The 72,089-nt window shown below is 42.9% G+C and overlaps 2 protein-coding genes across 2 annotated transcripts; both read right to left on the bottom strand.

Annotated features, from left to right (window-relative positions):
• Positions 1-12,006: 12,006 nt before the first annotated feature.
• HOXA2 (homeobox A2) lies at positions 12,007-13,786 on the bottom strand. The gene is made up of 2 exons (XM_070944436.1): positions 13,405-13,786; positions 12,007-12,734 (listed from the first exon to the last, which is right to left on the bottom strand). Exons 1-2 carry the CDS (start codon positions 13,784-13,786, stop codon positions 12,007-12,009), a joined length of 1,110 nt encoding a protein of 369 aa, XP_070800537.1.
• A 5,389-nt stretch (positions 13,787-19,175) lies between these two features.
• Positions 19,176-63,472, bottom strand: LOC139317653 (homeobox protein Hox-A3-like). The gene is given in 4 exon segments (XM_070944736.1): positions 19,176-19,966; positions 63,118-63,187; positions 63,189-63,397; positions 63,400-63,472. Coding segments are annotated over 4 exon segments (1,143 nt in total).
• Between the last annotated feature and the right edge of the window lie 8,617 nt (positions 63,473-72,089).

Below are 72,089 nucleotides of genomic sequence, written 5' to 3'. Positions count from 1 at the left end.
TGGGGCCACGGGGTTCAGATGGGTTTGCTGATCACGTACCTGGCTCCCTGCCACGTGGCGGCAGCCCTGCCCGAGCTACTCAACGTTATTGCCGCGGTGGCGGTTGATACCCCCAGACTTATGGTCATGGGGGATTTCAACCTGCCATCCGTGGGTGAGGTGTCTGAGGTGGCTCGGGAGTTCATGGCTTCCATGACGGCCATGGACCTGACCCAACTAATTCATGGCCCTACGCACACTGGGGGAAACACACTGGACTTGGTTTTTGTCTCTGGACAGTGGTTGAGTGATCTCGAGATAGGGGATATAGTCATCGAGCCCTTGTCATGGTCAGATCACTCGCTTCTTCGCCTTGACCTTCGAACCGCAGCACCCCGCTGCAGGGAGGCGGAACCGGTAAGATGGTACCGCCCCAGGCGCCTGATGGAACCTGATAGGTTCCAGATGGAGCTTGGGCCAACCCCGGAGGTTCTGGCTCACGCCTCATCTGGGGACCTAGTGGCCGCCTGGGATAGGGCGGCTGCTGGAGCCCTGGATCGAGTCGTGCCTTTGCGGCCTCTGACCCGGCGCCGATCTCGCCTGGTTCCTTGGTTCACCGAGGAGCTGAGGGAGATGAAGCGCCGGAAAAGATGCCTAGAGAGCTGTTGGAGGGCTAGTCTTTCTGAATCTGACCGAACACTGGTAAGATCTCATATTAGGAGTTACCTAGTGGCGATAAAAGCAGCAAAATGTACTCATTTTACTGCTCTTATTGCGTCATCAGATAATCGCCCGGCCACCCTGTTTAGGGTGACCCGCTCCCTGCTCCACCAGGAAGCGCGGGAGGACCCCTTGGAGGGAAGAGCCGAGGATTTTGTTCAGTATCTGTATGACAAAATCACTCAGATTCGGGCAGGTCTGGACTCTGATGGGATAGAAACGGCATTGGTCATGTTGGTAGATGATCTCTGGAGGGCTCGGGACAGGGGTTGTTCCTCTGTCCTGGTCCTGTTAGACCTCTCAGCGGCTTTTGATACCATCGACCATGGTATCATGCTGCACCGGCTGGAAGGGTTGGGGGTGGGAGGCACCGTCTTACGGTGGTTCTCCTCCTTTCTCTCTGACCGGTCGCAGTCTGTGTTGACAGGGGGGCAGAGATCGACCCCATCTGTACGCTGATGACACCCAGCTGTACATCTCCACCCCGGACCACCCCAACGATGCGCTTGAAGTGATGTCCCAGTGCCTGGAGGCCGTACGGATCTGGATGGGGAGAAACGGGCTCAGGCTCAACCCATCCAAGACCGAGTGGCTGTGGTTTCCGACGTCCCGATATAGTCAGCTGGCGCCATCGCTGGCTATTGGGGGCGAATCATTGGCCCCCACGGAAAGGGCTCGTAACTTGGGCGTCCTCCTGGACTCACGGCTGTCTTTAGAAGAGCACTTGACGGCCGTGACCGGGAGGATTTTTCATCAGGTTCGCCTGATTCGCCAGTTGCGTCCCTTTCTAGATCGGGACTCGTTACGCACAGTCACTCATGCCCTCGTCACCTCTCGTCTGGACTATTGTAATGCTCTCTACATGGGGCTCCCCTTGAGGTGCACCCGGAGGCTCCAACTGGCGCAGAGTGCGGCCGCGCGGGTGGTTATGGGAGCAACATGGAGCTCCCATGTAACACCTCTCCTGCGCGAGCTGCACTGGCTCCCGGTGGTCTTCCGGGTGCGCTTCAAGGTTCTGGTTACCACCTTTAAAGCGCTCCATGGCTTGGGACCTGGTTACTTACGGGACCGCCTAATACCATCAACAGCCTCCCACCGACCAGTACGCTCCCACAGAGAGGGGCTCCTCCAGGTGCCGTCGGCCAAACAATGTTGGCTGTCGGCCCCTAGGGGGAGAGCCTTCTCTGTGGGGGCACCGACGATCTGGAATGAGCTCCCCCCAGAGATACGGAGGATTCTGCCGCGAGTTGAAGGCGCTTTTATTTCATCAAGCTGGCCTTGCCTAAATCTTCTCCCTTTTAAGTGTAAATTCTAAATTTTTAATGTATTTTAAAATATGGGTATCTTAAATTATGGGTATTAATTCAGCCAAATTTATTTAATTCATTTTATTCGATTTTAAATTTTGTATATCTATGTGTTTTATTTCATGGCTGTGCACTGTCCTGAGTCCTTCGGGAGTAGGGCGGTATAGAAATTCAATAATAAATAAATAAATAAATAAATAAATAAATAAATAAATAAATAAATATCTGGACGGCTCCAGTTACTTATATATAGTAATGAGCTGATCACTGACCTAAATAGAGTATTATTTTGGAACTCTGGGCTATCCTTGTGTGCCAATCGATAATAGTCGGTCTGCATTGGGATAGCCGTTGGCTTGCTATCTTCCATTTTACATTTCACCAAAAGTTCCTCTATCTTTTCCTTTTGGGAGAGAGCAAAACCTTTTGGTGTAGTGATGATTTGTACGCCTAGGTACTTGTCCACATATCCTAAAGACTTTAGAGTGAACTTTTTTTGTAGGGTCCTGGCAAATATAATACTTCCCCCCTTGTCAGGCCCTATATATAAAAGGTCATCGACATACACTAGGACTTTCTCCAGCCCCCCTTTGGTATCCCTTGTGAAGGTACATTTATCAGCTGGAGATGGATGGTAACCCAGTGATTTGAGAGTTTTAGTTAGACATTTGTACCACAGTCTGCCTGATTGTTTGAGGCCGTACAAACTTTTCTTCAGAAGCCAGGTGTGGCCTTCCTGCCGTTGAAATCCAGGGGCACTTCTGACGTAAATTTCTTGTTTTAGATGTGCGTGTAAATAAGCAGTTTGCACATCAAATTGAAAAATGTGTTCCCCATGTGCTGCTGCGGTGACCAAAGCAGCCCTCACACTTTCCGCTCTCACGGTGGGGGAGTATGTTTCATCAAAGTCCTGCAAGTAGCGCTGTGTGTAGCCTTGTGCTACCAGCCGGGCCTTATAGAGGAGTTTGTTGTTGGGCATTGGCTTGACCTTGTAGACCCAACGGGTGCCAATTGCTTTCCTCTTTTTGGGGACTTCAATGGGGATGAAGACTTTCAATTTTTTGAGACTGTCCATTTCCCGCTCCATTGCCACCCTCCACCTGCGCTGTTCTTCCTCGGGAAGCTGGAGGACATCTGAGTACGTTTTAGGGGCCATGGTAATGCTGTTGACCGAGGCAACACAGCCAATGTCCAACCTTTTGGGTGGCACCCCTTTATTGGAGCGTTTTGACCGTCTGGGAAATTGCCACTCACCATCATCATTGTCATCCGGAGCATCGGTGTCAGAATTGGAGCTGCCGGAGGTATCTTTCCAATCAAAATGGGGCGGGCCTCTGTCCCAGGCGCTGCGAAGATATGGTCGTTTAGGTGAGGCAGGAGGTGTGAGGTCACCCAGGGATTCCTTGTCTGAATCGTCAGAGTCAGGTAGGGATTCATCACCATCCGGATCTTCGCTGGTCAGTTGTTTGGAGTTTGTTGGTTCATCCTCTTCAGGTGGTGCTGCTTGTTCAGTGTCATGAACTTTAGCCATTTTGACCGCTTCTGCCCAAAAAACTTGGTTCATGTCAGCATCTGCAAGTAGGCAGTTCATGACATTCTGCAGCACGCCATTTCTCCTTTCTACAATGCCATTCTCGGACGGAGTTCGAGGGGATGATTTAAAATGGAGGATACCTCTCTCCTTCATCCACTTTTCAAAAATCTTGGATGTAAACTCAGTCCCCCTATCACTCTGCACCTGAGCGATGCACACCTTGTGTTGCATTTGGATCTGGTTGTAAAGATATTTGAAGTTGGTAAAGACTTCAGTTTTGTCCTTTAAAATAAATACATGGCCATAACGAGAGTAATCATCGACTACTGTTAAAAAATAATGCTTAAGTCCAGCCGTGTTGGCCCTAGAGCGAGGGCACTCCCTTTTAAAGTGACCTTGTATGCCACAGTCAAAGCAGGTGGGAAGGGTATTAATCCTTTCACTTGTGTCCTGGCGCCTCCTATGAGGCCTAGGTCTGTGATATGCCTCCTTCATTTCTTGTTGTTCCTCATCTCTGCACCTTAAATCTTCCTCAATAAAGCGGCCAGAAAAGTATTCTATATTTCTTTGTTCCCTAGAAACCCCTTCTAGAGAAATAATAAAGGGACTCCAGGATTTGTCTAGGGAGTTCAACATCACGCTAATTAAAGTGGATTCAGAAACAGGCTCCCCCCTCTGTATAAGCTCATCCCTCATGGCTTTAAGCGTTGCCAAATGTTCCCCCATTTTGACACCAGGTTTGAGTTTATAGTTATGGAAAATTCTTGACAATCTGCTGGTTGCAGCCATATTGTCACTATGGAACAAATTATATAGGGCAGTCCAAACTTCCTGAGCTGTGAGGCCATCTGAAAGACTGGCATACAGAGCTGTGTCTATAAAACTTAACAGGGTTGTGTAAGCTCTTTTATGCAGGAACTCAATTTCAGGGCTCCAAGGTAAAGGGGGTGGTCTTTTGATCATGTCCAGAGTATTTTCTCTTAAGAGAATTATCTGAATCTCTTTACACCATTTTTTAAAATTCTGACCACTTAAATGTAATTTTTCAAAATTATTTGGCAAAGTTACAAAATTATTGCCATTAAACTGCATGGGGAGTTGTTCAAATGGCTGAAAAGAGCCTGTTGTGAATGGCATTGGGATCCCTAAGCCTGGGATCGATTGCTTAGGTCTGGCTCCTTTTTGTAGTCCTTCTGTAGTTTGAAGCAACTGGGCACGTGCAGGAAATGGAGCATGCTCCAAAGCCTTTTCTTGTTGGAGCTCCGATCTCCCTCTCTGAGCTCTGAAGTCAAGTCTGGCTGGAGCTTCAGTATAGGCCCGGACATCAGCGATGTGGCGGGGAAACCTTGGAGGAGTGGGAAGAAGGCCTGGAGATCTTTCTGGAGACTGGAGGCCCATCAGATGAGGCCCATGGGCTGGATAGGCCTGGAAATGTCTCTGGATCTCCTCTTCTCCATCAGAGGAGCAGGATTGCAGCTCCGGATCATCCCAGCAGGGCCGGAAAGGTGCGGAGGCCTCAGCCTGGGCCTCCGTGGAGCATTCAGTGAGTGGTGAGCGCCTCTGCAGTGGGGGGTGGGAGGCTGCAGGTCCATCTGGGTTCCTCCGGGGGTGGGAGGTTGGATTTGGGGCCCTCCTTAAGTGGGCAGCTGGGTCTGGGGCCTCGGGGCAGCCGGTGGGTGGTTGCTCCATAAGTTCCAGGGCAGCGACCAGGGCCTCTATGGCCTCTTTGATGTTTGCCGTGGCAGGCGGGGCCTGGCAAGGGGCTTGTGGGTTCGGAGTGGTCCTCTGGGCCACTGGAATGCTGAACTGGCTGGCTGGTGTTGTAGGCCTGGGCTGTGGAGCTGGGGATGGCCTGGCTCGTGGTTCTGGCAAAGTGCTCAGGGGAGCAGCCATCTTGGAGGAAGTTGCCTCCGGAAGTGGCCTGGTGGCCATTTTGTTTGGCGGGAAACTGGGTGGGGGGGCAGTCTCTCTGGCGGCAGGTGCCATCTTGGAGAGATCAGGCAGGGGAGTCCTTACCGGGATGGCAGGCATCTCTGGTGCTGCCTCCTCAGGCCTCTTTCTGGCTGCTGCCCTTGTCTTCAGGAGGGAGGCGAGCGCTGCTCGGCACTCCTCTTCTGACATCTCAGCCACTCGCCTGTCCAGGTTTTCATCTTGTCCTTCTGCCCCCTCTTCGTCAGTGCTGAAGAAGCCTTCTCCAACATTGCCTGGCTCGGCCCCTGGGATCTCTTGCTGCATCTGGGTGGCCTCTGGCTGCCAGGGTGTAGCTGGATGGAAACCCCCTTCAATGTTTTCCATCGTTGATTCAGACTGGGGCTGCTGTGAAGTTCTCCTCTGTTGAAGGCCTCTGGTCACAACAGGGGAGCTTCTCTCACAGGTTATTTTGGAGGGCATCTCGCCTTTTCAACAGCTCCTGGAGTGGAGTTCTGCTACCATTCCCTCTGCTACCATTCTGTGGAAATTGGGATCGTAGAAACACCCAGGAGCATAGAAGAGTCCAAAGGCAGATGCATGAATAAATGTGATAAATGTATTTATTCATATAACAAAACATATTAACTATATACAAAGGGCTGTCTTAATATCCATTAGGATAGGGGGCACACAGCGTGTGTGACTACCCCTATCAAAGATCATGTCTCATGGAGAACAAATGTAAAAGAGAGCATGGTGGAAAGGTTAGAGGGGGTTTTATACTCAGTGTAAGCCCCTCCTCTCCACATAGGGGTGGGGGCACTTTCTGCCTCCACTAGTGTCTGTATGATATATGTGCCAATGGCTTGCAAATACTTGACAGTTAGACACCATTACCACCAGATGGATTCGTAACTGGCTGACCAACCGCACTCAACGTGTAGTCCTCAATGGAACTGCATCTACATGGAGGGACGTATGCAGTGGGGTACCCCAAGGCTCTGTTTTAGGCCCAGTACTCTTCAACATCTTCATCAATGATTTAGATGAGGGGATAGATGGGGAACTCATCAAATTTGCAGACGACACCAAGCTGGCAGGAATAGCCAACACTCCAGAAGATAGGCTTAAGATACAGAAGGATCTTGACAGACTTGAACATTGGGCACTATCTAACAAAAAGAAATTCAATGGTGAAAAAAGTAAGGTTCTACATTCAGGCAAGAAAAAAAAAATGCACAGGTACAGTATATGTGGTACCACACTCAATAGTAGTAACTGTGAGAGGGATCTTGGAGTCCTAGTGGACAACCATTTAAATATGAGCCAGCAGTGTGCAGCAGCTGCCAAAAAAGCCAACACAGTTCTGGGCTGCATAAACAGAGGGATAGAATCGAGACCACGTGAAGTGTTAATACCACTTTATAATGCCTTGGTAAGGCCACACTTGGAATACTGCATTCAGTTTTGGTCACCACGATGTAAAAAGGATGTGGAGACTCTAGAAAGAGTGCAGAGAAGAGCAATAAAGATGATTAGGGGACTGGAGGCTAAAGCATATGAAGAACAGTTGCAAGAACAGGGTGTGTCTAGTTTAATGAAAAGAAGGACTAGGGGGTGACATGATAGCAGTGTTCCGATATCTCAGGGGTTGCCACAAAGAAGAGGGAGTCAAGCTATTCTCTAAAGCACCTGAAGGCAAGACAAGAAGCAATGGGTGGAAACTAATCAAGGAGAGAAGCAACTTGGAACTAAGGAGAAATTTCCTGACAGTTAGAACAATTAATCAGTGGAACAACTTGCCTCCAGAAGTTGCGAGTGCTCCAACACTGGAAGTTTTTAAGAAGAGATTTGACAACCATTTGTCTGAAATGGTATAGGGTTTCCTGCCTAAGCACGGGGTTGGACTAGAAGACCTCCAAGGTCCCTTCCAACTCAGTTATTCTATTCTATTCCAGAGTTAGCTGTAGGACAGGGGTGTCAAACTGGTGGCAAAAAATGTTGCAATACATCATATGATACATCACGTGACATGATAGAGTTTGACACCCATGGTGTAGGAAATGACCAGGCTGAGCCCGAGGGAGGCATCAAACACATCATCAGTCTCAAGCCCCTAGTCCTTTGTGCCTACAAGCAATCTAAGTCCAGCCCACCTTGAATTCTGTTGACTTTTATCTCCCAACTCCTCGAGGCGACGCAGCAAGATACCATGGTCGACGGTATCAAATGCCGCCGAAAGATCCAGAAGGACCAGAACAGAGGAATGACCTCTGTCCCGGGCCCTCCAGAGATCATCCACCAGTGCGACCAATGCCGTCTCCATGCTGTACCCAGGCCTGAAACCCGATTGGTACAGGTCGAGGTAATCCGCTTCATCCAGGACCAGCGGGAGCTGACGTGCAACCACATTCTCAACAACCTTCGCTAAAAAGCGAAGGTTGGAGACTGGACGAAAATGATTTAATACAGCTGGGTCCAAGGCCAGCTTCTTGAGGAGGGGCCTCACCACCGCCTCCTTCAAGGCGGTCGGGAAGTTTCCCTCCCTCAAAGAAGCCGCTATCACCGCCTGGATCCAGCCTCGTGTCACCTCCCGGGCCGAATAAACCAGCCAGGAGGGACACGGGTCCAACACACAGGTGGTCGCACTCAGCTTCCCCATGATCCTGTCCACTTCCTCTGGGGTAACAGAATCAAACTCTTCCCAAAACACAGGACCCGCTGTCTCACCCCCGTCTGACTCTGTCCAGTCAGAGTCCAAGCTGTCCCGAATCCGAGCAATTTTGTCCGACAGGTGCTGACCAAACTCCTCGGCTCGTCCCTGTAAAGGATCTTCCCTCACCCTCTGATTTAAGAGGGAGCGGGACACCCTGAACAGGGCAGCCGGGCGATTCTCTGTGGACGCGATGACATCGGTGAAGTAGTGGCACTTTGCCGCCGCCAACTCCACCAGGTAGGCCCGTGTGGCCGACCTTAATTGAAATCGGTCGGATTTGGAACGGCTTGCTCTCCAACAGCTCTCTAGGCCTCATCTATGCCGCTTCATCTCCCGGAGCTCCTCGGTAAACCAGGGAGCCAGCCGGGATCTGTGACGAGTCAGAGGCCGCAAAGGAATGACCCGGTCCAGAGCCCCGGTAGCAGCCTCTTCCCAGGCCTCCACCAGGGTCGTGACCGGGGCGTGGGAGAGAGAGAGAGGGATCATCCCAAGCTCCTTCTGGAACCTCTCAGGGTCCATCAGGCGCCTGGGGTGGAACCAGATGGTCGGTTCCGCCTCCCAGCGAGGAGGGGTGGCGTAATGGAAGCCTAGCCGAAGGAGATATGAGCCATGTAAAGACACAGTTAATTTTTGTAGACAGCTAAATTCTGGTGTGCAGCAGAGGTGGGTTTCAGCAGGTTCTGACCAGTTCTGAAGAACCTGTAACGGAAATTTTGAGTAGTTCAGAGAACCGGTAGTAAAAATTCTGACTGGCCCCACCCCCATCTATTCTCTGCCTCCCAAGTCCCAGCTGATTGGGAGGAAATGGGGATTTTGCAGTAACCTTCCCCTGGAGTGCGGTGGGAATGGAGATTTTACAGTATCCTTCCCCTGCCACGCCCACCAAACCACACCCACAGAACCGGTAGTAAAAAAAAATTTGAAACCCACCACTGGTGTTTAGCTACCAACCAATTAAAAAACCCTCCCCTTTGATTGGGAGTTTGCTGTCTATGCTCAGGTCATTTTCATTAAGGAACAGAAGAATAAAGAAAAGATCACTTCTGACGACTATCTTTGTCATTTTTTTTTCTTTTTGTATACGTTTATTTTTATTTTTATTAGTGTCTGGTGTTTGTTAGTTTGTTTCTCATTTTTTTTATTTTAACTTTGGAAATAAAATTTAAAAAATTGGTGGGGGGGGAGATCACTTTTGCCCCTTTAAAGTTTAGCTGGTGGGGGAGTATACCAAATCAGATTGCAAATGCAAGCCGGGCCCTCGCTTTTCATTATTTGCAATAACATCCACAGCTACTACAATAACCAGATTAGTGAAGTTAGCAGGCGGCGTTGTTTACATTACAGTTTAAACAACAAAACATAGGTATACACAGATTTCATGTTCCCTGCTACAAAAACATGGTCATTGCTAATCACCTTTGAAAATAAAAATAACCCTTCTTCCTTATGCCAACCGTAAGAAGAAATGGTTGGATCAGTTTTATTCTTGACCCGATTTCTAGGATCCATCTATTCTCTATACGCGCGCTCGCCCTCACTCTCTTCCTCTCCTCTGCCTGCATCTTCCTTCCCCCCCCTTCTACTTCTCCGCCATTGTTACAAGGAACTTTCCCCCTTTGTCAGGCTGCCTCTGCCCAAGAGCTTTGCATTCTGAGGCCAACACAACCGCCACCCCCACCCCCCAGCTTGCCAGGGAGCAGAAGGGGGCGAATTAGGGGGCGAGAGAGGGAGGGGAAGGGGTTCTCTCTTGTTAAGGTACAGTTACCAACGTTTCCAACTCGATTCTCCAACACGCGACTGAGTTCCCTCCAAACTTTCACCTCTCGGGCCTATTCTAAGACCTGATCCTCCCCCTCCCCTCGACTTCGCCCACTCAGACGCCTTTGTTGCTGGGCTGTTCTCGGTATTCCGAACGGAGTAAAGCCGTTTGTGGGATGGTTAGACACTCCAACAGTTTGCCCGAAAACCGTTACATTCCGGAATCATTGTTAGGATTTATTGCTCGCTCGCTGTCTTTTGTGTGTGAGAACTATATGTCTCAGCATAGTTATGGTCTCAAGGGGGATTCTGCTTAGGGTCTGGAGTCAATTGAATTGTGTCGAAGGCTTCTTTGTTAGTGGAACGAGAGGCTCCTCAAACTAACAAACCTGCTGGCTTGCCTATAAAATAAAACGTGGATAAACGGAAACGACAACGAAAATGTGCTTCTTCGAAGGAAATCTGCTCCGAAAGAGCGATCTTCGTGCTAGGAGAAGATGGAAGGAAAAAAAAAGTAAAAGAAAGGCGATTCCCTGCCACACCTGAAGCTTAGCCAAACAGCTGTTTTAACAGAGCAATAAAAAACGAATTATGATTAGCCACCTCCAACCTTAATGGTTTTAGACAGGGATCCCCTACCCCAGGAAATACATAAAAGGATTTTTATTTGTGCATATGTTCGTGCAATTGTTTTCTTTGATGACATTCTCATTGACAGAAAGCATTTGTTTTACGAGTTTAGGAAGAATTGCATCCAGCCCTTCCAGCTGTTACCCACGCAGTTCTGCGCCACCCCACTTAGGTGGGTTGCAAAACAGGGAAACAATCTGCCACCAAAATAAACACACCAGGAGCAGAAGGACTAGCAAATGCGTGCCTGTAAAGCCTGAACCACTTTCTTTCCCTCTGTAAATCCTTACAAAGAGAGGAGAGATTGGTACATACACACCCAAAATACAAATCTCACATCTGCTATCACAGGGTGCTGGTTTGTAGGACAAAAGAACACATACCAACATTTAACTTGGACTAGGGGACACACACACACCACCTTCAATTAACAGCAGTTTTAGATGGGCCTCTTCATTTTTTGTGTGTGTTTTCTGAAAGTACACTTGTTAACCTAGTTCAGAACGAGCTTTAGTGAGAATGCCTTTTCTCCACCTTCAGCATGAGCTTTTGTTCTTTAAGTCTAATTTTTAATCTATAGTGTATATGACTTGCACAGTTAATAACTAGCTTGTACCAAATGGCTTGTTTGATTTCCTCTTTTCTTGGGACCTTTGGACTATTTGGAAAACCATCAGAAATGTATCTTTGTTGGTTCCCTGCACCAACATTCCCTTCCAAGATATGATTCGCAAAAAATAAACTGTTACTACTATATAAATTTTGATGTGTTTGCATAAATGCAGCATCCTCCTAGGAGCATTTGCTTTCTCCTTTTGCAAAATGTTCTTTCATATATACGTGTGTGAGACAAACTCACAATATTTTTAATAGCACCAAAGCAGTGTTTCCATATTTTTAATTCTAATATGTGATATGTATTAAATGGGGAAAATGTTTTTAATAAGCGACAAAGATTTTCTAAGTCGTTGGGAAGAATTGTAACACTGCATTTTGGGGGATGGGAAGGAAAGGAAGGTAAACAATTTCAGTAGCTTCTTCCAATAAATGTCTTTCTCACGAAAAAGGACAGAGGTCTGTGAACAAATTGCTTGGCATTGTTTCAGACCAAAAGAGGGGAAGGGGTAACTCCTTGTGCTATTCATGAAGAGAGATAAAAAGGTTCTTGTAAACAAATTTATTCTACCAAAAATACTTATGACAACGCACCCTAATGTAATACAAAAATTAAAAAGATACAAATTCGATATGATCACTTTCTCACAGGCCATATATGTTGCTTTCATAGAAGGACCTCAAATGTGGCTAGGTTCAACTGAACGCAACGTAGTTCTCCAACACATCAGATGGGACAACAGAAAATGCTGAGAAAGGGGGGGGGGGAAATCAAATATGGAGACAAGAGAAAAAGAAAAAGGTATAATCCTTGGCATATGAAGGTCTGTGTTTTCTCAATAATTCAGGTGCTGCAAGTCAATTGTGGCGAGTGTATCTGTGAAAAAGTCAAAGTTGTCAGTTGAAATATCTATAGGACTGTCGAGGGATGGTGGCAAACTGGGGGAGACGTCAGAAATCTGTAGGCAGGAATCTGCAGAGAAAACACTGAAGTCCTGCAAAGAAGAGGCTTCCAGGGCCTCTGGACTGCCATTGTTCAGGGCAGCTGCATAGTTCTGGCCCATTGTTGAGAGGCAATTGGGAACAGTGGGTGACTGGTACTGAAAATGTTTGAGATTTTTCTCATTACTGGTTAAAGTCAAAACTGGAAAAGTTTGGGACTCTCCATTGTGGAGGCTTGGAGGCGCCTGATCCAGGGCATTCTGTTGAAAAGGGTACCTTTCCCTGTCCAAAAGAGCCCCTGAGACGTCGTTGAGGGCTTGCTCAAAAAGAGATTTCTCCTCTTCGGTTTTCTTGGGATCCCCCAAACCTTTGCATTTCCCTTCGCTATTCTGATTCTCCTTGCACTGGGTCTGCCTCTTGTGCTTCATCCTCCTGTTTTGAAACCAGACTTTGACTTGCCTCTCCGTCAGATCTAAAAGAGCGGCAATCTCCACCCTCCTTGGTCTACACAGGTACTTGTTGAAATGAAATTCCTTCTCCAGCTCCAAAAGCTGCGTGTTGGTATAAGCAGTCCTTAGTCTCCTGGAGCCCCCATTAGTATCCTCGGAGATCTCCAGAGATTCTGTTGAGGAAGAAAACAACCAGTTAGAAGAGACGCGTGCCGTGGAATGGGTGGAAATATTGCCCCTAGCTGGACCTTTTGAGGACACCCGAGCCTGTTGAGAAGAGAGTGGTACAGGTGGTGAGAAATCTCTCCCGCACGCTCTCCTCTCCAGAGCATAAAAAACACCTCAACTACAACAAAATGGCCGCCCCGCGAATACAGCAAAGCCATTGTGTTGCCCCCTTGCGCGCCCGCTCTCCAGGGCCCCCTTTTCCCTCAGCTCCTTCCCCTAGCCGAGCAAACGTTGATATTAGTCATACCACAAATTATAATTAATGCATCAGCTGCTTAGCTGAGCAAGAGTCATCGATCACTCTTCATTACTGTCAAGGATCCCAACTCTAGGACAGCGAGACAAGAGGAGGCCACCTCCAACTCAAATCATCACACACTAAACAAGTTAGGGGGAAAGTTACTTTGCTTGGGGTGGGGGCGAAGGAGGGTTGGTGTCTCTGATGCTTTTGCCTGTGGATTCCACCATCAGCTTCCTTCCTCAGGGTTCAGTGTCTGAGTTAGGAAGGCAATGCTCCAACAGAGAGGCGAAGACAGTGGGGAGGGTGGGGGAGAACAAACAAATCGGGGGAAAGCCTTAGGAAGCGGAATGGTGCGTCAAAGTCTTTCAACTGACCTTTGTGGCTCAGGCAAGCTGGTCCAGGGACAGAGGCCGAGGCAGGCGGCGGCAGGGTGGTTTTCTTGGACCCTTTTTTCTCTTTCATCCAGGGGTACTCCGGAGGCTGGAGGGCGCCGGCTGACACTGGGCTGCTGCTGTTGCCATTGGGGCTGTGCTTGGGAAGGCTGCCGCTGCTGTGGCGAGAGTGGCTACTGGGTTTCAGGTTGGGGATGGTCTGCTCAAAAGGAGGAGGAGGAATCAGTGTCGAGTATGAAAGCGTCGAGTTCTTGATTGATGAACTTTGAAATGTATCGCCGACAGGGGGAAAAGATGTCAGGCACTCAGCGAGCGATGGCTGACTATTGATAAAGCCAATCTCTCGCTCAAATTCGAAATTCATGGCCTTCAACTCGCAGCCCCCTTAGAGAAAAAGTTGTCTCTTATTTAGCGCTTCTGGGAGGGGGGAGCAAGGCCCAGGAAGGGGAAGGGCGGGGACCGTGAGAGAAAGAGTGGGTGAGAGACAGAAAGAAGGGATAAAAAAATATTGAAGATCGTTCGTGGGATTTTTTTTTCCAATTTACTGATTGCAGCGGTATGGGGACCATGCTACTTCGCTTCCATTGAATTCATGGAGACAAGGTAGAAATTGGACCGAATTGGCTGTCACATGATTACCTCTGCCCAATGACAATTTGGGCTTTAATCAAAAGAAGCCACTGTCTGTTTGATTGATCCAAAAAAGTCGAGAAAGAAAGCCTCATTGGGGCAAAAGAGGCATTATTTACACTTTTTTTTAGGAGGCTTTATCTCCGCTGCTCGCCCGGTCCCATTTTGCCTCTTAAACTGAAATGTTACCTGGGGTGACTGACTGCTTGTGTGAGTGTGTGTGTGAGAGTGTGCGCGCAGTCACCGCAGCCCTACTCGCCCTGTAGGGCTTCTGCCCCGTTTGTCCCCCTCCCATCTTATTGTTTGGCACTGTCAGACAAGCGCTCCGTACCTCACAAATCATTTAAGCACCTCCAATCTGACGTCTTGAGTCATTAACAAAGTAATCCATTAATCTTCACAGTTTTGACATTGCCGGCTCCCCGCCTCAACAGCATCAGAAAGTTGCACTTGGCCCACCACCAGTCCTAAGGAAAGAAATAATTACTTCCTAAAATTAAAGCAAGCACCAGAAAGAGGTGGGAGTTCCCACCCCTCCTCAAGACCTGGCATCTTTTGGCATTTGTCCGGGGGATGGGGTGTCCATTTTTCTGAACGGTACAGTTCAGCGAACAATTGGCGGCCGATCTTGGCATGTATACATTGTGTGGAAGGAATTTCTCCAGAAGCTTTGCTTCCCTGGACAGAACAGAAGTCAGGGCAGCGAGGTCATGGATGTATCTTGAGTTGGCTGGACATAAGTAGATGGTAAAATCAGATGTACCGTATATCCAACAGACACTCAAACCGTAGACATAGGTTTTACCAAAAAAATTGGTGGATCACAAGAACAATCCAGAATATTAACATAAACCACACTGGAATCAGCTGTCTCATTGTTTTGTCCCATAACTTCAATAAAAATTGGTGAGTCTTGATGCCAAGGAAGTACGTCAAAATTCAATATCAGAGTTTTAAAAATTATCAACCATGTAAACCGACCAAAGAGCTGGAAGGACCGTAAAACTGATCGCCTGACAAAATAAGACTGAAGACACCATCTTTTGGTTCGCTTTTCTTTCAATTTGCTCATTCAACAATGTTGCAGGTTTGGACAGAACAGTTCTTCAATCGCCTCAAATAAAACGGAAAACAAAGGTGGGGAGGGGACAATGGAAGGAACAGAAGGATTCAGTAATAAGGGGTAGAAAACGAAAAGGGCCTGTTGTTCCTTTTTGTTTTGTTCGTATGTGCTTCGTGAGAAGGTGGAGCAACCAGTTTATCATTTGAACCGCTTGCGAACAATTTCCAGGATTAACTCAGAATCTCAAAAGTACTCAAAGTAGCATGGGATATACTAGGACGTCCTTGAAATATATAGGAATGCCTCACAACATTCTTCCTTTCCCTTCCCACATAGCACCTTTGCTTTGGAAGAGAGGAAATACCATTTTGAGCGAATCACTCCCCACAATATGGAAGGAGAGCTGGTGAGGGTTGGGATATTGTAACAATCTTAACAATTTCCAATTTGAATTTTATGTTATTTAAGAAGAGCGAGAGGGGAAAGAGGGCGCCTTAGAAATATACATGTTGTTGTGGGGGGGGGGGGGCGTAATTTTCTTGCTTTACTTCAAACAAAGCTCTGCTGAAGTGTAGGCGCTATCAATCTTCTCGGCCAAAATGCCTTGACAGCTTCTGGCCCTTGAGAACACACGTCGAGCTTCTTGCTCTTTCCGAGGTGAAATGTGGCAGAGAAAAGAAGAAGAAGAGGGTGGTGGTGGTGGAGAAACTCCGGTAAATAAGCAAAAGGGCTGCTGCTTCTTATTTTACCAAATGGATCCCACCCCCTCAATGAAGTATAAGTATAAACATGGATTGGATACATAAAAGAGATACAAATAGAGGAAACATTAGGACAGTGACGGTAGGCACGCTGGTGCTCTTATGCACGCCCCTTACAGACAATGAAGGATAGAAATTTCAGCTCTTTAATTTGCCTCAAAGACAGCTACAGACCTAAGGGTTTTATTTCATTACTTATGTATGAATATTGATAACAGCAAAAGCGTTGCTGGTGTTTGTGCGTGCTTCTGTATGTTACATATAAAAGAACCCCACAAGGAGGTAAGGCGAGCAAGGGAGAGATGGCTGGGTTAGTTGGTTTACTGAGGCTTTGTGGGTTAAATTGGTGTGGGGAGGATTTGGGAAGATTTGTTTTTTGTGTAGGAAGAACTGTGGGGTTTTGTTGTTTTGGTGGGCAACCTAATAGAAAAACCACCTGAAACAAAGCTTTTCTCCTTAGTTGTTTTTTTAAAGTAGTATTTTTCCTTATTTCTTTCTATCAAAGCACACATTTTCTGTAAGAAGGCATGTAGATAAAATATATGCAGCTTTGAGATCAGATGGGAAAAGGAAAAAAATATGCCCTTCTTAAGGGTCGGTTTTTCTGTCCTCATTTCAGCCGGGGTTACTCTCTCTCTTGCTGTCACTCCTTGAATGCCATAATTTCATATAATGCATTCTTTGATTAATTTTGAAGAGAAAAATAACACTCAAAAGCCCCTTTCTTCATCTTTTTCTAAAAGCTACATTCTGGAGCTTCGAACTGATCTGTCTCGTAACTCTTTTAAATAGTTTTGCTTTTTAAATAGATGTGATTCCTTTTCAGTCTGGAGTCAAAGCTGTAAGTATATGTGGAAACTGGTTAAGGGAAGATTAAAGGCTGTAAGTATGGAATGCAAAATTAGAATGCGGAATTTTGTATAATTGCACAATTAGCCACTGGAAGCTTTTCAGATATGGAGGGGAGGAAAGATATGTTGAGAAGAAAAAGACCAGAGAGATTCTTGGGTGAAAAAAATGAGGATTGATAATATTTTAGAAAGGGAAACCAATACGATGGCAAATTTATTGAGATTAAACAGACTACATCATAAAGTGGCATACCCTATTTTATCCATATTAATGCAGACTTGCATGTACATACTGAGGTTTTCGTAAACAAATTCAGACAAGATAAACCTTATGTCTTTAAATTACATGTTTTCTCTGTTTGGAAATAAAGGGGGGAGGGTTCAGTCTATGGATTCGACATGTTAGCACAGGTGTATCTGAGGGACAGAAATTATCTTACAGGGTTGCATCAAACGCTTTTTTAGAAAATGTGTGTACGCGTGGGTGGGGGGTTATATACATGCACGTATATTATATAGATGGGTTTTTTCCTATTTCCCCTTCTGTCTCTGATCTAGAAAGAGTGGGAAAGACGGATGTGAAAGGTAATTAGATTAACAAGATGTGCGGAATTATATCAATTCCACAATTGCCATAGCCAGAGAGGAGGAGGAATCTAGAGGAGACTGTAAGGAACAGCTTTTTCAAAGCTGCCCAGGTCGACTCTTGAACAGATTTGTTACTTAATCCGTTTCTTCATTACTGGGATGATAAATTGTACCTGCCTGTAAACAAATGTGCTTTGAATCCGTGCCGTAGCAAATATGAGCCCACGCGCTCGTTTTAAGTCGGCGGACTCTTAATTTCGTCTCTTTAGAAAAACAACACAACTTGCCCATCAGTTTCTCGACTGTCCATTTTGTTCCCAGAGGGAAAGTGTGGGGGTAGAAAGCCTCCGATCGTTTCAAAGGGCTCCCCTCGCGCAGAGGCGAGAAGGAACTGCGGGCTTCCTAAGAAGCAGCTCCCAACAGAAGAGAACAGCCTGCAGCCGGGCAGCCTACGGCCTCCAGAGAAAAATTACAGCACCTGAGCTTCGTTCGAGAAAGAGGCTCCTCCAGAAACCGCCTTTCTTTCTCAACCAGCTCGCCCGTCTTGGACCCGAGTCCACCACTCTGCAGAGAACAGCCGTGGCGAAGCCAAGAAACCGAGACTATCTAGGACAAAAAACATCTGCAGAGAGAGATGCCGACAATCAGCCACAGTCACAAACCGGGATCTTTTCCAGCTTGGAGCAGTTTAGAGACCTGCGTGTGGGACTTTTCTTTGGGGAGGTCGCCATGAAAACGCTAACTCAGGAAAATATTCATTGTGTCTGCGTCTGGAATCAAACGCGAGCGACAGAAATGCTTGTTCGAGACAGCCTTGAAGGTGCTGAAAGAGGCTTTGTTAGGTTTTAAGACAACAGGCGAGCGCGCGTACCTTCTGGAAATAGTTAAATTTTGGCAGCTATAAAAGTCCAGGCAGAAGAAAGGAGGGATTAAAAGGGTTGGCTACCGGGAATCTATGTATTTAAAACTCAGGGGCTCAACTGTTCCCCACGTTCTCTTTCTTGCTCCTTTTTTCTTTGGGGGTGGGGGATGGCAATCAAATGATCTTATCTGAAATCTCTATTATTCAGAATAAAAACTTTTAATTAGTTTTACGAATGAGAGCAGCAAGGAATGTATCATTTTCAAAACAAATCTATGATCCTTTGTTGTCAAACTCGGGTTTACCGGTTTTCTACTTATATTAGTCTACAGACATCCATTTCCTTTCCTACCCTGATGGGTTGTTTTGCAGATTTTATTGCATTTTTTCTTTTTTAAAAAATAAAACAATTCTGGTTCCTTTTTCAAATGATTTGTCTTTGTATGCCATTGAACATACAGCCAGGTCAATATCTCCTGAATATTCAAGGTACAGAAGTTTATCTTTTATATCTTTATAAATATGAACAGATGGGGATAAACATATTTTCAAAGTTTGCAAAAACTATAAATCTGAAAGTTCAGCAATATAAACAAGTTGAAAGACTTACACATATTAATCATTTTGCTCAGGGAGGCCCTGTTTAAGCGTCTTTCTTGTTATCTAAAAAGTGCAGTTGAAATAAGTTTCCCAGGTGGGACTGATTCTGTATGAAAAAAATCACATTTAAAAACTTTCTGTAGAATATTTGTTCATAATACCGTGTTTTGATAAAAGTGTGGAAGTTTAAGCCTGTGTATACTTTCAAAGTGAGATCACAAGGCAAGAGTTCAAGGAAATAAATATCCATTATTGCAAATAGAGAGCAATTACAGCAACAAATATTGCTAGGTCACATAAACTGGAAAATGCACTTTACCAAAAGAAAAATGCATCAGAACAAAATCCAAAAACAAATAAAATTGTTGGGAAGCTTTTAAAAAAATGTTGGGAAGCTTTTAAGATTCTCTATATAACCAATGGTATATTACAGAAGGGGTCAGTTTGGGCACTTCCTGAATTCTTCCCTGAGAAGGATGGTGAAAAGTAAGAACTGTGTATGTTGAGTGTGAATCACAAGGTCCATGGTGATGATTGCTGCCCATTGCCCCACTATAGTCCATGCTGGCAGAGGAAGGGTGAGGGAGATGACTTAGACCAAAGATAGATGGTCCCGAATGCCCCATGATATCCACATAATTGCCTCCAACATAGATGGGGCTTCCTTGTATATTTGGATTGCCATAACCATTGCCTTGAAGAGGGTGAGGGTCATATTCAGGTGTCACTGCTGCAGTTCCAGTGTACCTCTTTTGAGGAGGTGGGAAGTTACTGATAGGAGCTGGATATGATGTAAGGATGCTGTAGGTATTCGGATGAGTCTTGTTGTAAGATGGTGGTGACTGAGGCTCATATAGAACACTGTTGATGAGGGAATGCATAGAATCCAGGTAACCTCCAGCAGCTGGAGGGACAGGACTTCTGCTGGGGGACTGTCCTCCAGAAGAAATCATCATGCCTTTGCGCTTCTGATCCCTTTTATATTTCATCCTGCAATTCTGAAACCATATTTTGATCTGTCTTTCTGTGAGATTTAGCAGGTTAGCTATCTCTACCCTTCATGGTCTGCAAAGGTATCTATTGAAGTGGAACTCCTTTTCCAGTTCTACCAGTTGGGCACTGGTGTAAGCTGTGCGAGCTCTTTCAGAAGCTTGCCCTGGGTGGCTTTTATCACCAGCACAACTCTCACCTATACAAATTATACAAAGAACAAAATAAGTAGGAGGATACCTAACATACTACAAGCAGAAATAATAATAAACTATTTATTTATTTACCGGTATTTATTAGAATTTGTCAAAAACAAGAACAAGAATAAAAGAAAAAAATACAATGACAGGGACGATAGGCACGTTAGTGCACTTATGCACGCCCCCTCTACTGACCACTTAAGTATGAAGTAATAGTGTATGAACTATTACCTGCTAAATTTGCAAGAACACTGAGAGATCAGGTGTTTGAATTGCTCACTCTACCCAAAATAATAAATGTATGTAATTTGAAGGCTGATCAAAAGCCATTTGTTTCCTGAGTCAAAATACAAGGTGGTGCTCTTCCATTCCACTATCCAAAGTTGAAACAATCATGATGAATGGTCAGTGTCCTCCCCCATACTGAGGGTAGCAAGCTATCATAAGAAGAGTGCTGACACTATATTATAGATCCAAGTCCAGGGCCCTCCAAATATATTTGACTTCTAATTCCATAGCCCCAGACAGAATAGCTATGTAGAGTGGAGATTATAAGAACTAAAGGCCACCAGGCTAAATAATGTTCTGGTCTCTTCCATCCCATTATTATTCCCTGGTCTGGTAACAACTACCTGAAGCAAACATTTCTAGAAAAACAACCATACAACTTTCAAAAACTACTAGAAATAACAGCTCTCCAGAAATGTAATTTTTACAAGAAAGATGAACACAAAGACACAGACTTTGAAGTTATTCTTTTTTAAAATTGGTTTTCTCTTTACATACAATATGTGCTTAATGAATAGCGTATTGTCTGAGTCCATTCGTTTACATAGTAATACTTCTTAAATTCCTAATTTCTACCCCTGTTGTCCAACCATTGATAAACAAGTCCCAAGTTTGAAAATATTCTGTGTCTTCTTTTTCTTTTATCTTTAGTGTTAATCTATCCATTTCTGCACAGTCCAATATTTTTTTTAATTATATCTTCTTCCATAGGTGTTTCCTCGCTTTTCCAATGTTATGCAAATACAATTCTTGCTGCTGTTAAAACATGTAATATCAAATATACATTCCCTTTATCATATTTTTCTGGTATTATGCCTAACAAAAATAGTTCTGACTTAAAATCTATATGCTGTCTTAACATTTTTTCTAAACACATATGCATTTTCACTGAAAACTTTTTTGCTTTTGGGCATGTCCACCATAGGTGATAATATGTGCCTGGTTTTTTATTACATTTCCAACATTTGGTGGACATATTTTTGAACATTTTTGTTAGTCTCGCCAGTGGTGCCACCTATAAGATATTTTATACAAGTTTTCTTTATAAGTGGATGCCATCGTCAATTTATAGTTTCTTTCACAGAGTTTCTTTGCCAGTTATCTAGTTCTATATTATATCCAAAAAAATTTGCCCATACTATCATTGTCTCTTTCACCTGTTCGTCTTCCATTTTTAGACTTAGTAAAAAGTTATATACTTTCTTAATTAACTTTTCATCTACCGGTCAAATGTTGTTTGCTGTTTATAAAAGGCATATATCTTAGCATCTTTATCTTACCTCAATTGCATTTGCATTTGTGGCCACCACGATAAATCAATACCCTGTTCTTGTAGTTCTTTGGTTTTTAGTTTCCCTTCCGTATTTAAAATATCTTTATATGTTAATTTTTTTTCAAAGTTTACTAGATTTGGGTGAACAAATGCTTCTATTGTTGAAAGCCATCCTGGTATTTTCATATATATTTTAGCTTTTACTTTTTCCCATACTAAAAATAGCACATTTCTTACATAGTGATTTTGGAAATATCTATGAATTTTATTCTTGCCATACCATAAGAAAGCATGCCATCCTAGTTGCAGATTGTGACCTTCTAAATAGAATAATCTTTTATGTCTGAGGGTTATCCATTCTTTCACCCATGTTAATACACATGCTTGATAATATAACTCCCAATCTGGTAGTCCAAAACCTCCATCATTTTTATAGTCTTGCAACATTTTCAATCTAATTCTAGCTTATTTCCCTTGCCAAATAAATTTCAAAGTTATTGTATTTAGCTCATTGTGAGCTACAGGAATCCAGCATTACCTTTTAAGGAATAAAACAGAGACAATGAACAAGCCAAAAGCAGTTTATTACGAACTTTTGCAAAAGGGTTCTCTCCTGGAGGAGAGAGAACAATTCAGTGCTGTGCTTACATGGTTTAAATACAGTTTTCAGGATACAGAAGTCCAATACAACAGGATACAAATGGTTCCCCAGAGCATTAGTTTCAGGTCTTATATAACATATTTGGCACATGTTCCGCCCTGGAAATTCCCATTATTCCTGTTAGAAATACCCTACAAAAATACCCCTGATGTCCCATGTTACTTGGTATCGTTATTTGTAGACTTCCCCTTCTGGAATGGGCAGGCCCCAAACAGGCCCCATGTTCAGAATTTACCAGAATATTTATTTCCTCAAAAATATGCATCATATATCCTGCAAAACAAGCATCACAGAAGCAAAACAATTCCTCTTCTCATGTTCTTATTGCTCGGTTATATAATCAGGTTATACAAGGTAAAATAAGGTACCTAAAATGGCGTAGCTCAGGGTATACTCTTTACAGGAATAATCCTTATTTCTCTCACTCATCAAAAAAAAAAATCTCTATTTTTATGGGAATCGTTTGAAACAAGAAAAGTACCGTATTTTTCTGAGTATAAGATGCACTCCCCCCCACAAAAGAGGGTGAAAATTTGGGTGGGTCTTATACACCGAATGTAGCCCCACCCACCTGCCAGCCCCCACCCTTTAGCCTCTGCCTCCCAGCAATCTACCTCCTTGCAGCAAACAGCAAACAGCCCGTTTCAGCTTCAGCACAGCCTGATTAGCACAAGCAGCTGATTGTCAGTTGGATTGGCCTCCTGACCCTCAGCTGTTTCAGGCTGCAGGGATTGCCATTGCCTATTGCCGTGCGGGCCTCCGCTGTTTGCTGCAAGGAGGCAAATTGCTGGGAGGCAGAGGCAGATTTTTTTTCTTGTTTTCCTCCCCAAAAAAGGTAGGTGAATTTCAGAGTTCGGAGTGTCTTATACTCCAAAAAATATGGTAGTTTCAGTAGAATATTCATTTTTATAGTCGCTATTCTTCCTAACATTGATAATTGCAATTTTTTCCATTTTCCAAGTCTAGTTTTATTTGATTTAATAGTTTAATATAGTTATCTTCTTTTATTGTTGTGCATCTTGCTGTTAGATATATTCCCAAATATTTAACTTTCTTAACTATCTGAAGATCTGTCTTTTTGGCCAGTTCATTTTTTTGTTTATCTGTAAGATTTTTGACTATTATTTTTGTCAGAGTGTGCACAGTGTGATTATTTTGAGACAACCCAGGAGCAAAATACAGTAAACAGGTTTGTCTTTCAAATAGTGGTTTATCTACAAAGAATATATACTAGGCAAAATCAGGCAATCAATCAACTATAGCACGGAAGCGCACACACAGAGAGAGAGACGCCCTCATAGGGCCTCTCTTATAAATACAGCCTCTTAAATTCATATCAGCCCAAAAACCTTGCTGACTCATTCCCTGCCTTGTATCACTGTAGCAGCTGGTCAGCTCTTAAAGTATTTCCCTGACACTCCTCCCCTTTAAAGCTGAACAGCTGAATGCTTTAACATATTCATTATGCTTTCTATCTCTATTATGTCCATGCCTCCTGCTTCGGTTTCTACTCTCACTGCTACAAACACTACTAGTACCATTACTGCTCCTAATTTCATTTTTTAATGACTCTGTACACTCTGTCTCATTACTTTCTATTACATCCTGTTCACCATCTCATGGCTGAATACCTTCTGTCAGGCCTGCCTCCTTTCAAAACCCAAGAAAGAAACCCCCCCGACTCCATTGAAGTAGAGAAGAGGTACTTTTACTGAGTTTGAAATGATAGCAGTGAAAGAAAAGCAAGATCTGAGCCAAAAGGCGCGAAAGGTACATATTGAAAGTTTCTCCAAATCCCTTCCCCCAAGGGACCCAGGCTGAATGTCCAATCCACATCCCACATAGTGTCATGTGGGGCACATCTTCAGGTGTTTTCATCCATCTGGAGTTCCAGGACGGTTGGCCTTGACTCAGGGGTGAAATCTAAATTTTTTTGCTACTGGTTCTGTGGGTGGGGCTTAATTAGTGGGTGGGGCTTGGTGGTAAGGTGACTGGGTGGGCGTGGCCAAGTCAATGTCACTTCTTTGCCCTTTTTTAACCTACAAAACACAACACAACACAACTGGCTCACTCACAATGTAAAAGCAGCTGTGCTAGACTCAAAATGGCCCTGCAACAAGCAGGAACGTCACACAGCCACAAAAAGCCCAAAAAACCAACTTTCACACTTTACACACACAAAATTCCACATACAGCTTTGTGAGATTTTGTGTGTTTGTGTAGTTAGAGTGAAACACTACAGAAACACACTAAATCTCAGAAAGCTGCACAAATATTATTTTATTTTATTTTTATTTTTATATAAAAGCAGCTAAATTTAAAACTTCCTAAACTTTAAATGGCTAGGTCTAAAAAAAGAACAACTAAAAAAAAACCCCAATTAACTATTTTTTTAAAGCTCCCAAAGGGGAAAAAAACTTACCCAATAGAACAGGGGTCTCCAACCTTGGCAACTTTAAGACTTATGGACTTCAACTCCCAGAATTCCTCAGCCAGCTTTGCTGGGAATTGATGTCCACAAGTCTAGGCAGGAAGGCAGGCAGGCAGAAAGAGCTGCTCACCGATGAGCTTGATTGCAGGCAGGGAGATTCAGTTGCTTGCTGATGCATGGATTGCAATCGTCATGCGATCAGCAGCTAAGGTAAGCAAGCTGGAGGCTGGGAGGGGGGGGGGGGAGAAAAAAAGAAACTTTTTTTCTTTTACATGGTTCTGGCAATCCAAGCTGAGTTGCCTGATTAGCAGGCAACTCAGCTGGGATGGTCAGAGCTTGGCTGGTCAGAGCCATTTAAAAGGAAAAAAAGGCTCTGATGATCGCGGGGCTCAGCTGGGCATGGGGGGCGGGGGCAGGGATTTTTGCTACCGGTTCTCTGAACTACCCACCACCATCGCTACCTACTCGCCCAAGCCGGTCCGAACCGGGAGCATTTCACCCCTGCCTTGACTGGATGTAAACAACTCCATTCAGCAGCACAGTAATTGGTGAGAGCAAACCTCCCTTTTTATTCACATGGGCCTTCTTCACACCAGCTCACTTCCCAAACCCTAATGCCATGCCCCCCCTCCCCATTTCTATGGCAGCCGATAGCAAGCAAGCATCAAAGGGAAAACCCATGCTGGAGATCCAGCTGACATTTGGCCCTCCTGCAGTAGAGGCGTTAGCCCTAAGGAAAAAACATAAGACAAAATAGACAGGATAGAAGCAATCTACCATACAGGGGAGTAAAATAACATTAAGGCTTGTCAGGGTATTTAGTGTGAAACAGTTGTAGGAGTTTAGGGGCCCGGACATCCCAAGCGTTCACCCATTCAGACTGTGAGGGAGGGAAATGTTTCCAAGCCACCAAATACTGTACTTTCCCCCTATGCTTCCTGGAATCCAAGATCTCTTTGACCTCGAAGTGTTGTTCACCTTCGATGAGGAGGGGCATTGGAGGGGCAAGTTGGCCTGGTTGAAGTGGAGATACATGCTCAGGTATCAACAAGCTAACATGAAACACAGGGTGGAGCCATCTTTTTTTTAAAACAAGTTTTATTAATTTTTTCTTTTACATACATATTTTATGAACAGAGTATTGACTGGGTCACATCTTTTACAATTTATAACATAATTATATATTGATTTTTATAATCTATTCCAATCTTCTTTTTTATTTTTTCCAGATACAATTTACATATTTCATTTTCTGCCATAATATTCTTTTTTCTCTATTTTTTCTCTTATCTTAATCTCTTCTTAATACTTAATATATAAACAATATTTATTTATTTATTTATTTATTTATTTATTAAATTTTTATACCGCCCCCTCTCCCGAAGGACTCGGGGCGGTGAACAGCCAAAATTAAAAACACACAATACAAATATTAAAATACATTAAAACAGAATTAAATTATCTTAGGCTTCTCCAATTTAAAACCCCATTACCCATAAAATTCACCAATTAAAAAATTTTTTAACCCAGCCCGGCTTGCTGAAATAAAAACGTCTTCAGGGCCCGGCGGAAGGTCCGGAGATCCGGGATTAGTCGTATCCCTGGGGGCAGCTCATTCCAGAGGGCAGGTGCCCCCACAGAGAAGGCTCTTCCCCGGGGGGTCGCCAGCCGACATTGCCTGACAGACGGCACCCTGAGGAGACCCTCTCTGTGGGAGCGTGTTGGCCGGTGGGAGGTTATCGGAGGCAGAAGGTGGTCTCGTAAATAACTGGGTCCTAAGCCATGGAGCGCTTTGAAGATGAGAACCAACACCTTGAAGCGCACTCGGAAGACCACCGGAAGCCAATGCAGCTCGCGCAGGAGAGGTGTCACGTGGGAGCGCCATGCCGCCCCCATAAGTACCCGCGCGGCCGCATTCTGCACCAGTTGGAGCCTCCGAGTGCTCCTCAAGGGGAGCCCCATGTAGAGAGCATTACAGTAGTCAAGGCGGGAAGTAACGAGGGCATGAGTGACCGTGCATAGGGAGTCCCGATCCAGAAAGGGGCGCAACTGGCGTATCAGGCGAACCTGATAGAAAGCCCCCCTGGCCACGGCCGTCAAATGCTCTTCTAAGGACAGCCGTGCGTCCAGGAGGACACCCAAGTTACGCACCCTCTCCGTGGGGGCCAATGTCTCGCCCCCAATAGTCAGCGATGGCACCAGCTGACTATATCGGGACGCCGGCAGCCACAGCCACTCAGTCTTGGAGGGATTGAGTCGGAGCCTGTTCCGCCCCATCCAGACCCGCACCGCCTCCAGGCACCGGGACATCACTTCAAGGGCATCGTTGGGGTGGTCTGGGGTGGAGATGTACAGCTGGGTGTCATCAGCGTACAGATGGCACTGCACCCCAAAACCACGGATGATCTCGCCCAGCGGCTTCACATAAATGTTGAACAGGAGAGGCGAGAGGACCGACCCTTGTGGCACCCCACAAACCAAGTGCCTTGAGGTCGACCTCTGCCCTCCAGCCAACACAGACTGCGACCTGTCGGAGAGATAGGAGGAGAACCACCGTAAAACAGTGCCTCCCACTCCCAACCCCTCCAACCGGCGCAGCATGATACCATGGTCGATGGTATCAAAAGCCGCTGAGAGGTCTAATAGGACCAGAACAGAGGAGCAACCTCTGTCCCGAGCCCTCCAGAGATCATCAACCAACGCGACCAATGCCGTTTCCGTGCTGTACCCGGGCCTGAAGCCGGACTGGAACGGATCTAGATAGACGGTTTCCTCCAGGTACTGGGGGAGCTGTCGCACAACCACACTCTCAACAACCTTCGCCAGAAAGCGAAGGTTGGAAACTGGACGATAGTTTGCTAAAACAGCTGGGTCCAGAGAGGGCTTCTTGAGGAGGGGCCTCACCACCGCCTCTTTCAAGGCGGGAGGCAAGAACCCCTCACTCAAGGAAGCGTTTATAATCCTCTGGAGCCAGCCTCGTGTAACCTCCCGGGTAGCCAGCACCAACCAGGAGGGACACGGGTCCAATAAACATGTGGTTGCGTTCAACCTCCCCAGCATCCTGTCCACGTCCTCGGGAGTCACAGGGTCAAACTCATCCCAGATAACCGTCTCAAGACAGACCTCGGACAACCCGCCATCCGCCCTTCAAATCCTAATTTCTTAGCATTGCTTCAATTAATTATCTTATTTCTCCATTTATAAAATATATTTCTTATAATCCCCATCACATTTTTTGGTTATAAACAATAAACTACATCTTATTCAATTCTTACATTGAAACCCTTTAACTTAATTGATCTTCCACATCTTATCTCTTCTTAATACATAATAAGCAGTATCACTCCACCCTTAATTTCTGACTTCTATTATAGCATCCATTAATTATTTTATTTCCCCATTTGCAACATATTATTTCAAAATGCTTCTTTGAGTGAGGGTGTCTTCTCAGCCGCTTTGAAAGAAGTGGTGGTGAGGCCCCTCCTCAAGAAGCCCTCCCTGGACCCGGCTATATTAGCTAATTACCATCCGGTCTCCAACCTCCGCCTCCAACCTCCAACCTCCAAGGTTGTTGAGAGTGTGGTGGCGCGACAGCTTCCTCAATACCTGGATGAAGCTGTCTATCTAGATGCGTGCCAGTCGGGCTTCAGGATGGGTTACAGCACGGAAACGGCATTTATCGCATTGGTCGATGATCTCTGGAGGGCTCGGGACAGGGGATACTCCTCAGTCCTGGTCCTCCTAGATCTCTCAGCGGCTTTTGATACCATCGATCATGGTATCATGCTGCGTCGGTTGGGGGGACTGGGAGTGGGAGGCACCGTGTTGCGGTGGTTCTCCTCCTTTCTCTGACCATACGCAGTCTGTGTTGACGGGGGGGCAGAGGTCGACCTCGAGGCACCTTACTTGTGGGGTGCCGCAAGGGTCAGTCCTCTCGCCCCTCCTGTTCAACATTTATGTGAAGCCGCTGGGTGAGATCATCCGTGGTTTTGGGGTGACGACGACACGCAGTTGTACATTTCTACCCCAGACCACCCCAATGATGCCCTTGATGTGATGTCCCAATGCCTGGAAGCCGTGCGGATCTGGATGGGGAGGAACAGGCTCAGACTCAACCCCTCCAAGACTGAGTGGCTGTGGTTTCCGGCGCCCCGATATAGCCAGCTGGTACCATCGCTGGCTATTGGGGATGAGATCTTACCTCCCTCAGAGAGGGCTCGCAACTTGGGCGTCCTCCTGGATACGCGGCTGTCTTTAGACGATCATATGACGGCCGTGGTCAGGGGGGCTTTTTATCAGGTTCGCCTGATTTCCCAGTTGCGTCCCTTTCTGGATCGGGACGCCTTAAGCATGGTCACTCACGCCCTTGTCACTTCCCGTCTGGACTACTGTAACGCTCTCTACATGGGGCTCCCCTTGAAGAGCACCCGGAGGCTCCAACTGGTCCAGAACGCAGCCGCGCGAGTGGTTATGGGAGCGACCTGTCGCTCCCATGTAATACCTCTCTTGTGCGAGCTGCACTGGCTCCCAGTGGTCTTCCGGGTGCGTTTCAAGGTGCTAGTCACCATCTTCAAAGCGCTCCATGGCTTAGGACCGGGATACTTACAGGACCGCCTTCTGACACCGCATGCCTCCCACCGCCCGATTCGCTCCCTCAGAGAGGGCCTCCTCAGGGTGCCATCGGCCAAACAATGTTGGCTGGCGACCCCCAGGGGGAGAGCCTTCTCTGTAGGGGCTCCTGCCCTATGGAATGAGCTGGCCCTGGACATAAGGAGGATCCCCGACCTCCGCATCTTCCGTCGTGCACTGAAGACTTTATTGTTTCAGCAAGCCGGCCTGACCGAATGAATTAACTTAAGTGGGTTTTAATGGTTTTAAAGGGGTTTTAGCTAGGGGTTTTAAATACGGCCAATGCTTTAAATTATTTTAAATTTTTTTAATTTTTGTGTTGGTATTTTTTATCATGGCTGTACACCGCCCTGAGTCCTTCGGGAGAAGGGCGGTATAGAAATGTAATAAATAAATAAATAAATAAATAAATAAATAAATAATAAAATCCCCATCACACTTTTTTGTTTTTGTTTTTTTACATTTCAATTTTGTATCTTAATTTCAATTATTTTCATAATTTAACCTAATTACCACTTCATATTTCATCTGCTGTTCCATTTTACACTACACAATAAACATCATATTTACTTTTTACATTCACAATTACTATTATTAATACAGTTCCCTTAGATCTTCTAATATATATCTTAATTCCCTTCCTCCTTTCCACTATTCTTCCCCTTTTAGCCATTTTCTCCTGGTCTCACCAGAATTCCACTTCTTAATGATTTTCTCCTTTCATCCCATTTTCTTAACTTCTTCTTTTTATTTTTATATTTATTATAACTTTTCTCCTGAATCCTTTCTCTAAATTTTGAGTCCATCACTCGCATAATTCGCCCCCTGCTGTTACGCAATCTTTTCCCATTTCTCTTCCCTTAGATTGCTTTTTTTGGTGGGGAAATATTCCCCCCTGTCCATTCTTTTTTTGCCACTGTAAATCCCAGTGTAATCATCTAACATTTTGCCTTCAATTCTTTTTCCTTCAATATCATTTTCTTGTTTCTCATTTATATTCTCTTTTTCCTGTTTTGTGTGCTCTAACAAAGTTTCTGACTTTTTATTGCCCTTTATTGATTCACACACATTTTTTAAGCATCTCAATTAATTCCTCACACACCCAAGCCTCCATATTTTTAGTTTAAAAGATTATTAGTATTTCCACTTATATTTAATTAAAATTTTAGTCCATATAGTCTCTTTTTTATTTCTAGATAATATCCAGTACAAATGCTTGTCCAATTCACTCCAACTTAAAGCTTTATTATTGTCCACCTCCTTTAGAAGTTGAGACCAAGCAGCTTAGAACAAAACAAATACTCCTTAAAATTTCTCACAGCTCTTGTAGTGATCAAGGTCACTGTAGTAATTTCCTTGAATTTTCAAGTCAGTCATTGTAGTGCTTTCTTTCCACCAGCAGATGTCTCTCTCCAATCCACACTTCTCAGAATAACAAAGTATCCAGTTTACAAAAGTATTTTAAATCCACATAGAAAATACTTTCTCTCAAATTGCTTTTCCTTTTATTGTTTTTAATTTCTCCAAATTCAGTTTTAAATCCAGTTGTAAAATTTCCTTTCTTGGGCTTTAATATGTTAACCTCCTCTTTGTTCTTCCTTCATACTTCAAAACTGTCAAAATTCTTTCAAATCTTCATTAAAAATACTTTCCTTCAACTTTCCTTTTCTTATATTGATTTTAATTTCTCCAAGTCCAATTTTAAATCCAAATATAAAGTTTTCTTTTGTCGGCTTTAATACTTTGACTTTCTCTTTGTTCTTTTCCCTCCATTAAAATTCCCAAGTGCCAATTAGCTGCTTGTTTCCTTGCCGGGATCTTTTAAAGGTTTTTTTTTTTTTAATAGAAATTTCCTTTTTTTATCTGTGAGTTGGCCAATCAGTCACCCAGTACCAGTACTCCGTCCAAACACCGCTCCTGCACAAAATCGTATTCCAGTTGCCCCAGCTTCAAAGCGGTCATTTTTAATGGCCACCGCCCCCGCCGCCGGATCAAAGAGCTGCCTCCGACCTTCCGAGAAACTTGCCTGTTGGTCATCTGAGGCGCCTCTCCTTCTTCACCGTCCCTACAAGACGGTTCTGGTCTGAACACCCCCCAACAGCGGTTTGTCTGGCTGGATTTTTGCTGGGCTCATTGGAGCCTGCTAATTACCAGCCAGTCTTGCCATGATGCTTCTGGTTTCCAGAAGCTCTAACTGTACTGTGACCAGATTTACGATCCTAACAATAGGAAAAGGGCCTACATATTTGGGTCCCAGTTTCTTTGATTTCTGGATGGTCTGTAAGTACTTTGTAGAAAGGAAGACCCTGTCCCCTACTTGGAACCCTTTAGGTATAGCTCTTTTCTTGTCAGCCTGTTTTTTATGGGCTTGATGTGCCTCGTCTAGTGCCTTACGGGTGACGGGCCAAATACATTGAAGCTGTTCAATCCATTCCACTAAGGAAGGCATCTGGGGTTTCCCCTGGGGCAGTTCTGGAATGGGTATGAAATCCTGACCAGAAGCAACTTTAAACAGGATGAAACCGGTGCTACTGTGGATTGAGTTATTGTAAGCGATCTCTGCAAAAGGCAGCAAATCGGCCCAATTGTCTTGCTGGTAATTTACATAGCACCTGAGGTACTGTTCCAGAACCGAGTTTGAATGTTCACAGGCCCCGTTAGTTTGAGGGTGGTGGGCAGAGCTTAGACCCTGGGCGGAACTGCCGTTTGACTAGGTGTAAAGTTTTCATGAAGACAAAGTGTCCAGCAGCCTTCGAATCATGGGCCCGTTGCAGCACAGTCCCCCTAAGACTGGCGGGGACATATAGTTTAGTGCCAATCCATGCTAGGCCACCTCAAGTGGTGCACTCGTTTGAGTGGGACAGGAACCAGTCATCACTTTTCAGTGCTCCTTTCAGCTCCTCACTTAAGTCACTGGGTAGGTCGAGGTCCGCTTTCTCCTGGGCTCTGGTGACCACCGGGGCAGCTAGTTGCTTGGAGGGGATAACTGGGCGGATTACTTCTGGCCGAGCACTATTGTACTGAGGCAATCTAGATAAAGCATCTGCCATAAAGTTCTTCCCCCCCAGGAAGGTAGCGCAAGGAAAAATTAAAATGGTTAAAGTGTTGTGCCCAACGAATTTGCTTGGGTGACAGTTTTCGGGGCATTTTTAGCGCTTCCAGGTTTTTATGGTCAGTCCACACCTCAAAAGGGTGTTTTGCCCCTTCAAGGAAATGCCTCCAAGTTAATAGGGCCCACCAGACAGCAAATGCTTCCTTCTCCCATATTGCCCATCTCCTTTCAGTTTCAGTTAATTTCCTGGAGGTGTAAGAGCAGGGTTGTAAGGCTCCAGCAGTGTTTGCCTGTAATAGCATGGCTGACACAGCTACATCACTGGTGTCAGCCTGGACTACAAAGGGGACATCTGTGTCAGGATGTTTAAGGACGGGTTCGGCTGCAAACAGCCGCTTAAGTTTCTCAAAGGCTGCTTGTCATTCCATTGTCCACTCGAGGGGATGGCTAGGCTTTGGCTTAACCTCTCCCTTTGTCTTTAGGAGGTTGGTAATGGGTAACGCAATTTTAGCAAAGGCGGGGATGAATTGTCAATAAAATTTCACAAAACCCAGAAAGCTTTGTAACTGCTTTCTGGTGCGGGGAGGCACCCACTCCATGACTGCCCACACCTTCTTGCGGTCCATTTCTATCCCCTCATGTGATATGTGATAACCCAAATAGTCAATTTTATCCTGGTGAAATTTGCACTTTGACAATTTGGTGTACAGTTCAGCAGCCCTGAGTTTTTTCAGGACTTAGCGCACTAACTTCACATGTTCTTCCATAGTTTCAGTGTAGATAAGAATGTCATCTAGGGACTTCCGGTTGGCATCGCAGGCGTCGTTGATGGTTTCCTTAGACCGCCAGCCCCGCGATCTTGTAGAAGCCGTTTTGACAGCGCTAATCAGCTGTCTGACGGATTAAAAACCTCTCCGTCGGGAGAAGAAGGAGAGGAGAGCCGGTGGGTGCGAGTAGAGCTCCCTGAAAGTCCTCTGGAAGGACTACAGAGGCTTGGAGGGTGAGAGCTCCTCGGTCAGCCCACTAATAAGCTCCGGATCCGGGACAATTCTGTTTCAAACAGAACCAGACGCTGCGACCGATCCTGCTGTCAAAAGTGAGTTTGGTTGAAAACAAGCGCAGGCAGAGTGGAAACAGGAGAACAAGCTTTAAAAGTAACTGTGCTTAACTCCGGAATTACACTGTTCCTAATTGAATCTTTTTGCGCTGGAGGCTGAAGATGGCACCTTTGTTATGGGTGTGAAAGTGAAAGTCAGAAACGAAAGTGTTTATTGAGAACTTTGCACTTTGAGAGTGGATTAAAGCTGCTGGGAACTGAGAGCTTGTGGAGAAAAGACTATTTTGTTTGATAAATCATAGATTATAAACTGCAAGCTTTTGAAAACTGCTCAAGGGATTTTGAGGCTGTGAAAGGAAAAAAGATCCTTTTAAAAAAAGATGGCTTCTAAACAAGTTAAGCCAGGAGAAAGCACAACTTCTGGCTGATTCACAGAGCCAGGAGGCTTCTTTTAATGAACTCAAAGAATTTATAAAGGAAGCCATGAATAACCAAGCTGCAGCTATGAATAACCTAACAGTAATTATGGAAGGGAAATTAAAGAAATTTGAGGAGGATATAAAGTCAATCAAAGAAGTTGTTGCAGTAAAGCATGATGAAATACGAGATGATATTGTTTTTGTAGTCTCAGGATTGTCAAAACTTATTATCCAGGTGGAAGAGAGAGTGCAAGAAATTGATGAAGCCAATCTGAATTTGGAAAACAAAGTAGGAGATATCATGACTAAAACAGAGAAGGTGGATGATGAATTGGTAATGTTACAATACAGATCTATGGAATTTGCTCTGAGACTGAGAGGGTTAAAAGAAAAAAGTCAGGAAAACTTAAAGGACATTTGTGCAGAAGCAATTGCAGGGCTAATTAAAGAAAGCCCAGATGATGTGGCAACTCGAATTGATAAAATCTACAGGGTTAATTCTTGGGTGGCAAGACAAAGGCAGTTACCAAGAGATGTGGTGATTTATTTTACAACCAGGAGGATCAGAAATGACATCTTACAAGCTTCCTACAAGAATAAGGTTCAAGTGGCTGGACAAGAAGTGCTGGTTCTGAAAGAGATCCCTCCAAAAATGTTAAGAAGCAGAAAGGATTTTGGTTTTCTGGTAAATGAATTGAGAAACCAACAAGTGCAGTACAGATGGGACGTCCCAACTGGACTAATAGTGAATTATAGTGGAGAAAGATACCGGTTAAACACAATTTGGAAAGCAAAAGATTTTTATGTTAATGTTTTAAAGGCTGGACACCCACCCTCACCAGGAGGGGGTAGAAAGAAAATGGAGATCTTACAACAAGAAAAAGATGGAAAGCAGATACAAACTTATGCTGAAGTTGCAGCTGGAGGAACCATCATGGAAGAAGATTTGGATTTTGGGGGCCCACCCCCAACTTTGGAACCACTTAAGAAGGAAGAGCCAAGAGAACAACGACTGACCCAAGCAACTTATAAATGTCAAGAACAACAACTAAAAGTGCAACAACTTCAAGATTTATCTCAAGAAGTTCAAAAAACAGAAGCGGGAGGGGGGGGCTAGGCCGAAGAGTAAGGTGGAGGAGGATGTTCAGCTGATGCTCTTAAAGCTTTGAAAGGCTAAAGATGGTAACTAAACTCCTATCTTGGAATGTTAATGGTTTAAATTCACCACAAAAAAGAAAGTTTTTCACTATTTGAAACAATTTAAGAATGATGTGATTTGTCTGCAAGAAACACATATTAGATTATTAATTGAAAGCAGTTTCCCACTCGACGCAGGCAAAAGTCCTTGAATATGGAATGTTGTTATGACTAACTTTCTACCACTCCAACAACAACCCCCTCCCAACTTCCCCAGCTAAAATACGTGGCAGTTTAGAAGCAAAAAGAAAATTGTCTTCCAAAACTGACATCCAGCTTAGTAAAGATTTTTCCTTTGGCCAGATGAGCCAACATGTCCTTCATTAGGGGTAATGGGTAAACATTCTCCACACACACTGCATTGAGACCTTTATAGTCCATGCATAAGTGAAGAGAGCCATCCTTTTTCTCACGAAACAACACTGGGGCAGCCACCGCCGGCCTAGCTGATTGGATGAAGCCCAGCTTTAGATTTTTGTCAATAAAGGCTCATAGTTCCTCCAGCTCTCACGGGGTCATCGAGTAGATCTTTGGCTTAGGGAGCCTCACCCCCGGGAAGATTTCTTTTTTTATATTATTTTTAATTGAAATTTATTATAATACAATACAATACAATCAGTCAGACAGTGTTATTTTTCTACACAGGTTAGATTGATTCTTCTTTTACATTTCATCGTAATATAACGTAATTTACATATGCATCTTAAAATTTATATTAACTTTTATCTATTCTTTATTCTATTGTCAATCCACCTGTACCAATCATCCCACACCGTATAATATTCTGAGTCTTCTTTCTCATTTAATTCTAACATTAATTTGTTCATTTCAGCACATTCTAGAACAGTGGTTCTCAACCTTCCTAATGCCGCGACCCTTTAATACAGTTCCTCATGTTGTGGTGACCCCCAACCAAGGGTGGGTTCTAAATTTTTTTACTACCGGTTCTGTGGGTGTGGCTTATTTTGTGGGTGTGGCTTGGAGGTCATGTGACTGGGTGGACGTGGCTAGCTGGTCATGTGACCGGGTGGCCATGTCTATATGTATAGGGCCTACTCAGAGGGCTGAAAAAAGTCATTTCTGACAGGTCCTCGCACTTTTGACTGGTCCTCACACTTATGACCATCCTCACATTTATGCCTGTGCAGCATTCTTAACAACCATGTCACTCATTTCACAACTGCTTCTCTTCAACATGGTATAAGATAGGGAAAAAACGTAAAATGTGAGGACAGTCGTAAATTCGAGGACTGGTCAAAAGTGCGAGGACCAGTCAAAAATAACTTTTTCAGCCCTCTGAGTAGTCCCTGTGCACAAAAGGACTACCCAGAGGGCTGAAAAATGTGATTTCTGACAGGTCCTCGCACTTTTGACCGGTCTTCGCAGTTATGACTGGTCATCATTTATGCCCATTGTACCATTCTTAACAACCGTGTCACTCATTTCACAACTGCTTCTCTTCACCATGGTGACAAGATAGTGCAAATACGTAAATTGTGAGGACAGTCGTAAGTTCGAGGACTGGTCAAAAGTGCGAGGACCAGTCAAAAATAACTTTTTCAGCCCTCTGAGTAGTCCATATGCATAAAAGGATACAGCAATAGAGAGGGATGAAGGAAGGGAAGGGAAATTAGAGTAGGAGTGAAGGTAAGAGAGGGAGGAAGAGAGGAGGAGAAAGAGAAAGAAAGAGGAAGTAGGGAGAAGAAGAAGAGGGGGGGGAGAGAAAGTAAGTAAGAAAGAAAAGACAGAGGTGGTAGGTTTGAGGAGAAAGATTGCTGTACAATAAAAAAGATGAAAGGGAAGAAAGCCAACCCCAAACAAATATTAAGATATTAAGATAAAGAATGAATTGTTAAACTTTAAAGAATAAAAGGGAACAAATAGCAATAAATAGCAATAATTAGAAACACACATACAAACATACAACGTATTTTCTTTGAACAGAGTATTTGGCCGGTTCACAAATTTAAACAGTTGTAGGAGGTTAGTACCCACCCCTTTCCTAGAAGAATGAAATATTTTGGGAAATATTAAAAAGGCAGAATATTATATTTCCCTACCTGGATGAGAAATGGAGAAACATATTTTACAGACAAAGCAGCTCCCACCTTCCTGCCCCCCACCCTTTGTTAATGGGCCAGAGGCAGAAAGTCAATCCTTTGTCAAAGGACATTTGCAACACAATAGCAACAGAAACTAACACAATGGGCCCCATCAAGCCATGTGATCCTGTCCACCATTAAACCATCTTTCCAAGCAGTCTCCATGTTTCCAGTGTCTTTTTCCCCACTTGGAGCAGAACCCAGAAGGATATTTCTTCCAACACAGTATTTAGTCATTTCAATTAAATTTACAATTTCTATATTTCCTTTTTACCATATTTATTCCTCATCTATTTTTTAAAAAAACAATATTACCCTTCATCCTCATCTCTAATCTTAATCAAATTCAATTTTTCCCTTCTATTCTATATTATACCCCTTCGCATTGTCATCTATTTTTATATCCATCCTCACATTGGTTAATTATGTAATTATGTAATACAGTTGTTTAATACAAATTCAACATTTTAATATAAATCAATTAGTTATATAACTATCTTTTTTGTATATTAATCAATATGAACATGAATATTCCAATTATTTCCATGCAATCCAATTTCTTACAAATCAATTAATTATATTTACCAATAATAATAAACCAAATAATTTCCCCCATATATTCCTCCAAACCACAACTTAACCAATTAATAGTATCTCAATTATTACAATTCCCTAGTTAAATAGAGCTTTTTTTCTTTTGTGTTTTAAAATCTTGGAACTCTCCTCTTTTGCCCTAAATTTCCCATTGTTTGTAGTTTTGCACCTACATTTTTTGGTGAGGAAAAAGAAAAAGAAATCTCTTTGCCTCATTTTGTCACGTTGCAGCCTGCTTACTTTCAATTTCGCTTTTTCAGCATAGCTAGAGGGAAAAAAATCTGCTCCAGGAATTTACCTCTTTGCAGCCCCGCAGCAAGAATTTAAAGTTTTTTTTCCCTCTAGCCATCAGCTGGGACTCCGGAGGCAGCAATAGATTGGGAGTGGGCGGGGTAAGCGAACGGCGACTGGGCGATCCAACAGAGGCAGAGGGTGAGGGTGAGTGAAGGCATGGGGGGGGGGCGAGAGAGGGCTTTGGCGACCCCTGTGAAATGGCCGTTCGACCCCCAAAGGGGTCGCGACCCCCAGGTAGAGAACCGATGTTCTAGAACCTTCTGAACAATATGTTCCTCTGGTGGTGTGTCCTTTCCTTTCCAGTATTGGGCGTAGGCTATTCTTTTTTTTTTAATTGAAAAGTTTTAAAAAATTTTACACATATTTTCCCTTCCCTCCTCCCCCCTCCTGCCCCATCCCTCCCCCCCCCCCCCCCGGACTTCCCAGAGCAAATACAGGATATAGCATTTAACAAACATATATAAAAAAAACCATAAGCTAACTATCTATAGATTTATCTCCCTTTTGCACTTTAACTCCCCTTGTTCATATCTGAATATAACTATTTAAACCAATTATTGCTTGAAAATAATCAATCCAACTTCATTCTTGTCCGTTCTTCAATAATAAGCAAGTCTTCTTTCTTCCAGCATTGCACAATCAGAGCCCAATTACAATTAACCATCACATCTCCATCCCTTACATATATTAACTGTCAAGTTTCCGAAAGATGCCCTAATTAATTCATGAGCCATGATCCAAACTTCAAAGGAAATATAGCCATTTATTAGGAGCAACATTCCGGCAATACTCGGATGCAGTTAGGACTGATCCTATGTAGATTTACGTTCCCCTATGACCCTGTCTCTCCCCTCCTCTCTGGCCATGTCATAAATCACATTCTCCAATTAACCACTTTGGCTGGCTGTGAAACCTAACACCCTCCTTCTGATTGCGGTCAGAAAGAATGTATGGAATTCACTTCAGTTCTCCCTCCCTCCTGCTCATGGCAACTTGAAAGCTTTGCAAGTTGACATTAACACATTAACAAAATATTTTAACCAATCTCAAATAAATTATATCGTAAAAACCTTATTTTTACTTTTTACCCCATAAACTCATATTGATTCTTCCTGGAAACATTCCTTACTTAATAGCTTTGCATAAACTTATTCATCTTATTCTCTACAAATCCACTGCTTATAATCAAATAACATCTTCACTATTTGATATCTGTAAAAAATATTGTAAAAACCTTCCCTCGACCCTTGCACCTCTTATATTTTCCTTATAACCCACAAGTTTATATTTATTCTTCAACAAAACATTCTTTATAAGCTTATATAAATTTTTCAGCAAAGCATTCCTTGAAATATAACTTTAGTGTTAATATACTTCAGGGCAAAAGTGAAAGTTTGGTCAGTAGCCCATAACAATTCAAATGTAACATTACTTAATATAACTTTTCAAGACAAATCATGTCCCTAAATATAAGTAAATCATTCATTTACACTATAACATAACTTTTCAAAACAAATCATATCCCTAAATACAGGTCTCGTCATTCATTTTCACTACTACTATCCTCCCCAGGCAAAAAGATTGTAATTTTTCCATCTCGATTTTTTCCTGACTTTTTTACGAACCTTCTTCTTCAGTCTTATTCCTCCATCTTCTTTTATTTTTATAAGTTCTTGAGTTTTCAGCTGAAGTTGCTGTACCTTACAATCTTGTTCTCTTCGCAAAGTAATTCCTTTCATTAAACACACCTCTTTAACTGCGATTGAGAGTCCATTTTTGTAAAAAAGTTGTAAAATTCCACTTCGAATCCTCCTTCTTATATTAGAGATCCCAACACCTCCTGACAATTTTCCAGTTGACTGTATCAAAGCCTCTGGAGAAATCTCTCTCAATATTTCCTGGTTACACTCCTTCAAACCTCTCAGCCTTTCCCTCTTAATTTGAAAAACATCCATTCCATTCTCCAAAGGCACATTAAACTGGATTGTTTCTTCCACCTCTTCATTCAGCAACTCACTATTATTTGGCAACTGAAATACCGATACAGTATCTTCGCTTGTACCTTTGTTTCGAACTTGAATAAAATCCTTGTTAAAAAACCCTTCCATTCTTTCCAACACGGAGGTAAATGATTCTAAAATTTCTTTAAAGAGATTCTCAATCAATATTTGTGTATTTACTGATGTTTGTAATAGTGAGCCTTCATCACTTTCAAAAAAGCCAGCCATTTTTTTTTTATCCATCCACCTTGAACAATGCTGGGTGTTAACAGCTTTATCGAGAGTTAACTTTCACTTTCACACCCTATTAAGCACAAGCACCATTTTCTTCACTCCTTTAAGCAGCTTCAAAAAGTAGCAATTTAAGCGTGGAATTAAGGGTTTGTTACTTGCGATTGTCTGTTCTCCTGTCTTCACTCCGTCTGCATAGATAATCAACTTAGATCTCAATAAAGATTGCAGAAGTGGCCGCAACGTTTTTTTCTGCTTAAAGCAGAAGCGCCCTGGATCTCGGAGTTTCACCAGACTTCCTGGGGAGCTCTCACCCTCCGAGCCCCCAAAACTATTTCAGGGGCTTTTGGGGAGCTCTACCCCCATCCGATTACTCTCCTTTCCCTCTTCTCCCGGGGGAAAGGTTTTCCAGCCGCCAGACAGCTGATTTGAGCTGTCAGGGCAGCTTTACAAGATCACAGGGCTGGCGCTCCGAGAGAGAGCGTCCAGCAACATCGGCGGTGCCACCGGAAGTTCGGGCGTAGGCTATTCTTGCTGCAGTGAGTATATGTATGATTAAATATCTCCCCCCCCCCCAATATTTCGTCTTTAGTATTCCCAGGAGAAATGTTTCAGGTATCAATTCAATTTTTTAATTGGTTGATTCTTGTAGCCAATTTTGAATTTTTCTCCAATACCTCATCGCTTCGGGACAGGACCACCACATGTGAAAGAAGGTACCTTGGTGACATCCACACTTCCAACACTTGGGGCTTACATTTGGATAGATTTTTGCTAATCTTGCGGGTGCTAGGTGCCATCTGTATAGCATTTTATATTGGTTTTCTTTGTATGTTGCCGCTTTTGTTAATTTATAGTTTCTATTCCAAATCATCTCCCATTCATCCAAATTTATATTATGTCCAATATTTTTGGCCCACGTTATCATTGGCTCTTTTACTACTTCTTCCGCCCTATCGAATTCTAATAAGTAATTATATAATCTAGATAGTACTTTTCTTCCTGGGCCTATCAGTAATTTGTCTAATCTGTTTGTTTCCATCTCAATGCCAAATTCTTCCTTATCTTTTTTGTACCTAGATTGAATCTGTAAGTATGGTCACCAGTCAATATGTATTCCCTGTTCGCCTAGCAATTGATTACTTATAAGATTTCCTTGATTATCTAGAAGCTCTTTATAACTAATCATTTTATTAATCTCTAATGTATTTGGGTATATCATGGCTTCCATCGTCGATAGCCAATTCGGGATTTTCATGTATTGTTTTCTTCTAATTTCCTCCCATACTTGTATTAATACTTCTCTTATCCTGTGTCTATGGAAATACATTTTGGTCTTTTTCTTTTTGTCCCACAAGAAGGCGTGCCACCCTTTTTGTAGATCGTGCCCTTCCAAAATTAGGATTCTTTTGTTTCTTAAATTAACCCATTCCCTTATCCATACTAGGATGGCCGCTTTATAATATACTTCCCACGCTGGGAGTCCAAAACCTCCCCTGCTTCTGTTGTCTTGTAGAGATCACAAATTTATTCTTGGTTTTTTCCCGGCCCAAATGAATTTCCTAATAATTTTGTTAATTTCTGTGAAAAATTTTTTGTCTAAGATAACGGGTATCGTTTGGAATAGGTATAGTAATTTGGGTAGGATATTCATCTTTATCGATGCTATCCTGCCCAAAAGTGAAAATTGCACTTTCTCCCATTTTTCCAAATCCTGTTTTATTCTTTTAACCAGAGGTGTGTAGTTATCTTCTTTCAGAGCTGAGCATCTAGCTGATATCCATATCCCTAAATATTTTTTTTTTTTTACTATTTGTAGGTCTAATTCCTTTTCTAATTCTTTCTTTTGCATTTCTGTTAAATTTTTGACTAACAATTTAGTTTTCCCTTTATTCAATTTATTCAAGTCCGGCTACCTCCCCATACCTTCCTATTTCCTCCAAAATTCTCAGGCCCGTTTCTAACGGTTCCTCTATGATGAGTACTATGTCATCTGCAAAAGCCTGGGTCTTATACTACTCTCCCCTAATCTTTAATCCTTTTATTTTGCTGTTTTTCCTAATTCTATTTAATAGGCTTACTTCCGGTTGGTGATTCATGGTGAGACAGTGGAAGGAAAGCGATCCCTGCTCTTCAACCCCAGATTTTTTTGTGTTTTGGGGACCCTTAGGGGCGCAAGAGCCTGGAGGGCATTGCGAATTAGAGAGGGAATCCAGAGAGTGGCAAAGCGTGGGGCGAGCGCCTGCCGCTCGAATGGATGCCTCTGTTAACTCAGCACAAAGACATCTGTCATTTTGAAATGGCAGGCCCGAGGCTGCAATAAGCCAACAAGGAGCCGGGGAGAGAAGAAGATCGGAGCAGATAGTGTTAGAAGCGGAGTTTTGCTGGAACACTGTAAAGACACAGGAGTTTGGAGAAGTGAGATTGGTCCTGTCAGAACAGAGGATTCTTGGAAGGAGACCAAGCAGCGATTGGGTGGAGGGAGAATGAATCGGCAGAATAATTTCAACTGACAGGACGACATCAAAGAGAAACAATGCTTTTGGTACAGCAGAGGCACGGAGAGGAAAAGGTGGTGGAATCCGTGAGTGAATAGTAAAGAGGAGGGTGTGTTGGCGTTTGCGGAGAGACAGAAGGAGATAAGGTTGGGACTGAAAAGAAAAGAAGCAGGAAGAGCCGCCATTGTAGAATACAAATAGTGAAAGAGGATTGACCAGTAGAACTGTGAAAAAAAGAAAGAACTATTAGGAGACAGTTGGTCTCATACTTGGATTATTTTTTGGAATGGAGGATAAAGAGGTGACAGAAGGACATCGAAAATAATTTTAAAAAGACATTAGAAACTTAAGAACTGTAGCTGGAGCAACATAAGGAATGGTAGACGTGTAAAAAGGTTGTTGTATTGGAACAAAAAAAATTCTAAGATAACTGCGTGAAATAACCTCTGAATAGTATCTTGTAATATATCTATTAATATCTATTAAGATAAACCATTCTCTCTTTTGCTATTTTTCTAACCCCCTCCCTCTTTTTTACACTATTTGGTGAATGATTAATTAAATTAAGTTGTATATTTTTAAGAAGTAAAACAACTGTTAATTATCAACTAAGTATAATCTATTAGATAACGTTATAATTTATTAGAATATTAACTGAATCTTAATTGAAATATAGATTTTGCTATTGATTTAATTTACTTTTTATATGTTTAGATTTAGACTTTATTGTATAGAAATTTAGGATTACCTTTAAGATCACTGTGAGTAATTTATTTTGTGAATACATACCCTTTTTGAATATATAAAGTATAAGAATAGAAGAGATAAAGGAAATACAAGGCATAAGTTAGTAGATATAAGGTTTTACTGATTAAAATACTGGAAGATTTTTAGTGCGATAGTATAAACTAACATAAGCAAAGATAAGAAAAACAAGAATAAGACAAATAGATAACAATAGTGGATGATAGTTTGGAAAAATATAGACAGGATTGTGAGAGTTCAGAGAAGGATATTGAAAGAAATGACAAGCCTTTCTACAGCAGCATTAAAAACCGGAACTAAAACCACATCAAACCCAACGATCACCATGGCATCCCCCTCAGCTCAACGGTCAACGGAAGGACTGACGAAGATGGAAAAATCCATTGTAATCCCAACGATGCAGGCCATGCAATCCACCTTAACTCTAATACAGGAGACGATGATGAAGATGCAGGAGAAAATGTCCAGCAACCATAATGAATTGAAAACAGATATCCAGTCCTTGGACGGCAAAGTGAATGACATTCAAGATTCAATTCATAAAAACAAACAAAAAATAAAGGATGTAGAAATCAAAGTGGAACAAAATGAAAGGAAATTGGAACTGGTTGACCAAAAACTGATGGCTCAGAATAGAGAACTTGAAGACTCTATTATACAACTGGAAATGGACCGGGCGGCGTTCTACCTAAGATTTCAGAACGTAACTGAAGGGAAAGAGGAAGATCTGGGAAAGGTAATGGCCGAAATGATTGCAGAGGCCCTACAGAGGGACAAGCAAGAAATAATTATGGAATTGGACGAGGTATACTGGATCCAGACAAATTATGCTAGAAGACATAAGCTCCCAAGAGAGGTCCACATTAGATTTTCAAGGAAAAAAGTCCGTGACATCCTGTATAATATAACCAGAGAAGAACCAATGATGTATAAGGGGAAGGAGGTTATAACGTTAAAACAAGTCCCCAGGAGAGTAAGGGAGCTACGAAGAGACTATTGATTCCTTGCCATGCAATTAAACAAAAGAAATATACTATTTAGATGGACACTGCTGGAAGGAATGTTAATCACGTGGCAAGGGAAAAAAATAAAGATAGTCTAGTGACAGCGCAAGACTTCCTAGACCAACTGATAGGAATGGAAGAAGAACAGAGTAACAAGGAAGAAGTAGAGACGATAACTCAGGAAGAAGAAACTCCTGACCAATGAGACCCTAAAGAAGGACCTTTGGAGAAGAAAGACACAGAAGAAAAAGAGAACAGAGACACAAAAGGAAAGAAACTAAGAACACAAAGGGTCACAAGGGCAAATAAATACTAACTCCTGTTAGGAAGCCCAGAAAATGGATGATTGGAAATTATTATCGATTAACGTAAATGGATTGAATGAGATTAAAAAGAGGAGACAGATATTCACAAAATTAACCAAACAAAACTCGGACATAATATGCCTTCAGGAGGTTCACATACGGAAACAAGATGTAAGATACCTAGAATATAGCAAACTGGGGAAAGTATACACTGCATTAGCGGGAAAAAAAAAGGGGGGGAGCAATATACATTAAGGGAGGGATTGTTGCTGAACAAAAATATGCATTAATGATAGAAATAAAGAGAGGAAATTTACCAATATTACTAGTAGCTATTTATGCCCCCAATAAAAACCAGGGACAATATTACAAAAAATTACACGAACGGATAATTAAAATGGAATACAGGAATATTTGTATAGTAGGGGACTTTAACAGGATAATAGATACAGAAAAAGATTATAAGTGCGGCAAAGACAATAAAAAAAAAGGAAAATTGCCTAAATCCTTCTTTAACATGATAGAAGAATTAAATCTAATAGATATTTGGAGGACCTTGCACCCAAATGAGAGAAAGTACACTTTTTACTCTAACCCACAAACATTATGGTCCAGAATAGATACATTATGGGCAAATAAAGAATTAGGATTGGAACTGGAAACAGTAGAAATCAATCCCAATATATGGGCAGACCATAATCCCCTGGAAGCAAAATGGAGGGCCCTAAAAAGAAAGAAGATTAGGAGATGGAGACTAAATTTACAAGTTTTAAGAGAGAAGGAATATATAGAGAAGATAACGGGAGAACTGAGATTATTTTTCAAAGAAAATAAAAAGCAACATACCTCCCTAACCAATCTATGGGATACGATGAAAGCACACCTAATGGGGGTAACAATAACATATAACGCTCATAAAAACAAAGAAAAACGGAAGGCACATAACACTCTCCAAGAAGAAATTGGAAATATGGAAAAGAAACTCCAACTAAGCCCAGGAGACAAAATGGTCAAAGAGAAATTAACAGTACTGAGGCATAAAATGAATATATTAGACCAGGAGGAAATGGCAAATAAACTCAGACAATCCAAACAATATTATTTCGAGAATGCAAACAAGATGGGCAGATGGTTGGCCTATAAATTAAAGAAAGAATATGAAAGGCGGATCATCCAACAACTGGAAGACAAGAAAGGAAACTTGCAGAATAAAGAAGAGGACAAAATCAAAATTGCTCAAGAATACTACACAGAGCTTTATAATAAGGAGGATGTATTAATAGAAAAGATTGTCTTTTTTTTTTTAATAGTTTTTATTAATAATAAAAAGAAAAAACAAAACCAACATAAATACATTGAAACAACATACAAAACGAACACACATCAATTCAGTCCAATGACTGACTCTTAGAAGATATTTACAACGGTGGGTTATTTTTCATATTTCTATTTGTATCAATATCTACAGTCGCCTATTTACTTAGTTATATATGTACATATATAGTTGACTCTCTACATGGGGCTCCCCCTGGGGTGCACCCGGAGGCTCCAGCTGGTCCAGAACGCGGCCGCGCGGGGGATTATGGGGGCGACGAGGCGCTCCCACGTAACACCTCTCCTGCGCGAGCTGCACTGGCTCCCGGTGGTCTTCCGGGTGCGCTTCAAGGTGTTGGTGACCACCTTTAAAGCGCTCCATGGCTTAGGGCCGGGGTACTTACGAGACCGCCTTCTGCCACCAATAGCCTCCCACCGGCCAGTACGCTCGCACAGAGTGGGCCTCCTCAGGGTGCCGTCCGCCAGACAATGTCGGCTGACGACCCCCAGGGGGAGAGCCTTCTCTGTGGCGGCGCCCACCCTCTGGAACAACCTCCCCCCAGAGATACGTACAATAACAGACCTCCGGATTTTTCGTCGGGCCCTGAAAACCCATTTATTTCAACTAGCGGGGCTGGCCTGAGTTAATTTTAAATTGATTTTAAATTGGGTTATTTTAATTTACGGCCAGTAATATTTAATTATTTTAAATTGTTTTTAAATTTTGTATGTATTGTTTTTTACTCTGGCTGTTCACCGCCCTGAGTCCTATTCTGGAGAAGGGCGGTATAGAAATTTAAATAAATAAATAAATAAATAAATAAATAAATTTACTTCTATGCATTTCTATTAAGTAGTCGAAAGTCATCTTATATTCCTATTTTTGCCTCCAGCCAGCTGTACCATCTTTGCCATACTAAATAGTAATCAGTATCATCTTTCTCTTGTATTTCTTTTGTGAGCTTATCCAATTCTGCACATTCTGTAATTTTAGCTATTATTTTGTCTTCTGTGGGTAGCTGTTCAGATTTCCAATGTTGGGCAAAGAGTATACGTGCTGCTGTGAGGATATGGATAATCAGATACTTTATTTCTTTGGTATATTGTGCTGTGATTATTCCCAATAAAAAGGTTTCCGGCCTCATTTCCAGTTTTTGTTTCGTAATTTCTTCAATCATTGTTTTGATTTGTTGCCAGTATTGTTTTGCCCTTCGGCATAGCCACCAGAGGTGATAATATGTCCCTTTCTGTGATTTACATTTCCAGCACATCGGAGATGTATTTGGGAACATCTTGGCTAGGCGCGCCGGTGGGAGGTGCCATCGGTAGAACATTTTATAAAGGTTTTCCTTGTAGGGTATAGACAATGTCATCTTGTAATTTATCTTCCACAGATTCTCCCACTTATCCAATTCAATAGTATATCCTATATTTTTGGCCCATATTATCATATTCTCTTTGACAACCTCCTCTTCTAATTTGTATTTTAATAGGTACTTATAAATTTTGGTAATCATTTTCTGATCTGTACTTTGTAATATTTTATCCAATTCATTTGGTTCATTTTGGAATCCAAATTGTGCCCGATCAATTTTATATCTTGATTCTATTTGCATGTATGGCCACCAATCAATGTCTATACCCTGATTTTGTAATTCTTGTCTTGTTTGTAATTCTCCTTCACTGTTCAGTAATTCTTTGTAAGTCCTCATTTTCTCTATATCCATGGCATTGGGATATATTAGTGCTTCCATTGTCGATAGCCATCGTGGAATCTTGGTATAATGTTTCCTAATCTCTTGCCATGATTTGTACAGTGATTCTCTGATAATATGTTGCTGGAAGTATCCGTGGTGCTTGTCCTTTCCCTCCCACAAAAAGGCGTGCCATCCGCGTTGTAATTCAAAGCCCTCTAGTGATAGCATTCTTTTATTCTTAAGGTCTATCCAGTCCCTTATCCAGTTTAGTGCCGCTGCTTTATAATATAACTCCCAGTCCGGTAGGCCTAAACCTCCTTTTTCCCAAATGTCTTGCATGCAAAAGGAGGAGGACCTAGGAGAAATCATGACCGAGATACTCTCAGAAGTGACCCAGAGGGATAAGGAAGAGATACGAAGTGGAATAGACGAAATCTATAGAGTTCACACGAACTACGCCCGGAGAAATAAGTTACCAAAAGAAATACACATCAGATTTACAAAAAAATCTTTAAAAGAAGAGATCTATAGGAAGATGAGAGAGGATACAGCTATGTATAAAGGAAAAGAAATCTTAACCCTCAAACAGATACCAAAAAGAACAAGGGACCGAAGAAGGAACTACAACTTCCTAACGGCACAGTTGAATAAATTTAAAATAAAATTCCGTTGGCTAATACCGGAGGGCCTACTAATCTCCTGGGAAGACAAAAAATACAGAATTGATAATGTAGGAAAAGCACAGGACTTCTTCGACCAACACTTCATGCCGGAGGAGGAGCAGGAGAGCAAAAAAGAAGAGGAACAAAAAAAAAAAAAAAGATTGAAGAATATTTATAGGAGGAAGGGTCCCTACAAGTAGGAGAGGAGGAGAGAGAAAGGCTAAACAAAGAAATTGCAATTGAAGAATTAAGAGTGGCAATTTCAAAACTTAAAAATAACAAAACACCAGGCCCGGATGGTCTCGCAGGAGAAATTTACAAAAAATTTGACGAAATAATAACACCAAAACTATTGGAGATATGTAATGAGGCCCTATTGGAAGCAAAAATACCAGATTCATGGAGGGAAGCATATATCACACTACTTCCAAAAGAAGGTACAGACCAAAAACAAATTAAAAATTACAGACCGATCTCTCTTTTAAACACAGATTATAAAATTTTCATGATCATAATTGCGGAAAGACTGAAAAGAATATTAAATTCCATTATACACCCGGATCAGAATGGCTTCTTACCTGATAGACAAATAAGGAATAACATAAGAATAGTTGTGGATGCTCTCGAATATTATGAAGCCCACCCGGAGAAGCAAACGGCTCTTGTATTTTTAGACGCCCAAAAAGCTTTTGATAACCTTAATTGGAAATTCTTGATTGAACAAATTAAAATAATGAAATTCGGAACCAATTTTGAGAAAATGAAAATGATAGAAACAATTTATAAATTACAAAGGGCGAGAATAATAAAAAATGGGGATATGACAAATTCATTTCAAATTAAGAAAGGTATAAGACAAGGGTGCCTGTTATCACCGCTGCTATTCACCCTGGGAGGATTTCTATGCTGCAGTCTATAGGGCGATGGGGTGGGAGAACATCGAAGCCCCTCTCACTGAATGCCTCCCTGAGGTCCCAGTATTCTTTTGGGATTTTCTCCTCACTGTCTAGGCGCTCACTTGCTGCAGCTCCTAGCTCCCTCACGGCCTTGACTCTGGGTGGGGTTTTGCCTCCCTCTCTTCCCAGCTGTGTGGAATGGATTCATAAAAGCCCCTTCCTCCAGTTCACATGGGGGTTCCATTTTTGGAGCCAGGGTAATCCAAGCAAGAGGGGTTGCTCCATTCCGGGGCTACAATAAAACTCAGTGTCTCCTGGTGATTCCCCATCCACATCTCCACTGGTTCAGTTACAAAGTGAGCTGGGCCTCTCCCAGCTACTGACCCATCCAGCTGGCAAAATGCTATGGGCACCATCAGTGTTCTCAGTCTCAGTCCCAGTTTCTCTACTACCTTGGGGCTAATCATGCATCATCAATTGTGCACCCAGAGTCCAAAAGGCACATCTTCCCCTGGGCGCCAGACAAAGGCACCCTCAGCTCCACTGGGATGGTCATGGGGGCTACATGCTGACTTACCAGGGGGTTGTCGTTGGAGTCGGTCTCACTCTCCTCTGGGGTGGTTAGAATTCCCAGCTCCTCCTCCTGGCCAGGAGGGGAGAACTCAACGACCTCCACCTCTTTCAGCACTGTTTCGTGATGCTTTTCTGGCTGCTTCCCGCCCCCAGCAGCTGTTGGCTTGGAGCCTGGTTTGGTGAGGCAATCAGCTGCTCGGTGCCCCTCCTTCCCACACCTGAAGCACGCCGTGGATCTTGGTTTGGCTGCTGGCCCGCCTTTGGCAGCTCTCTGGGCCTCTTTTCGGGCAGAGGGGGAAGGCTTGCTCCAGCTGCAGCTTCCACAATGCTGGTCTCTGGCCAGATCAATTTCCACCTCAGCTGCCAACATATACCAGTGCTGAAGGTCTCAGGGGGCTCCCAGGGAGACGCAGCTCTGATAGACGTCATCGTTAAGCCCGTCTTTGTAGCACTCCATCAGGGCCTCTGGGGACCAGCCATGCATGTGGCAGGCCAACTCGCAAAACTCCTGGGTGTATTCTGCTGCTGACCTCCGCACCTGGTTTATGGTCTTCATCCTGGTCCTAGCCTTGCATTTAGCTAGGGGGTCTTCGAACCATGCATGGAGCGCCACCATGAACTGGTTGTAATCCCTCAGCTGAGGGGCATCATTGTTGTGAAGGGTGACCATCCATTCTGTTGTGGTTGCTTCCAGGGCCATGGTGACACATCTCACTTTGGCTGCCTCTGAAGCAAAATCCTCCCCATACTCCTGCATGTGATTCTAGACTTGATCTAGGAAGAATCCCAGAGTTTTGGGATCCCCTCAGTATTTTACTCCCAGCTGAGGAAACTTTGGAATTTGGCACCTCCGGGGGATGCTCTCCGGCTCTCAAGTGCTTCATGCAGGAGTTGCAGGGCATGTGTCAGCAGGAGGTCCTCTTTGTCAGCTTCCTGCAAGGTATCATCTCCCCACTGGTGTCTGGCGACAGTTACCCCCAGGGGGTGCTCCTCAGGGTTTTCAATGCATCCTACGCCCAGCAACCATCTGGCTCAGACTGGTTTCTCCTTGAGCTGCAACTCTTCCAGCCACTCCGTCTCCTCCCGGCAGTGGTGTGGCTGAGGGGAGGTCGACCCCATGACTCCCCAGTCTTCCTGGTCGCTCCCATGGGTTGACATTGTGTGCTCAGCCCCCTCAGTAGACTAGGTCTCTGGGTTGGCCGATAAAGCAGATCTTGCTTAATGTCAGGCCTGCCTCTGTTCAAAACCCGAGAAAGACCAGAGACCTGAGGCTTTGTTGTGACTACTGCAAGTTAAACGCCATCACGGTGCGCAACTGGTATCCCCTGCCCCTTATTCCCGAACTGTTGGAATGGCTCCGGGAGGCTACCATGTTCACCAAATTGGACCTGTACGGAGTTTATAGTCTTGTTCGGATCCGGCCTGGGGATGAATGGAAGATGGTGTTCGGCACAGGTACGGACATATTGAGTATAGGGTCATGGCGTTTGGGCTAACCAATGCTCCCGCCATCTTCCAACATTTTATGAATGACATCTTCCAGGACCTCTTGGATCAGTTTGTCGTGATTTACTTGGATGACATTTTGATCTGCTCTCCCTCCCGGGAGAGCCACCAACAGCACCTACGCCTGGTCTTGCAACAGCTCCGGGAGAATCGCTTGTATGTGAAACTGGAAAAATGCCAGTTTTTCTAGTCCACCATTGAGTTCCTGGGGCATCGCATCTCTCCTGAGGGCATTGCCATGGAGCCAAGCAAGGTTGAGTCTTTGCGTAGTTGGCAACTTTCTCGGTGAGTGAAGGATGTCCAGTGATTCCTCGGGTTCACCAACTACTAATGGACCTTTATCCCCGGCTTCGCTTTCCTGACTGCGCCCCTCACTTGGCTCCTTCAGAAAAAGGTTCTGTTCCAGTGGAGTACCCCTGAGCAACAGTCATTCCAGGTCTTCAAGCAGGCATTCATAAAGGAGCCCATCTTGAAACATCCTGACCCCCTACCATCCGTTTGTAGTAGAAGTGGATGCGTCATATGTTGCTGTTGGATCGGTGTTACTCCAGGCTCACACGTCTGGCAGTACCCTCTTACCTTACGTGTATTATTTGCGGAAGCTCAACTCTTCCGAGCACAATTATACCATCTAGGAGAAGGAGTTACTGGCCATTAAGGTGGCGTTTGAGGCCTGGAGACATCATTTGGAGGGGGCCTGGCATCAAATTGAAGTCCGGATGGACCACAAAAACCTGGAGTTCCTGCAGACCACCCAGAAACTGAACCAATGCCAGATTTGGTGGTCCCTCTTCTTTACCAGGTTCAATTTCCACGTTACCTACATCACCAGTGGCCGTAAGCAAAGGGCAGATGCGCTCTCACGGAAACCGGAGTATTCCCGCATCGAAGACCAGCTTTCGCCCTGGACAGTTCTGCCCGTAGAGTCTTTCCGCGGTTCAGGAGCCAGTTGACTTACGGGCTCAGATATGGCAAGCACAGCGGCACAATGCTTGGGTGGAGCAACGGAAGAGGTGGGGCCTGCCTCTCCATGTACGTTCACTGAGGAACTCTTGCGGTACTGAGACAGGCTATATGTGCTGGTGGGGCCGCTCCGGGGACTTATCCTCTCGCAGTGCCATGATAATCCTGCGGTGGGGCACTTCGGCCTCTTCAAGACCTTGAACCTAGTTTCGTGTACCTTCTGGTGGCCCTAATTGCAACACGATGTCCAAGCCTACATCATGTCCTGTGTACGATGCCGACAGGCCAAGTCGGCAATGGAACCCCCCCCCCCCCGGGCTGCTCCAGCCATTGCCGACACCGGAGAGACCCTGGGGTGCCATTTCCATGGACTTCTTGACAGATTTGCCTCCATCTTCTGGATTCATGACCGTGTTCATGGTGGTAGACATGCTGATGAAGATGGCGCATTTCATTCCATGTCGTGGTTTACTGATGGCTCGTGCCACCGCCTGCATGTTTATCCAACACGTCTTCTGGCTGCACGGCCTACCAGATAGGGTTTTTTTGGACAGAGGGGCTCAATTTACAGCCCAGTTCTGGAAAGGGCTGATGATGGCCTTGGACATGAAAATCTGCCTGTCATTGGCACATCATCGGCGGGACTGAGAAAGTCATCAGGATCCTGGAGCAATACCTGTGCTGCTTCGTGAACCAGCAACAGGACAATTAGTTGGATTATCTGGTAGTAGCAGAGTTTGCGTTCAACAACTCGCAGCACACCTCCATGCAAACAACCCCATTCTTGGCCAATGTGGGGTATCATCCTCAATTCTTTCACCTCACGCAACTCGACTCACCGGTTCTGGCAGCTAATGACTATCTGTCCGAGTTACAGGCCATCCACCAATTGGTGTGACGGTATCTGGAGAAAGCCAAGGAGGACTATAAAAGAGTCGCGGACTGATCTTGGCGAGCGATGCTGGCATTGGCTGTGGGAGATCGGGTATGGTTGTCCACCAGGCACCTTCCATCAGACTGGCCAGTCAAGAATCTAGACCACCGGTACCTTGGCCCATTCCCCATTGAAGCGGTCATCAACCCAGTCACCTACCGCCTGACCTTGCCCCGCTCGATGCAAGTCTATCCGGTCTTTCATCGATCCCTCCTTGTTCCAGAACAGCCAGCCCAGCGGTGAAATCCACTTCCCTTCGCTACCGGTTCAGGAATGGGAGCGTGCGGGAGTGCGCGTGTGCCTCTTCTGCACATGCGCAGAACCTTCTGTGCATGCACAGATGGTAAAAAAATGGGACGTAATGATGTCCCGGTGAGTGGGTGGAACCTCCCACTGCTGGCGCTATCAGTTTGACAAACTGGATAGAACCAGGGGGATTTCACTGCTGGGCCAAGCCTGTCCACTCCACCAACCTGACCGTCCCCAGCCAGTGCCATGTGATGGAGATGGGCCACCCGAGTACGAGGTTGCCAGCATTCGGGACTCCCAGTGGCTGAAAGGATGGTTCCAGTATCTAATTGAGTGGAAGGGTTATGGGCTGGAGGATTTCACCTGGGAGGATGCAACCTCCATTCATGCCCGTTTTGGTGAAGGCCTTCCACAACCAATTCCCGTTACGGCCACAACCAGATCATCAGACCCGGGGGAAGGGCCCTGCGGTGAGGGATAGTGTTGTGGCCCGCCAGCGGCCAGCAGAGCTAGCAGCATATTCGGACAGTGAGGAGGTTGGGGAGGAAAATGGGCCAGTCCTGGAGTCTGGGGAAGGCTTGGATGATGGTTCTGAGTCAGAGGCAGAGAGGAGGCCAAGGTTATCTGGTAGTTCTTTGCTGCCTCCGGAGTCTCCGGAGTCTGACATCAGTGAGGCAGAAGAACAATGTGATCCTGTTCCCAGTGTGCACATGCGCAGAGCTGCCAGGAGACAGGAACAATTAAGGAAACAGGGTCGACTTGGGAGTAAGGCTTGGAGATGATTGACCCCTCCCATAAGACATAAAAGAGAAGCGAATGGGACATGAGCTTTTGCAGGAAGCAATTAGTTCATCTGGTCGATTCAAGATTTGAAACTTCTGTTTGTGACTCTGTGCCAAGTTTGGCCTTGCCCTGCGTCTGGAAATTAGCTCTTTGGCAGCGTTCCACATGAGATAGGTGGGTGTTGATAACCTTCCTCTGAAAGACTGTTTATCAAGCCTTGCGGACTGTAAATGAAAGTAATTTACAGCCGTATGAATTAAAGAGGTTTGTTGGGACTATGTTTGTGCTGTTTAATTTCTAAGGAAGCCTAGGTCAGAACAACAACTTTCATAGGGCCTCTCTTATAAATACAGTCTCTTAAAGTCGTATCAGCCCAAAAACTTTGCTGACTCATTCCCTGCCTTATATCATTGTAGCAGCTGGTCAGCTCTTAAAGTACCATATTTTCCGGCATATAAGACGACTTTTTAACACATGAAAATCTTCTCAAAAGTCAGGGGTCATCTTATACGCCGGGTGTCGTTCTCCTGTAACCAGGCAGACCAGCCCGAAAGGCTCTGACGAGCCTTAAATGGCTCTGGCGATCCAAGCTCTGACGATCTGCTAATCAGGCAACTCAGCTGGGATCGCCAGAACCATGTAGAAGGAAAAAACTTTTCTCCTTTCACATGGCTCTGGCGATCCAAGCTCTGACGATCTGCTAATCAGGCAACTCAGCTGGGATCGCCAGAACCATCTAGAAGGAAAAAACTTTTCTCCTTTCACATGGCTCTGGCGATCCAAGCTCTGACGATCTGCTAATCAGGCAACTCAGCTGGGATCGCCAGAGCCATGGAGAAGGAAAAAACTTTTCTCCTTTCACATGGCTCTGGCGATCCAAGCTCTGACGATCTGCTAATCAGGCAACTCAGCTGGGATCGCCAGAGCCATGGAGAAGGAAAAAAGTTTTCCCCCTCCAGCTTGCTTACCTTAGCGGCTAGTCGCAACGCTTGCCTTGCTTCACTTGCCTGAATCCATTCCATCAGCAAGCAACTCCCTGCCTGCAATCAAGCAGGCAGGGAGTTGTGGACTTCATCTCCCAGAATTCCTCAGCCAGCAAAACAAAGCTGGCTGAGGAATTCTGGGAGTTGAAGTCTACAAGTCTTAAAGTTGCCAAGGTTGGAGACCCCTGTTCTTTTGGGTAAGTTTTTTCCTCTTTGGGATCTTTAAAAAAAATAGTTAATTGGGGTTTTTTTTAGTTGTTCTTTTTTAGACCTAGCCATTTAAAGTTTAGGAAGTTTTAAATTTAGCTTTCATATAAAAATAAAAATAAAATAAAATAATATTTGTGCAGCTTTCTGAGATTTAGTGTGTTTTTGTAGTGTTTCACTCTAACTACACAAACACACAAAATCTCACAAAGCTGTATGTGGAATTTTGTGTGTGTAAAGTGTGAAAGTTGGTTTTTTGGGCTTTTTGTGGCTGTGTGAGGTTCCTGCTTATTGCAGGGGCCATTTTGGGTCTAGCACAGCTGCTTTTACATTGTGGGTGAGCCAGTTGTGTTGTGTTGTGTGTGTGTGTAAAGTGTGAAAGTTGGGTTTTTGGGCTTTTTGTGGCTGTGTGAGGTTCCTGCTTGTTTCAGGGGCCATTTTGGGTCTAGCACAGCTGCTTTTACATTGTGGGTGAGCCAGTTGATGTTTTTTAATTTTTATTTGGTGTGTGTTGGAAGAGGGGTAGTCTTATACGGCGAGTATAGCCCAAACCCTATATTTTAACAGGAAAATTCGGGGGTCGTCTTATACACCCAGTCGTCTTATATGCCGGAAAATACGGTATTTCACTGACAATTTTAGTTTTTTCTTTATTTATTTTCAATCCTGCTACTTCCCCATATTCTTCTACCGGTTTCCAATGGTTCTTCTAATATGAATATCAAGTCATCCGCAAATGCTTGTAATTTATATTTTTCCTTCTTTATTTCCATACCTTTTACAGTATTTCAAGGTCTTGTCTAATATTTCTGTTTAACACTTCCAATATTAATATAAATAATAATGAGGATAATGGACATCCTTGTCTTGTGCCTTTTTTTATATTAAAGTTTTCTGTAAAATCCCCATTAACTATTACTTTTGCTGTTTGTCTATAGTAATAATTTTTAATCATTTTTATGAATTTCTCTCCAAAATCCAAACAATCTAACTGTTGCATTATAAATTGCCAATTTACATTATCAAATGCTTTCTATGCATCTAAGAAGATCAGTGCCATTTGTTTTTCTGAATATATTTTATAATACTCCAACACATCTAAGATAAACCTTACATTGTTTTTTATTTGTCTTTTTGGTAGGAATCCATTCTGATCTGGATGAATAAATTCATTTAAAAATCTTTTGTCTCTCTGCCATTATTGATGTGAATATTTTATAGTCCGCATTCAATAGTGATATTGGTCTATAATTCTTAACCTGTGTCAGATCTGAGTCTTCTTTTGGAATTAGGGTAATGTTTGCTTCTGTCCAGATGTTTGGTATTTTGACCTCTAACATTACCTCATTACAAACATCTAAGATTGACAGGCTTAATGTATCTTGTAAGTATTTATAAACCTCTGCTGGTAGTCCATCTGGTCCTGGGGTCCTGTCAACTCCATCATTGTTATTTTTTCATTTAACATATTTTTAATATTCTCAGGCACTTTTGGTAGTTTAGCTCTTTCCAGATATTGTATTATCTTTTCCTCTGAAATTTTTTCTATATCATATAATTTTTCATAAAATTCTTCAATTATTTTTTTAAATCTCATTTTGAAACTCTATACATCTGTAGGAAGTTAGCACCCACCCCTTTCCTGGAAGAATGAAATATTTTAGGAAATATTAAAAAGGCAGAATATTATATTTCCCTGGATGAGAAATGGAGAAACATGTTTTAAAAGACAAGCAGCTTCCTGCCTCCCCCCCCCCCACACACACACCTTTGTTAATGGGCCATAATCTGCAACACAATAGCAACAGAAACTAACACAATGGGACCCATCTAGGACAGAAACTCACCACATGGCACCTGGGAAGATTACATCAGCCAGCAAGGCTAGCTAAGACCCCCACCCCCTGGGAGTCTGACAACCAATCAGGATACTCTTTCAGGGCCCCAGGAAGTTCAAAACCAGAGAGAGCATAAAACCCGGGCACTCGCTGTATCTCGCCTTTTTCTGTTCAGGAACTCAAGCCATGTGATCCTGTCCACCATTAAACCATCTTTCCAAGCAGTCTCCATGTTTCCAGTGTCTTTTTCCCCACTTGGAGCAGAACCCAGAAGGATATTTCTTCCAACACATCCTTTCTCATCTTGTAATTTACTTATCAATTTCTTCTCTCTTTCTTTTTTCAATTTATAGGCTAACCATCTTCCCTGTTTGTTGGCATTTTCAAAAAAGTTCTGTTTTGCTCTTTTGATTTGTTGCGCCAATTCTTCCTTTTCTATTAAATTCAATTTATGTTTTATTATTTCCATTTGATTTTTAAGAGTTTTCTTTTGTGGATCTCTTTGTAGTTCTAGCTCAAGTTTTTAAAATTCTTCTCTTAAGGTCATTTGAAGTTGTTGTTTTTCCTTATTCTTTCTTGATATATAAGTTATAGCTAGTCCCCTAATATATGCTTTGGCTGTATCCCATACGTTTTGCAGTGATGTCTCTTCTTTCTTCTTTTTTTTTAAAAAAAAATCCATTTCATTTACTATTGTTTGTATAAATTCTTTCTCTTTTAGTATAGATTGATTCAATGTCCATCTCATTTTTTTCTTTACTCCTTTCCATCTTAATTTTATCAGGTTATGGTCAGCCCAAATATTAGTTTCTATTTCAATCTCCTGTAAATTTGTTCTTAGTTCGGTTGACATCCATATCATATCAATTCTGGACCATGATTTATGTCTGTTTGAATAAAATGTATATTGATTTTTTGGGGGGTTCATTTCTCTCCACATATCCTGTATACAAGTTTCTTCTATCATTTTAAAAAGTGCTTTAGGAAGTATCTTTCTTTCCTTTTTTTCCTGTTTTACTGCTCCTATAGTCTAGTTTTGCATCTACAATTGCGTTAAAATCTCCCACTAAGCAAATATTTTGATATTCCATTTCCAATATCTTCTTATGTAGTTTTTGGTAAAATTCTTCTTGCTTATTATTTGGTGCGTATATTGCTACCATCAGTATCTGTTTTTGGTTCATCACTATTTCTCTTGTCTATTGTTAGTTCCTCCTGTCTTTTATATTCCACTTTTTCTCTTGTGTCTTCCCCTCAGGCGTAGTTATAAAGCTATCATAAAATTCTGTTGCCTTATCTACAGAACCCAGTCTGTATCTTTTACCATCCCAATTGACTAAAATTCCCTCTGGGATCAGCCATCTGAAATTTATTTCTCTTTCAATTAGTTTAGTAGTCAAAAATTGATATTTCTTCCATGAGTCTCTTACTCTCCTAGGGATCTGTTTCAGAACCACAATCTCTTTTCCTCTATATTGCAATGGGTCATCTCTTACCCTTCTCAATATTTCATCTCTTATTGATTTTTTTCACAAATCTCACATGTACCTTCTTGCATAGCTTGAATTGATTCTGGATATTTCATCTCCCCCCCCCGCCCAATCTCTTGTTTCCCTATCTCTAGGGCACCCGCTAGCAACTTTATAATCAATTCCGGGAGATCTTCTTTACCTTCATATATGTTCTGAAATCTTTAAAAATGTGCTGCTTTTTCCATCTCTAGAACTATAACTGTATCCTCCAGGCTTTTATTTGCTTGTATCAGTCTTTGGTTTAATTCTTCCATCTTTTTTCTGCTTCTTCTGATTTGTTCTCTATTTTCTGTATTCTTTGTTCATTCTTTGTTATTATTTGTTGAAAATTTTCTAGTCTCACATCCATGTTGTGGATCTGTTCCTTCATCTCCTCCCAATTGCCTTTCGTCTCATTGTGATTTTTCTTTGTTTCCTCTTTTTGAAAAGCATTGGGTTTTTTTTTCTTGTTGGTGTGGAGGATGATTCCCCCCCCAATTTTAGTTATATTTGAAGTGCTCATTTTTGTTCCACCCCTCCACTTTTTTCTTATCAACCTGCTATTTCCTTAATACCTTTTGTCTTCTACAACCAATCTTACAGTTGGTGCAACCATACAATACAATACAATATAATACCATATACTCTATAGTTAGTCCAGCAATACACGTTTAAAATTTATCTCTAAATTTGTGTCAGGTTTATATGATCTCCAGTATTGAATCCACTAAAAAAGGACAATTCAAAATAAGCAGTTTTTATAATCTGGCTTCATCATTCAATACCTCATCCAAAATATAAATGCTGTTTCACTCATCTTCTTTCAGTCCCCAAATTGTTTTGTCAAATGATGATTGTAATCCAAAGTGGCCCACAGGACTATAGTCTCCCCAGTACCTGAATAATCCAAAAAGCCAATTCCCTCAGTCACTAAGCAACTCAAACAAGTCATACAATGTTTATAATCCACAGGGTTCAATAAGCTTCCAAACAATTCACCTGTCACCAAACAAACAAGGAATGGCCTTGCAGCTGTTTCCTTAGCTGTCGTCAAGCTTTTCCCAAGTTTGTTCCAGCTTGTGCTATACCTCTTTTTCACCACTAGATGTCACTCCAACTCCATCTTCCAGCTCATAAAATGAAACTTTTCTTTCTTTCATTAAATTAGTTTAAAAGATCACCCCGTATCTTTCCAAAGTGTTTTTAATTATTTTCTAAGTTACTGTATTATTCCAATCAGCTTTGTTGCATTTAATGTTCTTACATTTAGTATTCTGTATTTTTCTGTGTCTGTCTCTTTAAGTGTTTAGGTTGCAGCTCCCTTTCTTGGAGGAGGGAGTAAAAGTCCCTTCCTCTTGCCTCTAGAGACTTTCTTTGCTTTAAAGGTTGTTTTCCCCAGGAAATAAATTGCTGAGTGGTAGAAAAAGGGTAGATAATCTCACCCAGTACCAGCACGCTGTCCACAGATCATTAATCATGCTTTCTCTCTTTGGCTGTCAGTAACTTCAGACAGACCACACATGTATGACTGTCCTTTCCTCCGCCAGTCTGGAGAGCTTCCTCGGATCAAGCAGAGAGACCGCCATCTCCCCACAATCAATGAGGGTCCCCTCCTTTCTTCGTTACCCCTTCAGGGTGACTTTGACCCCTTGGGGCCCCCTGACGGAGTGAAATCAACTGGGCTTAGCAGAGCCCCGCTTCCCCCCCCCCCGACTGTCTTGCCACGACATCAACCGGAAGTCCTTTGAGGTTATTCTTCATCAGCACCAAACCACAACAAGTACGGTAAATTGCTTGTTACTTGAGTTGGATTATTCTAAAGTAATCAAATGACTGTCCACTTTAAACTGTTTCATGTGGTTCTTCAAGAAGAATAAAAACATTTTAATTGGAAATGAACTGAAAGAATCTAAATTTAGTGAGGTAAGGAGAATATGGCTAATCTTCAAAGCAGCCCATAAAGCTTCAGGATGTAATTAGCACAATAATATAGATATGTCAATAAAATCAAAATATAATCCTGAAGGCAAACATCCATTCTCCCTCCACTTCCTTCTCAGGGTAACCTGAGACATCCACCTACAGTAAAATATTACTTGGTTTAAAGCCAGTTTGGGCCCACTGAAAATAACAGAATGAAAGAAGACATACAAGACTAGATCTGTGACTGAGTGTGAAGGGACATACTACTTGATGCCCAGCAGAGGCTTTGTACTGCAAATTCCATCAGGCTCAGCTCATATAAGCAGTGCAGTTGGATTAGGACGTGGGTACTTGAGGGATCGCCTTTTTCCAAGAGTCTACCCATCTAACCAGGTCCAGCAGAATGGCATGCTGCTGCGGATCCCGTCAGCCAAAGAGGATTTTTTTCTGCAGTGCCCCCTGCTCTATGGAACATTCTCCCTTGGGAAATTAGAATGGCCCCAATCCTGTTAGCCTTTCATAAGGCCCTAAAAACCTGGCTATGTTTCCCTGCCTGGGGTGCTGAGTGTGTTGCAGCTAACTGGCCAAGTATCTTGCTCCTATGTATATTTAATCTGGATGTTTTTAGTGTTTTAAATGTTTTTAAATGGTTTTAGTATTTTTAATTGTAATATATTTTTTGAACTGTAAACTGCCCAGAGTCATTGACTGAGATGGGCAGCTATAAAAATTGAAGGAATGAATGTAGCTCAAATTATCTGGAGGACACTTCACTGCCCACTCTTAAAATGTAAAAGTGGCCTGCCTTGAGTAATGATTTTGGAATACATGTAAGGGTAAGACTGTTTATTATTTACTTAATTGCCCTGTGCCTACAGGGTGGGAGAATCCTGAGATGTTTTCAAAACTTCCCTGAATTAGCCAAGAGACCACTGCTGAAGCTACTTCCAACTCTGATTATCAGGGGAGTTTTTTGGAAGTATATAAATTGTTCTTTCAAGGTTTATTTGATTAAGCTTAGTTTATGTACTTAAGCAGCCAGCTATTGAACTTAATAAGGCTGCAATTTGAAGCATATCTACCTGAAATGCTCTACTACAGTAGTTATTTCCAAATACAAGCATTTAGGTTGGAGCAGCTACTTCCAGTATTCTGGTTGACTAGATATATGGGTTCAAAACTATTGTGGGCCCAATTGGCAAAAGACAACTCAGGACCATATTGGTTGGAAACATGTGGAAGAGGCCTTCATCCTGCAGTGGACAAACAATTGCTATGATGATGATGATATATAACTATGTTTTGAAAACCAGATTGAATATACAGTGTGTGTGTATATATATATATTCAACCTGTGTGTGTGCATAGAAAAATGTAGAGCATAGAGCACTGAATATATTAAATAATAAAGCCTGCCTACCTTGATTTTCCACTGTAACAGTGTTAGAAATGCATTGAGGAAAATATTTGCAAAGATGTTTAGAATCTACTTTCTCAGCCCAAGATAAATTGCCGAAGTAAATGATAAGTAGAAACCAAATGCCTGGGGAGAATGCTAATCCCTTTCTCATTGATTTGGCTTTACTTAAGTAATAACACAGTAGATAGACACTATAATGCACCCATAATGTATATATGGACCTGCCTGCAGAGCGTTAAAGAAGCCTAAGCTTTGTTCCCACTCCTATAAGGCTGCCAGTCTATGAGCTAAAATCAAAGGAGGTTATGAATATCAAACAAACATTGATCTTGACTGAAGATCTTGATGAGCTATTTTATTTTCATTACACTTCAGCAGGAATAGGTTGCTGGCTTATTGCTGGAATAGAATCAAGCAAATAAAAAAAAAAGTCCTAACACTGGTGGAACACAGGCCATGGACTTGTACATATCTGGCTGTGGTTTAATAGCAGCCAAAGGGGGAAGGAGAGGCTGCAGTATGGAATGTTGAAGACAATTCTAACAGGCATCCAAGCTTGAAAAGAGAGAAGCAAAAGACTTTCACATTCTTATATCAGAGTTGAGCAGAGGTCACCATCAAGTAAACTGAAGCCTCTCTCATCACCAGACTCTCTGAAGATGGGTTTCTTGTATTTGTGTGTGTGCGTGCATGTGCACACAAATAAAATAATGTTTGTGATCTCAAGAGATTGTGCGAGTTCAATTTCCCAGTGAAATAGCTGGGGAAGGTGTTCCATCTCTTTCCTGACATCTTGGCAGGCAGGATTCCCAAAAAGTTTGGGTGAACTTTGGCAGGTGATGGTACCAAACCCTCTGGCTTTCTGCAGTTAACCCTCCCATGTTCCATTACCTGAACTGGAGCCACTGTTTTTCTGCTTGGTATTTTGCCAAGATTCTTTCATCCAGGGATAGATTTTTTTTGGACACGGTGGGTGAGTTCAGGATGGAGCTCTTTTTGGCATTGGCTGGGCTGGTGTTAATGGTAGCATTTTGAGGCAGTGACACAGAGTGGGGAGGAGGAGGGGACAGTGGTGGTGCCTGCTGGGTTGGAGGGTGTTGCTGTGGCTGATCTGGTAGGAGTGGGGGCTGGAGGAACTGGCTGGTGATGGTCCTCATACAACTCTGATTTCATTGGCCTTGTGGTAAGACACAGTGCTGTTGATGCTGACTGGGGACTGCAAACAGCATGCAGGTTGATAGATCATAGAGCTGTTGTAGTAGGTCCCTTTTTTGCATTTTGTTGTTTTGCAAGATTTATTTCATAAACTGACAGGGTCTTGACATCCTTAAAGAATAACATGATGTTTCTCCTCCAATGGCTTCTTGCGGTATACCTAGGGTTGTGATGGCGAACCTATGGCACGGGTGCCACAGATGGCACGTGGAGCCATGTTGCCTGGCACGCCAGCTCAGCTCCGGCACGAATGCGCGCACCGGCCAACTGATTTTCGGGCCTTCTGGGTCCACCAGAAGTAGGGAAACAGGCTGTTTCCTGCGTCCAGAGGGCCTGGGGGAGGGGTGTGAAAGGCCCGTTTTTCTTTCTCATTCCAGATCCTCCAGATCCTCTCTATGCATCTGGAGAGGGCGAAAACAGCCTTCCCCACCCCCTCAGAGGCCCTCCGGAGGCCCGAAACAGCCCGTTTTCCAACTCCCCAGATGCATAGAGAAGATCTGGAGCCAGGTGAGAAAGAAAAATGGGCCTACTGGGCTATCGCATGCCAGGAGTGGGGGGGAGGGGGGGTCGCGTGCGTATGCGTGGGGCACATAGAATTATGGGTGTGGGCATGCGCACGCACGAACCTTCCCCGCCCCCCGCCCCTTCCTGGCACACGATGGCAAAAAGGTTAGCCATCACTGACCTAGGATGTAGGGGAAAACACAGGAAAGTGGAGAAATAGTACAAATCCATCTTGCTTTCAATAGGTAAGTGACATGAAAGCCACAACAGAAAAAAAAAAGTGGTCAGCAATATTTAGCAGCATGACTTGGCCTGGAGGTGAAGAGAATTTCAATAAGAGGAGGGGGGGGAGAGAAATAGAGAGAGATGCAGAGATTTACTGGCAGCCCAGATTATGTGGTTTACAGATCCAAGAGAAGGTGGAATTGGGCAATTTCTAATCATGTTCACACTGCAATAAATGGCCTCCTGATAAGAAAGAGGCTGGAGCATTTAACCATTTTACCTATATCTAGAGTGTTAGGGTGGATCATCGCTTCCATTGTCGATAACCAAGTGGGGACTTCCATATAGTGTTTTCTTTTAGTCTCTTGCCATATTTGCATCAGAGCTTCCCTTACTTTATGTGGTGGTCTCCCATGAGAGAAATGAGACACGCAAACAGGTATCTCGGGATGAGAGCCCAGAGCTGACTCCGTGACCCCCTTTTATTAGAAATTCATCAAGCTCATTATACAGCATCATAGCAAGGCGGGCGGGGGGTGATTACATGATCGGGTTGCATACACTCATGTGATAATAATTACATAAGCCTTTCACAGGCTGGTACGAGAGTAATCATGTAGGTATTTCCTGGCCTGAGCAGTTGGGACTTTTCAGATGCCGTAATGTATTTCAACATCCTATTTCCCTGTACGTGCTGTGGCAAGGCCTACGGGTAATTCTTATATGTAGGTATATTTCTATACAACTATTCCCACAACTTTATGTCTAAAAAATATATAAATGAGATTTATTCTCCTTGTCCCATAAGAAGGCATGCCATCCTTTTTGTAGGTTGTGGCCTTCCAGTGTAAGTAATCTTCTGTTTCTCAAGTTAATCCACTCCCTGACCCATACTAAAGTTGCCGCTTTATAATACAGTTGCCAATCTGGAAGCCCAAAGCCACCTCTGATTCTACTATCCTGGAGAATTTTATTCTTGCTTTTTTACCTGCCCATATAAACTTTGTTGTAATTCTATTCAACTCCATAAAAATTTCTTCTCCAATTTTATGGGTATAGTTTGAAAAAGGTAGAGTAATTTTGGCAGAATATGTTAGGTGTTTTGTGCCAGCCATGGCAGTTCCTTAAAAGGCCACCAGATGGGAGCAAAGAGGGACTTTTGATCCCACTGGTGGGTCAAGGGGCTCCAGCTCCTGCAGCCTCATTGGTAAGGGAGGAGCCATGGGCCCCTATAAGAACCCCTGCACAGGGACTTTTTTTCTGCTCTTGTTCTAACTTCCTACAGGAATGATCCATGGGCTCAATCCAGGCATGGATGCCTCCATGCCAGGGAACCCATTTTACTCTACTCTACTTTACTTCTAAATACTTAATTTGATTGCATCCTTGCGTGCTGCCTTTTCTTGAAAGCACCCTCAACGAACCATCGATCTTCGTGAGATGCCTCACAGAATATTCATCTTGATGGTTGCAATTCGACGTAGTATAGATAGCTGTAATGGCCCCCATCTTTCCAAATCCAATTTTATTTGTTGTATTAATTTCACATAATTGTCTTCTTTAATCGAGGAACACCTCGCTGTCAGCCAAATCCCTAACTATTTAATTTTTTTCGTACTCTGTAGTCCTAATTCTTCCTCTAATTCTCTTTTCTGTTTTGATGCTACATTTTTAACTATCATTTTTGTTTTTGTTTTATTGATTTTAAGGCCCAATACTTCTCTGTATCTCTCTATTTCCAGTATTAGGATAGGTCCTGTCTCCCTTGGGTCCTCAATAAAAAATACCAGGTCATCTGCAAACGCCTTTATACTCTTCCTTTCTGATTTTGGTTCCTTTAATCTCTGAATTTGCTCTGATTTTCATAAATAACGACTCTAATGTCAAAATGAAGAGCAGAGGTGACAGTGGGCATCCTTGGCGAACTCCTTTCATTATTTCGAATGCTCTTGTAATATCTCCATTTATTATAATACTTGCTTTTTGGGAATAATATACTAGTAGATATAGTGTATACCAAATTTTAATGAAAATTATCAGTACTTTTGATCAGTGATGTCATCAAAGTAAACAAACCCATGTGATGATTACGTCACCAGATCATGACCCTAAACGGAAGTGATGTGCTCAGCCCCCACCCTCCGGATATGACGTACATACCCTTCCCCCCCGGATGTGATGTGCATAATCCACCCCACGTGGTGCAGGACTCACAAGGTCATAAACCTAGCCTGATATGACGTGTTGGCCTAAGCCCATCAAGATAAGCATGAGTAAACCTAACAGATAAGGTGTGGTGAAATGTCATAGCCCTATTTTCAGATAAGGCGTGGTGAAACTATCCCCATCAAGCAAGATGGGGCAGTCAAGCCTCTGGGGACATGATTAGCTTAACCCTAGACTAATTCTATGGACATTCAAAACCAAATAAATAAATAAATAAATAAATAAATAAATAAATAAATAAATAAATAAATAAATAAATAAATAGCTAAGTAAAGTGAATAATTAACAGAGGCCTGTGTTTTTGGGAAACAAACCCTACTTTGGGGTGTGTGTGAAATAAAAAGATACAGGATCCATATAGTTGGGACACTAACTTCTCCTGGATATTTTGAAATTGCTAACGAGAGAAAGAGATGGCATTTTTCTTTGAGAAGTGGGTACTATAACAGCATCCAACAACTGTTAGAAAATATGAACAAGCTTATATCAAATGCCAAGGATGGACCTAAGACAACCCTACATTATGATTCAGTGGGTCGAAAAATTAATCTTAAAGGAGATGAACCGCATACCATTCTAGTTAGCGGAGAACTTGGACATCTGTTAGGTATGTTCCCTGGATTCAGCACCTTATATGTTTACACAGACATTGTAGAGCTCCAGATAGTGGGTGACTTCTATGTGCCATTACTGCGCTGTGTGCCTGTGTGAGGGCAAGACAATGATTTCATCACAATGACCTATGACTGTCCACATTATGTACCGGTCAGCAAACATCACATCGATAACATTACTATAGAAATCAAAACCGACCAGGACAAAAACATGTATTTTTATCACGGGAAGGTGATTGTCAAGCTTCATTTTAGGTCTCGGAAAAGTGAAGGATGGTTGTAATCAAGGAGCACGGGAGCCCTCAAGACTACGTGGCTTACTACAGGGCACAAGCCGGTGGAGGCCTTCCAGGCTTCCGAGGAGCCCCCATTATGTACGGGACAGGTTTAGGGGGTCTGTTCCGTGGGCTTTTTCAAAAAGCAATGCCTTTTTTGAGGCGTGGATTAGAAATCATTAAGCCGCATGTGAAATCTGATGCCAAAAACATTGCCAGAGATGTTGCGGGCCATCTTGTATCCCATGTTGTTGAGAGGGGCAGGATGGATCAGGGTTGGTCATAGCCAGGAAGAATTATGCATCGGGCCTGCCTATTCCATTTAAAAAGAGAAGACTTGTGAAAAAACCCTGTCATACCAAGAGGAGACGTGCGCAGAAGAGGAAGCCCTGTGACAAGGAAGACATATTCTAATACAATATGTCATTTATTTTTAAAACATAAACATAAAATACTGTTGAGTGTCAAAAGCACTGGTGGCTCCAGAGAGGCTGAGAAATACACCTTTCCAGAACGAAGCATTGATCCGGTCATAAATTTGTACAATTACTAGTGCCTTTTTAAGAGAAACTTTTTTCAAATCTCCACAAATTACCATCTTATAAAATATGAAGAAGAAAAAAAAAAACAGGAAAAAAAAAAAGACTAGCTCATAATGACTTACTCAAAACAATTACCTTTCTATTATTTTACCTTTTCAAATAACAACTTAATTTTTTACGCAATTATTTTCCTAAATTCTGTCTATTTAACAATACCCTACTTGGATCAGGAGGCTCTCCTCACGGTCACTCATGCCCTTGTCACCTCATGGTTGGATTATTGCAACGCGCTGTACATGGGGCTACCTTGAAAAGTGTTCGGAGATGACAGTTGGTCCAGAACGCAGCCGCGTGAGCTGTCGTGGGTGCACCTAGGTACACCCACATTACTCCAATTCTCTGCGAGCTGCACTGGCTCACTATTGGTCTCTGGTCACAATTCAAGGTGTTGGTTATTACCTTTAAAGCCCTACATGGCTCAGGGCCAGGGTATCTTCGAGACCGCCTTCTACCGCATAGCTCCCAACGACCGGTAAGATCCCACAGAGTTGGTCTCCTCCGGGTCCCGTCAGCTAAACAATGCCAGCTGGCGGGCCCGTGGGGGAGGGCCTTCTCTGTGGCTGCCCCAGCTCTCTGGAACCAGTTACCTCCTGAGATCCGGACCATCCCCACCCTATTGGCCTTCCAAAAAGCAGCGAAGCCCTGGCTTTTCTGGCAGGCCTGGGGCCGTTGATCTTGCTCTTGCGATCCGGTGCAATCCGGCCATGAATGGTGTGAATGAGTTTTAATGTTTTTAATTTTTAAATGTTTTTTATAATGATTTTAAATGCATTGTGAGCCACCCTGAGTCTTCGGAGAGGGGCGGCATACAAATTGAATTAATAATAATAATAATAATAATAATAATAATAATAATAATAATAATAATAATAATAATAATAATAATACCATTATCCAAAAACCCGTTACTTAAATCTTTAGATCCTAGCCTAATATCATTTCAATTTTCTTTTCTTTTTGTTTAGATGAATGTATTCTTAAAAATATTCAAATCATTACAATTATTGTCAATGTTTAAACAATATTTTAATTGTTACTCCCAACATAACATCTTCATTTTTGCTCTTTATCCCAACATAATCATTTTATTTTAACTGTTAATCCCAGCATAATCATCTTATTTTTACTGTTACACCCAGCATAATCATCCTTATTTTTTTGCTGTTAAACCCAGCATAATCATCTTTGTTTTTGCTATTAATCCCAGTATGATCATCTTAATTTCACTGTTAATCCCAGCATAATCATCTTTGTTTTCCTAACAATCTCCTTTTTGTTGCTTCCATCCATCTATACATTACTTATTCATATTTAATCACATTGTCATTGTCTTCTTTATAACAATTTAACATTGAGACATAAGTCTTATTTCAAATACATCCTTATATGCATTAATAAATTTCTTTTAACATAATCTATTTCTCATATATTCTAGCTTCCATTCTTTCAATTTTAAATATTTATAACATATTCTTCTCATATTTATATTAATCCTTATTAATCCCCATAGAGTTATGTTATAAATCAAAATCCTTTATTATTTGCATTATCATCTATAAAAACCTCCTTTTTATTATTACTATCCGCCTATACTTTGCTTAATCATTTTTAATCACATTGTTTTTATCTTCTTTATTTCCAGTTGCATGTGTCCTGTTTCTTCATTTTCTTGTCTGCAGGCGTATATTTCCTTTCAGTTTCAGTATTCTCTACTTTTGTCCTCCATATGTCATTTTAATTCTTTTTCTTGCTTCTGTTCCAAGCAATATACATCAACTTGTTCCTTCTCTAATTCCTGTGCCAGTTTATTCTTTTTAAGTTAATCTTATACCAGTTATAAGAGTTCCATTATAATTCCCCCTTCTTTTCACCAAAGTCAAGCCGCCTGCAGACAAAGAAGTCATCCTCCGCCAATTCCCACGATTATTATCTGTAGAGTTCACAATTTTTCTAAACAAAAAGCAAGTAACAATGTTCCTTTTTAAACCAGAAGGTGTCTCTCTGCAATCCACAATTTCCCTTAGTCACGCAAGTATCCATTTTGTTTCAATTATATAACAGTCCTTCTTGATTACTCTTCTTCTTTTCAACTTTAAAAATATCAAATCTTCTTTTTTTTTTATCCAATTCAAATTTAAAACTCTGTCCAATCTTTTAACCATGTCTCAATGTTTAACTTTTCCAATTGATCCTATTCAAAATTCAGTTTTTTGTCGGGTCTTTGTCTCTTTAAAAACTGCATTTCAAAGTCTTCTATGCCCCTGTATTCCTCAGCTGCTATTTTATAGCTAGGGGTCTTATAGTTTAAAGAATGTTGCTCTAAACGTTGTTACAAGCCTGGGTTGGTTGTCACTCACCCGGCTTCAAAAAGCTCTGTTCCATTCAACTCTCCTCCAGCACATCTCTTAGTCTGGTTGTCCCAGCTTCATGGCAGCTGCCATGGCTGCCGCCCCCCGCCGCCGACTCACAGAGAGTTCCCTCCAACCTCCGAGGAACTTGCCTGTTCCTCTTGGTTGTCCGAGGTGCCTCTCTTTCTACCTTGTCCCTGCAGTACGGTTCCGGTCCGAAGACCCATCAGCGGCGGTTCGGCAGCCGGGGTTTTCATGGGACTCATCAGAGCCCGCTATTTCCCAGACTGTCTCGCTGCGACGCCAAACCGGAAGCCCCAATATGTCATTTATTCATTCTGCTTCAGAGGAATGTGTTAAATCAGAACTGGATCTTTTTCAACTGGCGCCTACACAGACCAGTATTGAAAACAGTACCTATGTCGAGATCCCTCCTTTATCAGTGCTAACATCCAACGCTCCCCTGGAATTTTTTATCACGGGGCATGGTGAGCATTACACGGATTTAAACAACACCCTGCTGTATGTGAGTTGCAAGATTGTAAAGGCTGACGGGACAGATATTGATGATGGGGCAAGGGTGGCCCTGACCAACTACCCCATAGCATCATTGTTTAACCAGCTGGATGTTACCTTGGGAGATCGGCTCATTACACAGAGCCATCATTGCTATTCTTATCGGGCCATGATTGAACTGATTCTGAACTTTGGCGGTGATGCGCTGGGTACCCAATTTACAGCTGGGGGGTTTTACAAAGATGACTCGGACCTCATGGAGAGTACTCTACTGACAGCCGCTGGGAACTCTGGTTTCAAAGTGAGAGCAAGACACATGGCCAGTAGTCATAAATGGGATCTGCTTGGGCCTCTGCATAGTGATCTGTTTTTTCAAGACAGACTGCTAATTAATGGCGTTGATGTGAAAGTCAAACTCACAAGAAGCAGAAATGAATTTTGCGTAATGAAGGAAGGCAATGAGAATTACAAAGTGCAACTCCTGTCGGCTTCTCTCTTTGTAAAACATGTAAAAGTAGCCCCGGGAGTGCACCTTGGTCATGCAGAAGCTTTGCTCACCTCCAATGCCAAATAACCCATTGATCGTGTGGGGATGAAGGTTTACAGCATTCCTGCAGGTAGTCTTGTGTGTAATCAGGAAAATCTATTTCTGGGGCAGCTACCTAAACAATTAGTGATTGGGTTTGTGGACAATGCATCTTTTAGTGGGGATTATGAAAGAAACCCGTTCAATTTTCAACACTGCAATGTCAATTTTTGCACCCTGCATTGTGACGGTGAGCAGATTCCCGCAAAGCCTCTTCAGCCTGATTATGAGCACGGTCTTTTTGTGAGAGAGTACATGCAGATGGTGCAAGCAACAGGCAAAGGCATGAAAGACAGGCCACTGTTAATCAGCCGGGAAGAGTTTAGCCGAGGGTATACTTTGTATTGCTTTTGACTTGAGTCCTGATCAGGGGTGCTCTGAGCACTATTCTTTGATCAGGAACGGTAACCTCAGAGCCGAAATTAGATTTGCACAGCCCCTCCCCAACACCGTCAACATGATTCTCTATGCAATCTTTGAAAACCTTATTGAAATAAGTCACACAAGGAATGTGCTTTTTGATTATATGTGAGTATGGACACACTGCAGCTCCTCCACTTGTTCTCTGGAAATACTGCCTTTCTAGGGGTCTACCCTTGTGACCTGCTACCCCAGAGACATATCTCCAAAAGACCTTTTGGATTAATTGTAAATACCAAGTGTGAAATGCTCCCGGTTCAGATTGGATCACCGGATCCAGTAGCGATGGAGGCGGGTGGTTCAGAGAACAGGTAGCAAAAATCCCTGGCCCC

Source organism: Pituophis catenifer, unplaced genomic scaffold (assembly GCF_029215685.1).
Source record: "Pituophis catenifer annectens isolate HBS135680 unplaced genomic scaffold, rPitCat1.0.hap2 SCAF_5, whole genome shotgun sequence".
Taxonomy (NCBI): domain Eukaryota; kingdom Metazoa; phylum Chordata; class Lepidosauria; order Squamata; family Colubridae; genus Pituophis; species Pituophis catenifer.
This window is presented reverse-complemented; position numbering and strand designations above follow the sequence as displayed.

Bases quoted from the DNA above. Each gene is read 5' to 3' on its own strand.
- HOXA2 (XM_070944436.1), bottom strand. From the start codon at position 13,786: ATGAATTTCGAATTTGAGCGAGAGATTGGCTTTATCAATAGTCAGCCA. The intron at 12,735-13,404 runs GTCAGTTGAAAG...CTTCCTCAACAG, and splicing joins AGCTTGCCTGAGCCACAAAG to AATCTCTGGAGATCTCCGAG.